General features: G+C 37.2%; 1 protein-coding gene across 2 annotated transcripts; it reads right to left on the bottom strand.

The window, feature by feature from the left end:
* Nucleotides 1–16288: 16288 nt before the first annotated feature.
* On the bottom strand, nucleotides 16289–53090 carry dag1 (dystroglycan 1). Of its 2 annotated transcripts, none has more exons than XM_079592174.1 (3): nucleotides 51271–51519; nucleotides 26288–26818; nucleotides 16289–19917 (listed from the first exon to the last, which is right to left on the bottom strand). In XM_079592174.1, the coding sequence occupies exons 2-3, from the start codon at nucleotides 26615–26617 to the stop codon at nucleotides 17632–17634; spliced, it is 2616 nt and encodes an 871-aa protein (XP_079448300.1). In that variant the 5' UTR covers nucleotides 26618–26818; nucleotides 51271–51519; the 3' UTR covers nucleotides 16289–17631. The 2 variants fall into 2 exon arrangements, with proteins under 2 accessions (XP_079448300.1, XP_079448301.1); XM_079592175.1 differs by lacking the exon at nucleotides 51271–51519 and adding an exon at nucleotides 52438–53090 and having other exon boundaries at nucleotides 16861–19917.
* Nucleotides 53091–72089: the final 18999 nt, after the last annotated feature.

Raw genomic sequence — 72089 nt, forward strand, 5'->3', positions numbered from 1 at the left:
ACAATTGAACATTTCAATTAGACAGAGAATTATCTTAGTGTGGGTTATACTTAAAGAGCATTTCTCTTTGTCACATCCACCAATTACAAGCCCAGGTGGACGTCATAAACAAAGTGAAATGGAAAATTGTGCCACCCTCAGCCCGAGATGACATAAAAGTGAATTGTGCACACGCTGCGGTGTGTACATAAGCTTTATTACCCATAAAATGGTGGGCCACAAAAATTTTGAGGTTGCAGCAACTTATCATGTAACGACCATCTCTCTCAAGCCACAAATGACTCGTCGATAGCAGTTAAACAGACCCAAGACCGGAAATTACAAATGATGTCACTTTCAAACAGGGAAACACTGTCCAATTTTGCAGTAGCACAGTGTGTACCAGCTGATGGAAAACGTCCATTTATAGTGTATGGGGGAAGATTGGGGCTAGTTTTCACAGTACTCACAATGGCATGTAACTATAAAGTTTGATACAAAATTCCAAAATACTCTTAAATACAATAATATTTTTCATTCCAATCAACCAATCTGATTTGAGGTGCTTCGATTAAGTGCTTCTTCATCAGTGTTATTCACCCATTGTTTCCCTCTGATTTTAGGGATAAGTTATGGGTAGGGTTGGTATAGCATTACATTTTCGGACAGGAATGTTGTTCCAGTATAGCAGCAACAAAATATTGACCCAGAAACGCGTCTAACTCTGCAAAATCAGGACGTCGTTTTTTAAATATTTTAATTTATGTAACACTATACTTTGTATTATATTACTTTTTAAATTACAGAATACTAGTTAACTCTAATGTGATTGTGTTTCTAATACAGTAGCTATGGGAGTGACAGTAAATGTGACCCTGTTCTCTCTTCTGACTGCCATTATCATTATTTATCATTTTGACGCTATTGTTATTTTCTCTTTTTGAAAACACCATATAATAACACTATATACTCTTTTATCTTATATATGCTTTCTTATCACAAGTTCAGAATGGAGTGCCACAAGGCTCAGTACTAGGACCATTGCTTTTTACCCTGTATATGCTTTCTTAACAGGAAACATGAAGTTAGCTTTCAGATAATGAATATACAAACAAAATGTTAATACAACAACTTTAGCATGAAAATTAATATGGGGTAGCCAATAAGAAATGTGTTAACTGATGTATACCATTCAAAGACAGTGTGTACACTGGAACACTTTATTTGTTTTATTTATTACTTAGAATTAGAGATTTAGATCTCTGGTCACATCAAAGAAGACCACGCATACAATAAAAGTATACATTTTGAAGTCATATACGTTCATTGTCTAAGGTTTCAGGCTTCAATGTACTCTACTAAAGTTATCCCTATGGAACAAGGAGGTTGAGGAAAAAGTCCACCTCGATTGCCGCCAGATGTCAAGACACACAAAAAAACGGTGTCTGTCAAATCGGCAGAAGGACTGGCAGCTCCCTCATGCAATCACACTCTCCTCAGACAGTTCCTCCCATACCAGCTGCAGGAACACAAACACACGGAGAAATGTACCTTTCCTTGCATGGATAGTCCCGTCGGAAAAACCTTCCCTCTAAATTACCTGGCTGGGCGAGGGAATGAGGAGTGACTGATGACGAGTCATGTGACGGCTTGCCCTTCACACGGGCGAAGAGATATAATGACTTTGAGACTTCCAGAGAGAAAGAACATGGAAAGGAATGTGTGTGCGCGAAGAAGCGAGCGAATAGGTGCGAGAGAAAGGATGTGTGAGTGAGAAACTGAGAAAGTGCAGAAAGAAGAGGATGGGAGATGACAATGGCTGTCAGTGCTGACTCCATGTCAAGGTTCTTATGGCTCTTTTACCCCGCAATATCTGCCAACTTCCTGTCAGAAACGTGCATGAATATTTCTGTCTTTCATATGTCTTGTTTTTAGCATAAGCATCATAAACATTTTGAGTTATGTTTAAAACATGAAAAATAACTGCCATTGGGGTCAGAAAATATAAACAAGACTTGATTTTAATGTTATTTTGGGATATTTAAAAAGACAATAATTTTCTTACTAATTATTTTTATTAGTTCTGCTGAAGAAAAACGGTGGTCAAATTGTTTTTAAAATACTACTCATTTAGCAGGTTTATTAGGTTAAAACAAGAAACAGCTTGCAAATGAGGAAATCAAAAATATAATGACATTAAAATGTCAAGTCTTAAGCTGTCGTGTTTTTACAATATTTAGATTTTTTTCCAGAACAATAAAATGATACAAAACTAGTTTTATTTATATTTATTATTAGAGTACATATTTTAAGCACTGTTAGTTTTTGGTAAAAAATAAATAAATACATTTAGCACGCTTTTAAAAAATGAAACTTGCCAAAACTTGGTATTTGAATATTATATTACGTTTTTTTGAATGTTATTGGTTGATGTTGTTTTTTACCTAGAAAATTACTAATTAAAAAATAATAATTTATATTTACATTATTTATTTTTATATATATATATATATATATATGTGTGTGTGTGTGTGTGTGTGTGTGTGTATTTATTGTGTACATATTATGTTCTTTGCCAATGAAAAAGTGATGGTCAAATTGGTTTTTTTTTTATTATACATACTTAGCAGGTTTATGGGGGTAAAACAAAAAGATACCAATTGGGTAAGAACATTTCAAAAAGACATTTTATTTGAATGTCATTTTACTTTTTTAAGTAAATGTTTCTTGTTTTTAGTATATTTAGATAGCCTATATTTTGTCCTGAAAAAAGACAAAAATATGAAAAGAAAATCATTTGTATTCATATTTTAATATGTATAATGTAAATATTTTGTGTAGTGTTAATGAAGAATGGTGGTCAAATTTGTAAAAAAACAAGAATCCTACTCATTTATCAGGTTTATGAGGTTTGTGGGGCAAAACTACATTTCCCATAATTCTCAGTGGCAGTGTGAAATTGATAAAATACATAGATAATATTTTAATTACACACCCTAATAAATGCTAAAAAGCTGCCTGTCAGAAAAAAAAAAAAAAAAAGAAAAAAAAAATCATGAAAGGAATATGACATTTCCAAATGTACAAGCCTAATTGCACTTAGAAACATCCCAGAAGAACTGGAATTCAGCAGAACATACTGTACAGCCGAAGTCTTACATTTTCAGCATATGCTTGTAGCATGCCTTCTGAACGTTATGTGCTCGAACAGCAGAACACTTTTGTTGTGTTCTGCAGTGCATGTGTCCAATTACATCAGCGTTTGTTTCATCGCAAAACCACTTGTGATTTTTACAGTCCCACAATCCATCTGGCAGCCCATCACACAACACACCGCAAATCAGATACACGTGCATCGATCACTGACAAACAAACATCCCATTTTGCATTACCTGGAGAAAAAAAAAACATTGCAGAAATAGATCCCAAATGATTATACTGCAAATCACTCTATAATGACTCATGTTTTCATCAGTGAAAGAGCAAAATTAGGCTTGGAGGATTTCATTAGAAAAACAAAATGTCAAGCCATCCATTATCAGTCGTAATTCGAGCACATATCGTTCAGAAGGCACGCTATGAGCATATGCTGAAAATGTAAGACTTTGGCACCCCATTTCACATGAATTGAATCAATAGCTTGGATAATAAAGTCGTAAAAGATGATGTGGAATTTGAGTTTTTCTTTTATTGCACTATAGAGAGGATGTGGAAGCTGTTCATTCTTGTATGGCAACGAGTGAGAGAACACAATACATCGTCACCACTGACAAATAGACCATTAATTATACTTGGAGCTACAAATAATTTGCTGATGTGTACAGCGTTTACAAGTATGTGCATTTCCATATGCGTTTCTGACATTCAGAGAACGTGCAGTACGTATCCGAAGTAATATAATGAATATAAAATAGTTGAGCATTTGTGTGTTGACAAGATGTTAAGAAGTAAGTCAAGAACATGTCTAGGACTAAATTCATTCCAAATGAAAAATTATATAAAGATAAGAAAATAAAGACAGTTGAAAATTGTGTGCATTGTGATATGAGTATCTAAAAAGCATAATAGGGTGAAATGCAAACGTCCTAGTACTGAGCCTTGTGGCACTCCATACTGAACTTGTGTTTGACAGAGCAAAATAGTTCTGTGAAAGAAAGATAGACTGTTTCACCCTATATTTGTTTGCTTGTTATTATAATGCTATATAGAATATCATGTGTTTAGCTTAGCAACATGCCTTAGAAGAAACACTGGCTCATTAGAAAAACGTGCCTGTGCCACCATTTTTGCAAACCGCGGAATATTACGTACATATCACTGCAGTTTCCAACAGAAATGAACACTAGAGGCAGTAATTTTAATAGTTTTCACACACAATTATGATTACAGGGGCAATTTATGGATTAATAAAGACTTGTTTTCATGCGGTTCCTTGCACAATTACGTCATGACCTCAAAACACTTTTTACCATAGTGCATGGTTTGTAAACTAATATATTTTGGAGTTTGCATCACTTAACCAGCTCCATATGTTCGGTTTTACTGTCGTCAGTCGTACCAAGCTTGCGCGGTTGCTCAGCTGGTACAGAATTGTACTTGTGATGCGGAGAGATCGGGTACGAATCCCGTGAAACACTTGTCACGACAAAAGAGCTCAAAGACAAGAGTTCAAAAACAAGCTAAAATGCCATGGTTACGATTACGTTTTTATGTCACATTTGCTTTTGTTAACACTATCAGGTAGGTTTAGGGTTCAGTGTAGGTGTACGTTATTTTAAAATGGAGCATTAATCTTTTAGCGCCTCTCTCCGGACATTTCAATTCAGAACTGTGGTTACACGTGCAAACTCCAACGTAATACAACATTGCCATATTCACGTTCATCTGTTCCGTAAAAAAACGAAACACTGTTTTAACGCCACTCACTCGACATTTCTCTTTAAAACTGTCGCGAAACGTGCATGACGCGATGTATTTTGCGTTTTGCAATAATACGTTTTTCCAATGAGCCTGGGCTGCTCAGAAGATCTGCCTAAGTAGGCATTAGACAGCGAGGCAGCTCGCTAGTTAGGCCTTCTTGCCACTTGATTTGACATAATTCAATTTGATCTGATCATATGCTCAGCATGTTCATTTTGTCAACAGCACAAATTTAGGGATGATGAGCAACGTCAGATGTAAAATTATACTATAATGCCGATTATTTCGGTTGTTTTCTTTTCCGTTTTCTCAGATCCCACTTATGGTAATTTCTGGCTCAATCGCCACTACACAAAACCCCCAAAAGTCTGTATTTATACTAAAAAGCTCATTAGAAGGGAAATAACATTTAGAGGGCTTTATGAGAGAGTGACAAGAGGACGCGAGGATTTATGTGACCTGGTAATGAAAAAGATTGCTAAAGTGTCATCCAGTCTGCTACTGCAATGATCCAATAATATGCGTCAAGCAGCCCCAGCAAGAAAGCTGGCATTAACAGCAGTGATCACACTTAAGGGCCATCATGCAGTTATCAGGCCTGCATTAATTCTCCTCGCCACTGACGAGATTTACAATACCATTCCAACCAGTGAAGGAGGTTTCTGTGAAATCCACCATAGAGGCTAAAGCTGATTTGCACATAAAGTAGGTCCACTGGATTTACATTATTTAGATTTGTGGCACAATGGCAGGGAACTGATTGTTCTTATGGCTTGTTTATTTTTTGGTTCTAGCCTAATCATAAGGAATAACACTGATGTAAGAGCAACAAACCCCTGGCTGTAATCTTGACAAGCTATAAACTTGTCCCTCAAATCTGATTGGTTGATGGGAATGTTGTTCCAGGATAAACAAAGATGTTGATCCAGGAACATGTTGCACTTGGTGAAATCTCGTTCACCCTAGCCATAATTGTGGCGATTTTGTAGAATTTTATTCATATAAATTAGATAAACAATTTGAAAAAAGTGGACAAATATAAATTAGCGATATATCGACTGCGTTGATTAATTTTATGTTGACAAAAATCTAATTCATTCCAAAAGAATATATAGTAATATTTTAGGGCAACGTTCCGTTTGTTAGTATTGGGTAACTACATAATTTAATTTACTAATTTATTGTTAAAATATTAAAATTGTTAATATTAGTTGATTGACCTAACATGAATGACCAATTAACCAACGTTTATAAAAAAACAACAAATTCTGTAACAAATGTAATGCTAATTGTTTATTTATTTTACTTGAAATATCTTTTACATTCCTTTTTTTTAAATCTTATTTTAAAACAGTTTCATTTCAATCCCTTTAAAGGCTTCATTTTGACATTTCTGCATTGAATTTCTTGGACCCGAGCAGATTTCAATCACTCGCCGCCGTGCACACATGGACGCACATGCTTGCAACAAAACGGGGCGCTTTGCCCCAAACCTCCATTTGCTTCTGAAGATTAAAAAATGATTCCATGCTAGCATGTAGAAAATGTGCATCTGTGGTCACATAACAATCCCTTATGGCTAACTAATGGGCCTGAAATAACGGCTTCCACTCAACAAGTACAAAGTAATGAGTTTTAGCTAGCTAGCCAACAAGAGAGGAAGGGAGGGAGAGAGATCGAGAGAGGCCAAATCTCATCATGCATAATAGATTGTGCCAACAGCCTGCGTGGAGCTCTTGAGGCCCAGTGCTTCATCATTCCTGGAACGGCGCAACGCGAGGAGACACCTGGGTTACTGAGGACGAATCTGAATGAGCTCGCGAGAGCAGGAGCGGAGAGGAACATACTCATCTGATGTCCTCTGCTCTTTTATCTTCAAGTCCATCCAAGCTGACCTTCTTCTTTTCTTTTTTCTTTTTTTTTGCTCTATGGTATAATGGCACATCTGATCTGCGTTAAAAATAGTGTTCTTAAAGGGATAGTTCACTGCAAAATAAGGATTTTGTTGGAGTTTACTCACCCTCATATTGTTTTAAACCAATCTTCTTTCTTTATAGAAGATAATTAGCAGAATGTCATTAGCCGCGTTTCCAGTACAGATTTGCGCAAAATTTTGCGATATTTTCTAAATGTTGATAAAAATCTATTGTGAAATGACGGCATTTCCATTAACCGATGTTATGCGACTTAGGGTACGTTTACACGACAGCGATATGCTTAAAACTGAGACGTTTTTCCTTTGAGTTTTCCGCGCACAGACGACACAATTGTCATCCGTGAAAACGACTAAAAATGCTGTATTCTCCTGCCAGGCCAGTAGATGGCGATGAAACGGTATAGACTGAACACGTAATACAAATGTGCATCAGAGATTTGCGTTTTTGTTGTTTACACGTAGGCTGTTTTAAAAAATTAGCAATTTGCACAACCCGTTTTCAAAAGTTTGCGTTTTCAGGCACCAAAGCTGCTGCTGTCGCGTAAACGAACAGCCAAAACGCATAACGAACAGCCAAAACGCATAAAAAAGTTTTACGTTTTTAGTTGAAAATGGTGTCGTGTAAACAGCCCTAAGATGTAATTTTTTCCTCTTGCGTTAAGTCATTCCAAAACTCATGGCAACGGATGTTAGAAGGATTTTGTATATCTGAACCACCGCACTTGACATTATTTTTAATCGGAGGAGACTTAGTCGTTATATCCCAGCATTAATGGCAAGGAAAGTACCTTAGACTTGGGAGCGGCACATATGAGGTGTTTCTCCCTCCTGTCTGCTTCAAGGTCTTGATAAATTGTGGCATTCTGTTGTTTAGAATCCAGTATTCCCGTGATACTTTTGTCTTTTATGAGTTTAATAAAGAGCTCTGTCTCGTCTCTTGTCCAAACACACCGCGTCATCTTTAAAGAATGATCGACTTTTAGATACGCCAGGTGACTGTAAATGCGCAAAAACTGTTTCCATTGTAGTTCTGCGAAATACTCATTCTTTTTAATTGCCTGAAAAACCACCTCATGCGAGCATAAAAAACTTTTGTGCGATATATGTGAGTTTTCGTGAAATTGACGTGTTTCCATTGGGCGTATTCTCACTTTACATTTTTGAGTTTACAGTTTATGTCAAGTTTTGGTTTGAAGCCATGGTTATGAACTTCTACAACAGTGTTATTCTCCTATCATTTCACTTTGATTTTAGGGATAACTTTTAGGTAGGGATATGATTAGGAATAATGATTTTTGGACAGGAATGTTGTTCCAAGTTCAATAAAATGTGTTTGTTGACCCAGGAACGCGTTTAACTTGGAAAAGTCAGGACTCGCAAAACGGAAACTTGAAGATGGACACTTTCTGCTTCCCGTAGTGACGCTCTCACAGTGTTTGCGTACTTTATCACAGACAATGTGGATTAAACGCAATATTTGTCAAATACTGTTTTAATGTAGCAACAGTGACACTTTTCATTAAAAACTTTATGTAGGCTACAAGAATAAAATTCAACATAAGCCTATTTAAATACCAATAAAGAGCGAGCCATTTTTTGGGGGTATTTGAACACAAACAATTTGGGATGGTTTTCATAGAATACTGATAAAAAAAATTATTCTCCTCGCACAAAGATACTTTATGGCTTCAGAAGACCTGGCATATATAGTGCTCAGATGATACGAGGTACTTTTATGAAGCTTGGTAGCATTTTCCTAAGAAAACACAATTCCAGACATCCCGAAGCAAGGCCTAGCGATTCCTTTATTGAGTCCCTCCAGGTGTCATCAGGCCTTGAAGTCTGTTTAGCATTTGTAATCGGAGAGATGACACAGTAAACGGAGGTTTTTCCTCAGATGCTGAGAAACTGCTTGCCATTTTTTATGTTCTCTGGAAAAAACCCTTAAGTAACAGTGGGAAAGGAAAAGCTTAAAGCGGTTCCTACTGATTAAAGAAGGAAGTGGTCTGTCAGAATACACATTTCAAAGGGATAAATGGACGAGAATATTACTCTGGACTTGTTACCACTGGCGTTCCCCGCTCATATGGTGAGGTCCTGAACAGAGGCCGTGTTCGGCAAGCAAACAGCCTTGATTTAAAGCGGCGCATGTGGGTTTGATTCACACGTCTGCTCTAAATTGACAACAGACTTGGGTAATTTCTGTCTACGTGGTCCTTGAGATAAGCTCTCCCATCACAGTGCATGTCTGATTAGAATTTGCATAGATTTACTTCATGAATATTTCCGACTCATAATGATTTGTCCCTTTAGGTATAACAATCCAGTATCTTGTTTATATTCTTTTTACCAGTGAGTCTATAAAATGCATCAGAAAAAAAAAGTGTACTGTATATTTGAGCTATGTCGGCCATATGTTGATGATTTATGAAATGTTTAACCTTTATGTGTTCAATTAAATGACTATAAAAAGTTATAATAATGGTAATACCATATTTTCATATTCAGCATGTTATTTTAACCATGGCATTTACACAGGACAAAGAATACCATGGTACTTGTACTAAAAACACGGTAATACTACATTTAGTTTAAAAACATTATGATATCACAGCAGTTTGATATCATGGTACTGCGTGATTACCATATTCAAATACAATGTTTTTTAAATGGTATGTCATATGTATGTCTAAAAAAAACATGATACCATGTACTTATATACTATGGTAATTAATGACTTTACATGATACATCAACAAATACCATGATATTACTATGGAACATGGTAAAACTACAGTTTGTTAAAAAACATGATGATACCATAGGAGTTTGGTATTTATATCATGGTATTGAATGATTATGATATTCATATATGATGGTTTTTGAACAGTATGTCACAAAAACAGAATACAGTATGTCCAAGAGGCGGGAAAAACACGGTGATAAAGATATTCAATGGTTTTTACAAGATACCTCTATAAGAATACCAATTGTGTTACAGAAAAAAATATTATCATGTGGTACATGTACAAAATTGTGTTAAAATACCATGGTATTATTATAGTGCGTTAAGAGCAAAAGAGAAAAGGTGGCAAACTTATAAAAGCATTCAACCTCACAGTAATGTATTCAAATCTTGCACATCCAATATTTTGACAATCAAACCCATTGGATTAAATTTTATTCAGCTGTACCCAACACATCTTACCATAGTAAACTCAAACTCTTCCTCTTCTCCTACATTATACACACAGTATAATGTATAATAGACTCAGCGCAGATGTCGTACTAAGACCCAACGGATCTCCAGTCCAGATTTTCCGCTCGTTGCGAGCAGATCTTGGGAATAAATCCTGGCTGAGTCCTAGATGCTCTCCGCTTGATGTTCTCAACCACATGCATTTCAATGCTGCATCAAACACATGCGAGATGATGAATTGCCACTGTCTACTGCGTGGCGCCTGAATATTCTCCAATGAAAGAGAGCGAACACAAACATTTGTTACTAAGTTCTACATTTACGTGCTGGCTTAAAAAATGGGAACAGTCTCCCTTCAGAAAACAATGTCTTGAGTTGAAGACAAACTTTTCCTTATTTTACATCAGATATCACTCACGACTAATGCAACGGCACAACAAAGAGCACTCATAGATATCATGCTACAAAAACAAGAAACATTGATGGTAATTTTGGTTATGTTTTTCCATAGTGGTCAATGGGTGAATCTAAAAAAAAAATGCTGGTAACACTTTATGTTAAGGTTACTAACTAATAACAGTAAATTATGCATAATTAAGTTAAGTTAACTAACCCTAACCCTACAGTAAGAACATGATTAATTAGTATTACTGAATATATAGTATTTTAATATATAATACTGCGCATATATATTCAAATGCGTATAATTATAGAATTAATTCTTAATGCGCACGTGAGCGCCATCAGCGTTTCGTTCGCGTTTAGAGAACGGTGTCGCCTTAGCGGTCCCTAATTTAATAACAAATGATCACTTCGTCGGAAGTGAATCAATCAAAACTAACTTTAGTTGAAAAATATCTTTATTCAAGAACCGCTATAAAGCCAAAACAATCTGTTACCGTAAATTATACGTTTATCTCTGTAAAGCTGCTTTGAAACAATCTACATTGTTAAAAGCGCTATATAAATGAAGATGACTTGACTATTATTACTTAATTGAGTAAATGTAACTAGGTCACCTTAAAATGAATCGTCACCATAATGCCACCCTAAAATAAATAAAATAATAATAAATCAATCAATTGCCTATTTTAAGAGCATTATTTGCATTATTTTCATGGCAATTAAGCACATTTTCCTCCAAAATGATCATTACCGTAACGAGTCCAAACATTTACCCCCGCAATTATTTTCTTTACTGTGATACAATCATTTTTGTCCCAACTTTGTATTTGAACATTAATCTGCATAAAGCAGCAGAACAACTACTGCCATGATGTTTATTTAATTATGTTTATGTTTTTGCATTATGCTAATGAGAAGTGGGGGCAAAAGTGCTTAGGCTAATTGTCATGCAAATGTTCCCGTTTCTTCTGATTTTTTGGGGGTGAAATACGACCCAGCCGAAAGAGTTTTGAGGAGGAGCAACTAAACCGCAACAACAAAACACATCATTTTGAATCAAAAGTTAAAAATAAAGCCCAGTAATGGCGTAAAGCTCCCTGGATGTAGCAAAGTTGGACATATGTTCATTTTAAAATTCAATAGTGCAAAGCCGCAAACGCACCAAGAACGCCCGGCCATCTCTAGTTTTCGTTTTGTAGGAAATCATTGCAGTATCTGGAGAGAGTAAAAGGCTCATCCATCCTAATGCCCATGGCTAAGTAAACACAAGAGTTTGGAGACAGAACCATCTGTACGTTTTAACAAGAGGCGTCCTTAGAGGCAAAACGCCTTTAATCTTCATATGTACTCGGCACTAAAACTACAATCTGTACACTGCTACACTGCATCCTATTAGAAACTTCAAGGGCTTAACGTCGTTTTCCATGTGGAGGCGAGAAAACGTTGTTCTTAATGTGATCTGAACTGTTCAGAGAATTGGGAGAACGTTATTAAAAGAGTTGAATGCCCACAATTATTGAACATGCAGCATCTGGATGTTTTTCAGCTCCGAAACCATTGAGAAAAACAATGCGATGTTGTCTTTTTTAAAGCCGTCAATGCAATTGAAATAATCCTGTTAATCTTGAAATCTCCTGAAAAAAAAAAAGTGTAAGTAATTGAGAAAGTTTCTCCTACAAGGCTGCGAGGGAAGAACAGTGAAATCAAGACGATTGAAACTCGCGCTGGAAACGCATCTTTCATCTTTGCCTTCTCAATTTGTCTGACAAGAGAGACACCTCGTCTGCTTGTGTTTCTTATTCTAAATTGAGACAAAGGGAATGTAACGGGTATGGCGTGTATAATTTATCTTGTAGAACAGATGAATCTTGTTTGTGATAGATGAGCAGTAAATGAAAAGAAAAATGTGGGATCTCTATGGCTGTCAGGGGGGTTTAAAGGCCGCGATGCCGTCGAGGGCGCTTCAGATCCTCAAAAACGAGAGGGTTTTTATCAAGGGTGCTCTACCCAAAAGGTCACTTGCTGGAGGGTTCACGGTCTTTGATGGTAATGAGGGGTCTTACTGAGGAGGATCCGCAGGAAAAAAATGCTGTAGATATACAAAAAAAAAAATGTTATGAGATTGTGGGGGATTCCAAAACCGGAATCCGGAAACCGGATATGCAAATCCACAATTAATTAAAGAAATGTTTCTGGTGTTCGTCGCATGTCAGTCAAAAAAATAATAATTCTCAATGAAATGAATGTACTAAAGTTTACTAAAAAAAGAAATGGAAAATATATATATTTTCTGTAGTAACTATAGCCGCATTTCACAACTCGTTATTGTTTGATAATGTTTTTAATTTATTTAATATTTTGTATTTCTATGGGATTTTATGGTACTAAATTATATCAACACTGTATTTATATATATATTTTTCACTTATTGATCATATAACTAAAACATTTCATTTCTTTTCAAAGATGACACTTGGCAGATTATTGCTGAAGTGAAAAAAGTTACTGAATTTTATGTATATTGTTATGAAAAATGCAAAAAAAATATACTATTTTAAATTTTTACATGAAATATATATTGTCAAACATTTTACTCTCATTACATTAATTTACATTTATCTCTCATTAATTTCCAATGCTCTCGTGAGGAGTACAAATGTGACTATTTTTTTCAGGACCATTTAACCTTTTTCTTATCAGGTCCATGTTTTTTTTTGTGTGTTTTTTTTGTATGTACCGGTATTCACACAGCAAGTGCCAAAACCTTTACCAAGTTTCGTCCCATTCCGATGAAGTAAAAAGTACTACAAAAACAAAACGTACAATTTTTCAGTCAAAAATGACCAAAGAGAACCAGAGGGTTAACACAACGAGTTGTGAAATGTGGCTATAGTTACTGCAGAAAATATATACATTTCCATTTATTTTTTAGTAAACATGGTAATTTTGTTTACAAAAGTATGACTTAACTATCCTTGAAAATAGGTCACACATTCACTAATAATAGTGCATTAGTGCCCGGAATAAGTTTCATTAATTTCTCCCGTAGGGATTTCAAAAAAGTCTTCAGAGTTAAAAGTCATGAACCATGAACAAAGGTACAAGTCTGTGTACTTAAAGGCTGTAGTGAGGGAAAGAACTACAATCCCATTAAGCATTGCAAACAGCATATCAAATTAAAATGGAGAATTATACAACAACTCATTTATAAATGTGGATTATATATATAAACAATATATTTTAAGTTTATTGCAAAATGTGCTTATATATTCAAATATTTCAGTATTTTGAGAGCATGAGGAGATCTTTTGCTTCCTGATTGGTGGAATTTTCTGTACAGCATCATGGGTAATGTAGTTTTTAAATTCCCATTAATTTTCCAAAGTTAAATCATTTTTTTGAAATTATTGTGATGGAATAATTTCCAAGTATAGATTAAGTATCTAAGTATAGATTATTTTAAGACCAAGTTGAAATAATACAGGCTGGCGGCTTCAACAGAAGCGAAAACTATCGATTAATAACATTGTAGCTCACTGTCTTTAAAGGTTTCTTAGTTAGCATAAAAAAAATCAACCAATTTCCCAATTGAAAAATAATAATAATAGCGTTTTTACTTCCAGAACCCGACTGTTTAATTTCAATGTAAGTATACTGTGTGCATTACCGTAACCACAATTTATGTTCATTTCAACAAACTAAGCCACAAGTCGAATTATATTGAGCATTAATAATCAAAGAACCTGTCAGTGTCTTAATCGTTTGAACCCAGAGCATTTCTTTAATCCCAAATTATGAATGAAATGGCCTATGCATATGAACTATGAATTCTCTCAGTAATGAATTATCAAAGAACCCACACACATTCCCGGTGAGAACACTTTTTAATACAAGATTCAAACATACAGTGTTTGGTGGTATAAATGAACCAACGCTGTTTAACATGAAAGAGAATGAATAAAGTGGTTTTCGTCATTACGTTGGTGTTGAATTCTCTACTAGGTTGCACTTCATCGCAGCATCTGCGTATTGTCAGACCTCAATGGCGTCTCATTTAACACATCACTGTCATTTGTTACGCCTGGCCCCCAAGGTCAACCTCAGCACCTTTAGAAATGCATTGCTTCAATGTTCGACGTCAATCTGACGTCAGCTCGGCTTGTCTTTGCAATACAGCTTGCACACTTTCAAACATCGATAAAAACAAAAAGAAACAGAACTCATATACACAAAACATAATGACCATTTCCTCTTATCAAACGTAAAAGTATGATATTCCAGTTTAAAGTATTAGTTATTATTTTTCTTCTTCTGCAGGCTGAAATACTGGCAAAAAAAATGTATGTAAGGCTGACTTGATTTCACATTAAAAATGTATAGACATCATGACTGTGCAGAAGAATGAAAAGAATATTGTGATACAGATTAAATTCATCCTTAGCTCAGGGTTTGTGAAAATAACCTCAGATTGAATATATGTAATAATATTCTCCATTGACCTACAACACTGAGCTTGTGTTTTATAGGAAAAACAAGCAAACATTCTTAAAAGGGGAAACTGTTGTATTTTTACTTATTCATCATTCCGTTTAACAACATGAACTAAAGCAGCCAGACTTAACATTAGCAAACAACAGCGATTTTGTAATCTGCATCTTTGGTTTTTCCAACTAAAATATTTATTCAGAGTTGTGCTAATGAGACTCATTGCTACATGATGTATAAATAATGTATTGAAACAAAATAATCTGGTTTCCTTGCTGATTTTGTATTCCTGTAAATTATAAAATGTGAACGATTTCTTACCTTACTAGCAAATCCCTCAAACTTTAGTTTCAATACTTTGCTTCTTCGAAAAAAATGACTGATTAGGAAAATTATTTTTGCAGTTTGTCAAAGTCGTACCAAGATGAAGTGCATGTTGCAATGTTTTTTTGTACCTCAATCCTACTTGTATCTATCGCAAGACCAACATTTCAATCTTCAAACTGCTGGTACGTACTAAAGAAACATGGATTTTGGTTTACTGATAAATGGAAGCATTAAAAACCGAGTTGCCATCACACCCCAAAAGTAGTCCATACATAACCTCCTGCATGGCGAAACAATTCAGTCGTCTAGGGTTGAGGACGTATCACACATATCTTGCACACTACTCATACTGACCAGCCGTGACTATGTCACACCTTTATTATTGCAAATGTCACTTTTGAAATCAAACCTCAAAACAAATGAGCGTAAAACACGAATCAGAAAAAAAAACGATTACAAAAGGGCAACATTTTTCCCGACAACACAGTCCGCCTTTTCTATTTCGTTAAATAAATTTAAAGTAAACAAAGAGATCCACCTAACAAAAAAAAAAAAAAGACCGATGAGGAAAAGCCATATAATGAATCAATTACCAAGACTAAAGATTTACAAATTGCAGTACACTATATATTTATTGTTCTTAATAAACAATTTGAGGCTGTATCAAAAACTTTATAAAAAATTAGATTGTGATTTTATCAACCTTTTTTTGTGATGATTTTGTAAATGAAACCAGCTCTTTTCACTCCTATTCCAGGTCTTGCGCAAATATTTTTTTTTATAACCATCACTATATATGTATAAAAAAATAATCACCCCTCATCTAAAACAAACGGTAATATTTTTTCTCCATTTCTTTTTTTTTACCATATCTGATTTACACACGTTTGGACTATAAATACAGTTATATCCACAGGCAGAATATTATGTACAGAAGACACTTGCTGCGATACCACCAAGGCAAAATATGGCATTCAACTGCAAATATATAATAATGACATGACATAATAAACAATGCCGTTGTGTAGAGGATGGGTCACTATTATCAAAATCTTCAGTCTTTATTTAGAATTATTTTGAGTGGATCCAAGGCATATACTCCATAATCATCACTGAAATATATATATATATTTATATATATTTTTTAAAACAACATAAAAGAAAAGAAAAAGAAACTACAAATCATTTGAAACCAGAGCTTGTTCTGATTAAATCAAGTCTTTGAAATTGAGCAATCTGTCTCAATGACTGTCAGTAGCTTGAGTTTAACTGGTGAAACAGTATATTGGTGGTTTTGACTTGAGGGTGCTGAACATCGTTCCTGCAGTTTTATGAGAAAATTAAGGATACGGAGACGTCGTCAACCTGTACATCCAATTACATCACACGATTTCTTCATGACCTATGGGAAATATGATTAAGTGAGATCAATACTGGGCTTCAGCCTGACAGGTCAAAGGCAGAATCTGCATAGACGACTCACTCATGAGATTACCTCCTCCGAAAGTTTCACATGGCTGGCAAGAAACTATATAGCACATTTCTCAAGTCAGAACACACTTTGCGATTGTTCACTCTGTGATTTAATTTTTTTTTTGCTTTTTTTTCTTCAGAATTGAGGGGTGGAAAATAGTGTTTTCAGTGTGATACTTAAAAAAAGTAATAAAAATATATATAATAAAAATTAAAGATGTTCTAGCATAACTTTCAAATATACAGTGGATTAAACAAATCTTTCGTTTTGGCTACCTCTTCTTGTAGTGATTTAACTAGACACGTGAATAACAATAAAAACAGTTTAATTTTGTGTTAAAAGGCAAAACCATAATGAATCGACATCCCACAAAACTGTCTGCATGCCTGTCCAAGTCTCTCAAGGCCATTCTTTTATTCCCCTTCTGTTATTGAATTTCTCTATGAAACCTTTTGCACCTACAGTCAGCTTTATTGTCCGCTTATATTATTCAAGATTAACGAATTCAGAAGATAGAAAGAGTGCTGTTAGGCAAGGAGTTTGTCAAAAAAAAGGAAAAACAAAAAACAAAATAAAAGAAATAAACAAAACAAAACCAATAATTAGTCAAAAAAGCCCATCTAGACACAAAAGCGCCAGGACTGGAGGGTACATCCCCAACAGTTTAGCAATAACCAGAGTAGTCAGAGGCTGAGGTTGTTCTTGCTGTCCTTCGTAGACTATCCACTTATCCCACCCTCCCACATCTCCTTAAGAGTCCTGTTTAACAAAAACCATCCCATCACATTCAAACCCAAAACCCGATTTGCAGCGCCCCCCTTCTAAAAATCCCATAATGCAAAGAGACAACACTGGTGTGGAACTACAAAAGTTCCCCATCCTCCTGCTCCGGAGGTTTCAGCAAACATTAGGGTGGCACGTAAGGGGGTGGAGATCTGTATGGGGTCATGTTCTTAGGACGGGATCCTTTCCCCTCCATTGGGACAGTGAAGGGTGGTGGTGGCTGGTAGGGAGGGGCATTAGGATCCTCATCGTGTAGAGGTGTGTACTCTCCCAAAAGGTCCTGGTTCAGAGGAGTTGTCTCTGGACTAGCCATGTTGGGATACTCTGGTGGAGGAAGAGGAGGCTTTTCCTCTTGAAGGATAAGGGGCATGCTGGAAGAGGGGGGTGGCTTAGAGTCATCAAGCTCATCCGCAAAAATAATGGGCACTCCTTTCTTGATGAAAGTTGCTTGGTCTTCTATAGTCAGTTTGCCCTTGCGCTTCTTGCGATAGCAAATCATGGCAATGATTCCGGCAATCAGCAAAATGGCTGCAACCACCACTGCCGGTATGACGGTGTGAAGATAAACATCATCAGTGCTCTGTCTTCCCGCGCCCACAGCAGGAGTAACAGGAGATGGGGTCGGATCAGGGATCTCACCTAATGGTACAAACATGTAGTTACGGCAGCTTCCTGTGCCCCTGACAGTGATATTTAATGCCTTGAAGTCTGGTTCCATGAGTTTAGTGAATTGCGTAGAGGGTTTACCCTCATTATCAGAGATCTTTCTGCTCAAATGCTGTATTTGCTCTTTTGGGCAGGGGTTTTGCTGAAGGCTGTTGTTGGTCCATTCCACTATGATGGAGCCCTTGATGATGTTCTTCAGTGTAACAGTGCTGCTGTTACGATCACCAAAAGACTGGGCTAGTTTCTTGACCAGAAGGATCTTCTTGTGAATGTCATTGGTGACTGTACGTGCATCCCCATCAAACACGGCAGTAAACAACACCGGTGACTTAACACTGGCTCCCCATCTACTGACACGGACCTCAAAAGCATCTATTGCATAGAGACCTCCTTTGTCAGTTGCTTGCATGAAATACTCATGTTTTCCTTCGTGCTCCTGGTCTGGTAATCCATACAGCAACTGGCTTGTGCTATTGAACTGTATCCAGGAATCATCCCCAACTACATCATTGCCCATGCGCAAGGTGAGCCGTAACTTATCTGTAGTTCCATCCTCTTTGTCGAAAAATGTATCAGATGGTACCTTCACCTCAAAGTAGGTGCCAACGTAGGCATTCACCTGATCGATTGGGTTACGCAGCTGGGGTTTTATATTGCCATCAAGAACAATAACCGCGGGAGTGGTGCGTCTTGGTGGCTTGGTTGTGGTGGACTTGGGTTCTCTTGGTGTTGGTGTTGTCTTGGGTTTCTTTCCAGGTCTTTTTGTCGGTTTTGTCCTGGTGGTGGGTGTTGCTGGGGTCACAGAGGTTCCAACATATACAGGCCTGGTCATGGTGGGCTGGATGCCAATAGTGCTGGTGGTTTCCATTACACGTGTTGGTTGAGGGGGGCCTAAGGTTGGAGTGTAGGCAATAGGATCTTTGTTCCGAATGGTAGGTTTCATGGGAAGTGGCACAGGACCACGGACAGGTGGGGCAGAACTTTCTGAGGTAGGAGCAATAGAAGGAGAGGTTGGTGTGGGAACAATACGGACGGGGGGCTCAGGGTAAGCTGTAGGGGGGAGTAATGAGGGAATGGGAGTGGGGGTGTTGTTGAGCTGCCTTCGCACCCTTTTGGGTACATGGGGCTTTTTGTTTGCGATATGCCATCCAACAACTGGATACCCCAACTGTGCGGACATGGTCCCCTCTTTTGCCGGAACCTGAACACTACTAATATCAGGAATGCTGCTTTGATCCAAACTGCAGCCAAGTTTCCAGGACAAAAGGGCTCCGTTTTCAACCACCTTCTTGGCATTTCCTGGTCCTGCCATGAAAGCAGACATGTCAAACAAACGGTTGTTGACCACAGGCAAAATCTTCATGTGCTGAAGCCCCATGCCAGAGAACTTTTTCATGTTGGCAAGTAGTTCTACCCTCTGCTTTGAGCTCATCTTTGTGAGGTCAGCATCCAGAATAACGGTAAGCACAGTAACAGGCTCCTCATTGCCACAGATGAAAGGTTGGACATCATTGCTGGCTGATTGCTGGATTGCAAGCTGAAAAGGGTCTGTATCAGCATGCTCCTCTGGGTGCACCTCAATGGAGAACACATCTGGGCTCTGGGAGACTTGGCTTTCATTGGAAACAGAAACAGATATGTAGTGAACGCCCTTGTCTGTCTCTAGAGGAAGGCCTTGAAGTGTGCCACTCTCTGCATCCCAATGCAACCATGCTGGGAGCACATCCTTGCTTGCTTCTGTGATCTGTAAAATGGGAGGAGAAATAACGATTACTGCAACTGAATGACTCGCATCTGAAATTTAACAAGACAAATGAGCTTACAGTGATGCCAGACATGCACTGCCAAGTAAAACCTGAAAGTAAATTTCACTTTATAATGTGACTAATCACATGAATCGAAGTCATATTTCTCAAATGATAAATAATTTTAGTTTTTTGTATTATAGCTTTCCTGGTTGTGAGAATGAATTCAGTATCTTCAAATTCAGTAACACAGGAGGAGTGAAAACTATAATGAATGAGTACTCTCAGAGTGGCATAGAGCTCCCTGCGGCATGAGATTCTCCACCAGCTGGAGAGCCATTCAATGAGCGCTCAGTCAAAAATAACCAATAATGAATCAATGGCATAGCGACGATCCGTTAACAGAAGTCTCTTTGCAAATTCAAAAATACATCCTTTACTTCCAGCCCCTTATTTTTAATGGTAATACATCCTGGTTCATGCATTATGTAGAGCCAGTGCCCATGAGTTGGGGGTCATTAAAACCCAAACCAGAACATAAGTCACTAAGGGAGCAGTGGCATCAGCAGCGGGGCTTTTTATTTCAATTGACAGGCTTCAAAAGTTTAGACACAAAAATCCAACAGCACCACACCCCTCTCTGCCTTTTGCAATCCTGCTTTTGAATATTCCCATCTACCAGTCAGAGCATGTGTGCGCGAGTTTGACGGTGAACCTATTTGATCGCTTAGAGACATTAATAATTCAGGTGAGAGTCTAATTATAGGCTGATCTATAGTCTTGTTGATTGATAGTGTGCTTGAAACATCAACACTGCTGCACTTCAAATGGTACTTGGCTTGCACAGAACAGTTGTATTTTGAGGGTTTAAAGGGTTAGCGCACACAAAAATTACAATTCTGTCATCATTTACACAGTTGCAGCTCTCAAATCCTATTTGCTTCCACATATTTTTAAATATGGCACCTTAAGAGGGGTCATAAACCATAACGTGAAATGACAATTTAGTTATCATCATACTAAGCTATCGTATAACTTGCATGGACTACTCATGTTTTTTCTTGATGTCCACCCGCATTTACTTCCATGTAATACAGAAGAGGTTTAGCAGAACGTTCACGCCACATTTTTCCATACGATGGAAGTCAAACCGAACTAAAATGACAAATTAGTATTTAATGGCAGTTTTTTTTATTTTTGGGTGAACTCTTCCTTTAAAATACAGAAATGGGCCCACAGCTATCAATTACAGAATGTGTCAAACTACGATCAATTGTGGAATTATCCTTCAATTAGTGAATTGATTCGGCAATGCCACTGAATCTATATTTACTTTTCACCTCATTATCTGTAAAAACCACAGCAATATCTAATAGGCCTAGATATACAACACTGACAAGAAATACCTTACATATTCTGTTTATAGACAAATTACCATACCTGCATTGAAACATATGGTACAGATGCCATGTGTACTTTCTGTGCCTTTTTAGACCTTGGTTTAGATTAAAACAGAAGGTTAAGGCAAGTCTTTTTCTTCTGAAACTAGAGCATCAGTGGTAACACACACACAGCCACTGACATTTAGGGAACCACATAGTTTCCATAGTGATGATTCATGCAACCCACACTAAAGACAGTATAACTTCTGCCAAAGGCATGTTTCTCTTGACTTAAGTGAAGAAAGCAAGGAAAGGCAGAAACGAGTGCAGAGAGAATGTCAACAACAAGAATATTAGGGAGTTGTTTTTTCTTTCATATTTCAATTGCTGCGGCAAGCCTGTCAGGATGTTTCTGAATGGCACATGTAGAATGGGAAAGAAAATATTCCTACAGATCCCAGGACCACAAAACCAATAGACCAACAAGGAACCTACAAATGAAAACTGTATTCCATAGACGGAATGTGAATGGCGACTGTTAATTTTTAACATTCTGTTAAACCTGTTCTGTTCAACAGGACAAAGAAAGTCAAGAAGGTGTGGAGCAACATGACAGTGAGCAATTGATGACAGAATTTTCCTTTTAGATGAACTAGGCTATCCCTTTAACAACCCGTAGGACCTCAGTGATAGGGTTGAAATATTAAAATATTTAAAGACCTGATGAGAAGAATAAGTTTTCCCCCCTGAAATGAAGGAATTACATGGATGAATCGAAACTCCCTTGGTTGTGGGTCGAATAAAGCTGCTCATTGTTAGAGCATGCTTGTGGGGGAGTCTGCAGGAAGAATAGATCCCATTGTTGGGATATGAAGACAGCTGAAAAGATAAGATTCATAGTTCTGAAGGAGTAGGCTCAGGCATGTCTTTGTGATATTAGAGAGAGAAACGGAGACAACGGAGGCAGTGGGGGAACCAGCTTGAAGAGCCCTTTATTTTGGCCATGCAGATGTTTACATGAAATGACTAACCCATTTTCTTTGGTTAAAAATTCATCCAACTCTACTCATCGTGGTCTCGGAATACATTTACACATGCTTCTTTAAATAAAGACCCATCACATTTTCAGGAGCGAAGCATTTGCACTCCCAATTTTCAGACAGAATGACGACAGAGTGATCTTTGAAAATAACCCACTCTTACCTAGGGAAAAGGCGGGCCTTTTTCAGCGGACTGTGGAACATGACCCATTTTTCTGCCGAAAATTACAAATGAAACGTGGGGTGTGTTCAGGTCACTTGAGAGAGGGATTTGCAAAATGTGCGACCGAGCTGCCTGTGTAGCAGAAATCAAAACAGGCTTCAAGTTGCCAATAGCAGTCCTTCATCTAGGTAAATGAAAGTTATCAAATGAATGCCGATTCTGTTTGCTGACATTTTTCAGACAGGGAAAGAAAAGGTAACAGAATAAAGGCTCACCAGGAGAGCTGCTGTTTGTTTATAACAAAACTTTAAATTGCTATTCGGTGAGGAGGGAATGTCAGCTTTTGATCCATGCTGCGGAACAAGCATGAACAAAAGAGAAAACAGTAAATGTGCAGAGGGGGAAAAAAAAATGGGCCGTGAAGATAAAACTCATGAATGGCAAGCAGCATTCTTTAACGTGGATCGGTATCGACATTATGAAAGAGGGAAAATTACAGCTCCTTGGGCTGTGTCATTGTGGCAGACAGGTGGAGATGGGTATATGCAGTAACTCGACATTTGAATTTAACATAGGACCTATTTGATAGGACCTACCAGAACTTCTGCAAAATAAGGACCCTGAATAAAGAGGGATAAATACTAAAAGAGGGGCTTATTTATGGTATAAAACCACAGAGCTCCATTTCCTGAAACAATCACAAGGAGAACAGTCAAGGACACTTAAATAGTCAACCCGTAACTGCCCTCTAGTGGACATAACAGGAACGGCATGGCAGGTTCCTCTGTTGATTCATTCACACAAGCCGAGGGCTGCGTTTTGCTCCCTTTGTTTCCAAACCCACCTAAAATGAGGAATTATAGGTCCTTTTTTCTGAAAAGGAAAGACTTGTCGAGACTGCATAAAGACTGTGAAAGGGCAGTGGTGCGGCAGAGTAATTCTAGACTGCAATGACACTGGCACCGCAAGAGCTGGTTGCTATGCAGACAGGATCATAACAAATAAACGTGAATATGCATCCACAAGACCCAAACAGAGCGATCTTGAGTTACATACATCTCCCAGTCAACATAAAGTGACTCATATTTCCAAAGCCATTTTATTATCAGCTGCAGGAATACAACTTTTCCACTGCCTCACTGCTGAGGCTAATTAGGTTTCAGTGCCAGTCTTTGTGCTGAAAAAGGGAGGGGCTGGGGAGAATACGAAGAATCCTGCCATCACGGACGAGAGTGGAGGAGCAGGAGGAGAGGAATTCAGAGAAATGAAAGGATAAGGGAGAGGGAGAAGCTTGCCGTTTCCTTCGTTCAAACATAAACGACATTAGCAGCAACTAAAACAGCTGCCACTATTTATCGAGATGATTGAGCATTCGTCAATTGGCTTTGGCATTTAAGACTAGAGCTTTGTCCTGTTTTGAACATAAATAAAAAAAGCACAAAGGGATGTTTTTAAGATGAGCTTGGCTTTTCTCTCTTTTAAGCATATCCCCTTGGTTCCTTTTGATAAAATGGAGGCTAGAAATTTAAAAGCATGAAGTAGGTCAGTAACTTCAAAAGGATCTTTTGCACAGTAGGTTATTTATGAATATCTGAGGGTCCAAGTATTTCGTGGAAATCATGCTGATGGGTCTTGGTGTGAACAGAGTTTTGGACATGACAGACTTAATATAGGCTACTATAGAATTAGCAGCAAAGACAGACTGCAATACTATACACTAATTATGCTATAAGAAATAAACATTTTTAGCAAATCAAATAAGATGTTAAAATGTAAACAAGAGTCCTGGAAATGCATTATTGGTGTTTGCTCAGGTAAGCACAACTATAACTATTGTCCATACACATGTCTCTGTTAAGCGTAAATGTGAAAGATACTTAATATCCTATGAATTTAAGTCAAGGTTATAAAACCATGGCCCAAGGCCCCCCAGGGGGGTCACAAGGGGGGGGGGCTAACAATTTCAGAGACTGGACAATAAGAACATTTATTTTTAGGACGGTCATTAGTTAACATGTTCACTTAAGATATTAAATGTTTAATGTGATATTATATTTGACCAAAAAATACATATATTTAGTACAGTGACAATTTTTAAATTATATATTGTAATAAACCAATTGTATACAAATAAATATATGGATGCTTAATTATAGAAAGTGGGCAAAAGAAATCCCTGTAATAAGCAATGTGATTTTTTTTTTTCCTTTGGCAGAAGATACAAATCTGTTATAAATTTATATTGAAGCCCTATTTAGACAATATAAAAAAACGTCTATGTTATGGATGCACCGATTTTTTTCATAACTGTTCGGAATACCTGTGCTATACCTATACATCTTTCAGTTGAACTGATTATCACTTTTAACACAGCACACTACTTAATTATAGAGGAAAAACAAATGAATACGCAAATATTTACCAGCAAAAGTAATTTTAGAAAACAATATTGGGTGCACAATTTATATAAAACCTTGTTATATTTGTATACTTTATTTCAAATTAATTTCTAAGCCTTTTATCGGGCAACATGATATGATTGATATGACAGGTTACCAGTAAATTCCAGTTACTGTGCGCATGCTTTATAAAATGGAAAAAAGGCAGCAGAGGCAATTCCGTTACAGAGTATTGGACCGGTGCGTCCCTATCTATTTCTGAGCCATTAAGCAACTACCTAGCAAACTCATAGCCTCTGATAATCTTCAGCACTCTACCATTGTAATAGCAAGTTTTGCACGTACCACCACTCCAAGTAGTAAAACACAGCTCTGTAGTTCGAATACATTTTTGTCCTGGCTCTCTACTTTTTCTGAGACTTCAAAATTATTTATAGTTTGCAAAGCTGATTCTAAATGCTCTTAAGGAAGGAAAGGGGAAGTTCATCGTAGGCTATTGGTCTGGACAGGTCTGAATGGCTATGGAAGGGAACAGCTGTAGGCAGCTTTAACTGTTGGGCGTTAGATTCTTTGGCACAGCTGTCAAGACAGATTTTCCGAAAGTGCACAAAGGGGTTTGTGGTTTCAACTTAAAAAATGCGCTTGACAGGGCAGAAATGATCCAGTGAATGTAGGATTACACAGAAGGCCTGGGAGAGCCGCCCAACATTTAGACGGGACAGAGAAACACAATGAACAGATTCAGACAGGGGTCACGCTTTTAACAACAGTTGACATGGACTGGTTGGTTAAAAATGTCTCATCAACTGTTGGGTGGTCAACAAAAGATGCCTGGTCAGGGCTGCATTGTGTTTGTACCATTAGCGCATTGATTGGTTTTCAGAAAGCAAGAAATGCTAGCTGACAGAAGATAGACACACATTGTTGGGGTTACAAATAACCAAATGTAGCACCAACACTAACACAAAATAAATTCTAACAAAAAAGCGGAAATTAAACACCATGCTCTCACAAAATTTTGGTGAACTAAAATTTGTTTATGCTGTTGATCTAAATGTAAAGTGCACCCCATGCTCACAGTTCCCAGAGAGCTCTATGCCATAAAGCATGCAGACCACGTGTTTTCAAGTAGTATTGCATTATTACAGGGACCAACACATTTTATGGTCCATCAGTCAAAAGGAAAGCGTAGAATAAGATTTGAGCAGTGCTTGGGGCAAAGTCACGTCTTTTGCACTGACTGAGTACATTGGCTGGGGAGTGTTGATGTGGAGCTATCTGATATGCCAGGGACGATCCGCTGAGCACTAGAGGACAAATTTGTTTGCATACATTTGCAAGACATTTTTAAGGATGCCATACACTTTAAAGGAAGACAACCTCACCTTTGCTATGCCCCTGGAGTCCTTCGCTTTGATGGGCACCCGCATTTGGAACACCCTGCCCACCACCGCTGAGGAGTCTGGGAAGCCGCTGGGCTGCGACACGGACACAACCGCTGCTTCTGCCTCACGTAGGTCCGTCAAGACCGCCGAGTGCATAGACGCCTCCAGCTGCCTTACATCACCTAGAACTTCCATAGGGTTCTGATCCCAGGAAGCCCGCACTTCCGTTACTGTCAGCACCATTGCGATCAGCAGCACCACAAGAGTCCTGTCCCTCTGCCCCAGCATGGGGCGTCCCCCATCCCGGAACTCTTTCAGTTTATTGCGCATGCCTGCTTTTATTTTCTCTCGCACAAAAGAGGACGTCCAGTTGAGGGGGCAGCATGCACCCCACAGAGTCCGAAAGAACTGATCCTCTTTTCAAAAGCTCAATCCTCTCCTTTTGTTCTCGATTACGCCTCTTTTCCCTCCTTTTGTGAAAGTGCCCTCAGTAGTTTTGAAATCCCATAGTTAAGGGGCTGCCTCTAAGACCTGTGTTGAGAAATAGAAAGAGAGGAATTCATTAACAAGAATTTCAATTGCAAAAGACAACACTGACATGTCTGACCAATGCATCTTAAGAGTGATATATCATATTGGCGTCGCAAACAGCCTGGAATGGCTTACCGGTAAAAGCTAGAGATGTGCAAAACTACTTTTTTTGGGGGGGGGGTTTACCTGACCACCTATATTTAAGGATTAAATGACCCTCAGTTTCTGAAAGGGCATTTACATAAGACACATTCTTGCGTTTGAAAACAACTAGATGCAGCAGGCTAAAACAAAGTCAGAGGACTTGCAATGCATTATCAAAGCTATTTCTGTACCTTGTAAGTTTATAACCATTTAAACATTATTTTTTTGACAAATGTTTATAAATGTAATGCACACGACGCAAAACAAAAGCGAGTCGGGATGCAAAAAGGTGTGTGCAAGATAAAAACGTGTTGACCTTACTATTCCTGACTATTATGTTGATTGTTAAATGATTAGTCGATTAGTCAATTAGATCCCATTTCAAATACCGATCAAGGTATCTAATAAGTGACGTATCATGGCGGTGCCGTAAATCACTTTAGGTTAATGGTATAAGCCAGATTTTCGGTCTCTGCCAGTGCTGATGTTTTGCACTGCTTGCTTACCCACAAGCACACATACACAGGTGGATCAAGACTAATCTGATTACCATTCACAGCTTTCTCTCCCTTTTCTCCTCTCACACTGTGCTTTTCATTCCCGTTCTGCCTCATTCATCACCGAACATGTCCCTGAAAAAACACCCAGCATTGGAAGAGTAACCTGCTCCATGAGTGTTGACAGAAATGGTCGGAGACAGGGGGTCAGTCCATAGCGACCGACCGGTTTAAACACTTCAGAGGAATGCACACCATCTGAATTGTCTCATGGGAGGGGAGGGGGGGGCTCTACACTCTAGAGGTTTGTTATTCATGCAGGTCTTTCACTCAGAGAGGAAGGAGAAAAAGCCTGCGGTGAAAAGAGGGATGGGTTTAGTGCAGGGTGGGCTGGAGATTTTTATGCATTTGAAGAGGGAGCAGCTCCATACAATGCAGCTGATTTCCCCCGAGAACTGCTCTCGAGTCCTCGTGTCCAACCTATGAACGAGGGAAGCGGATATGAGAGGGGTGGGGCGGTCTCTCACGCTCCCTGTGTTCGGTGGGGGTTCGAGAGGAGCTTCTTCAGAAGACTCCCAAACAACAACACTGTAGGTACAACTCACTATCTTTTGGAGATTCATTCTGAAAGCCAGCAGGAAAGTTACTCCTATAACAAAGTCCAAATAATCAACAACCATTTTCAAAGTCAGGTTTGTTTTGCGGTCCCAACCAGACGCCGACAAAACACTGTCCTCGAATGTTTAAAAAGACATCAAATGAAAATCAAAGACACATGGTTGACAGAAAAACATGGATACTACTGAGAGCAATAACATTGTGTTGTGGAGATAGAACATAAGGTGTGTTTTCGGGTTACGAGCAAGAATTTTTAGGGAATGTTTAACAATTTAACAAAAACATTTAATATTTACCCAACCGTGTGCAGGCCAAGGATCATCAATGCCCGACAAACTGCCGAGACGCTTCCTCCATAGATTTTCAGATAAAATTAAGTTCACATCAGATTCATTCAGTTCGATAAGCTATTCATTTCAAGTCACCACAAATATAATCATTGGGATTTAGTGTCTGACTCTAATCTGTGCTTGCTCTCAGGATCAGAGCCATTTGGAAAAAGTCACTGAAGTCCCTGACTTGTTAGTTTCCAATAGGAACTTTCATTATGCCAGTGGATAATCTATAATGACTGCTGATGTACCTCATTACACAGACCACAGGCTCTATCACATAGCCTACACACACACACACAAAAAAAAATCACTCTTTAAACATTCCATATCTCAGACAGATTATCATGCTGGTTTGTAAAACCTGACAAACAAATGCCTTAAATGCAAAAAACGCCACCATGCCTACGGTTTTAAACTCAAGTCAATCTTACTTGACATGAACTGTTGACTAAGGATGAGAACTCCTGCTGAAACCTCTGCCACCTTTTGACAAGGTTTTTTTTTTTTTTTTAAGACTTGGGTTAGAAATCTGCAGAATGCCTGAAGTCTTATCGCACATCATTTATCCTGACAGGTATGGCTGGAGGTACAGTCAGTAGCATGACCCTCTTCAGCTTTCCGCACTTTTCCACTACAGTCCCACCATTGAGCATTCACAAAGAGCCAGATGAAATTGGCAGGTACATGAAAGAACTTAAACCTCATCTCCGGTTGCGGATAAAGACGCCCTTTCAGCTCTCAGGAATGGCGGGCTGATCTCTAAAAGGTGGAAAAAGGGGCCCATCACAGAATTCCTCCCTTGATCAGCCCGGCACAAGAAGCTGCACTGGTCACAGGAACCCTGCCGCCAGACTCACCGGCAATGGACTCGGACCCTTTCAGCAGTCAAAATGACCTGAGAAGTCTTTGAAATGGGCCATTCTGTTCTAAAGACAAAATGGAAATCACTTCATGCGTGGGAAAAAAAAAAAAGAGAGTCACGAAGGCCAGTCCCTACACGCCAGCAAAACTACAGAGGGCCATTGTGTTGGAGTCCTGAAACAGTCCACTGGACGCTCCGGGAGATTAGGATTTGACAGGGATGTATATAGGTTGGGGGAGAGGGCAAGCATTAATAGGTTTGCAGACAACAGTTCAGTTGGCAAAGGGGGAAGAGCGCCCTTTGCCCTAGTACCATGGTGACACCCCTTGTCCATCACCCCCAGGGGCCCATGCTATTGGACAAGCTTATAAAAAGGATTGAGTCACGCATTCCAGTTGATGCAAGACACAGATGTTTATTTGCAGCCAAGACAGGGCTCCAGACAAATTATTATTTAAGTGCACAAAAAAATTATAAACGCGTTTTAATTTTGTCATGTGTTGTCACGTCTGCCCTCCCTACAGCATCAGCATTTTCATCCATCTTGTGGATGTCCTCATTCACTTAAAGTAGGAACTGAATAGCTTTTCCAACTTGAGAACATAGCCACAAAAAATGGTTCTTCACACAGAATCTGAGCCAGTGTCGCTGACCATAATAACGCCAGCATCACTTGGCCAAAAGGTATAGCTTGGACTCCTCATAATGCATCCTATAAACGTTGTTGTATGTCTTGCACACACCCAATCTATTTTTCTTTATTAGTAATATCTGAGAGGTAAAGTTAGTAAAATGCAGCTCTTCAAACGCATCTACAGGGTCGAATTAAATTTTTAGCTCCTTGCATTCCTTCTCATTTAGACAACGGGTTAAGTAAAAATATAAAGATTATGATATAGTGCATATGTTTAGCAAAATGACCCTTTCTATAGTTATTTGTCTGACTAATGAATTTGAGCATTGAATTGCTTTTCTGAGGTAAATTTGATGTTACGTAACATGATTGTTCTCAAGCTGTTTTATACAAGCTCCTTTCCAAGGTCGAAATGCTGAGGAGTGATCTGTCAAGTCACATTAAAGAGCACCAAAAATACATTAATTACTTGTATTTCGATATAAATTTGACAGAATTTGAAAGCTGAAAGTTTGTTAACTGTATACTAAAATTAAACACATTAAATGTGATAATTAAGTACAAATCTTACTGTGACTATGGGTGGCTGCGCTAAAAATAATGTGAAGTTCATGGAGTAAAAGAAAACAGCAAAGATTAAAATATATTGAGAATAAGAATCCATATTAGTATAAATTAAAACCGAGGATTGTTAACGATTAGGCTAGTCCGTGTCCACACAGCTGACATGTTTATCTGTTGTAGTTTATCCATGTTGTGTGCACAAAATAGACAGTATCTTCCTGCACTTTTACAGTACTTGCATGTTCATTCATTGACACGTCTCCGTCGTTTTCTCTCTCACGCCCGTTTCACACATACTCCGTTTGCAGTGCGTTTGCGGTGCGTATTTTTTTCCGTACCCATGTTAACAGGTTAGAGCTTTCACACTGCACACGGATGCGGTCCGGCAATCCGTTCCAGTTGCGGTGCGAATACAGCATTGCAGCGATCGTTTACGCACAGAGTCTATTTTCTGCTGTGCTGCACCGCACTGCAGCGTATTGTTCACATTGAAATAAATATAGATTGACAAGAAACTGTAATAATTTGATCATAGCTACTCATAATTACAGTTAATGTGTTCTACATTTACTAAATTACAGGATCAAGAAATTAAAAACGTTTTAAACGAGAATATAAATATATATTATTGCTGCATGTTGTTCTATTTAAACATGAATATGTAGGCCTACTGTGTTGCCCTTTTTATTTATTTTGTTTATCGTCACATTCAACCTTCATGTCATGCGAATTTATTAAATGTAAATGAACATCTGAATATGTAGTTGTAGCCTATATGAATTCATAAGTAAATCATATTATATAGTTTTATTTTTGAATATAAAGAAGTTAAACGGGGTGTAGCCTAATTATAAGTTTGTTATAGTTATGTAGGCTAGTTATAATTAATTTTGACTATGTAATTGTAAATCAAAATGTTTAACTTTTTGGTGCTACAGCCAGCCTTATTTATAGCAGAGGATACTCGTTTTAATGTAGTGGCATGTGCTAACAATAATTATTATATCAAATGTTAATTTCCAAAAAGGTCCTTTGTCTTCTGGGGGCTAGCCCTCTCCCGGTTCTTATTTTTTTTTTTTCGTCTTAAAATATGCATTTATAATCAGTATTTATACATTTGTATTCTAATTTAAAATATTTGTGTATTATATCTTAGCAACAGATATAGCGTGATAGCTTTTCTTCTGTCAACAACTCGAACTAAAACAAAGAATCACAATGATTAAAATTAATTTCATACTGTTGTAATGTCTAACAATGTCAAAGTTAAAGTTTGGTTTTAAAATCAAAATTACTTAGCCTACCCATTTTTTATTTTGTGACACAGAAACTACGTATCTCTGCAAACGCGCTCTGCAAACGCAGCATATGTGAAAGCACTATAGCGCGTGCTGCTCCAGTACCGCACACGCACTGCAACACGCACCGCAAACGCACTGCACACGGAGTATGTGTGAAACGGGCGTCATGCTGGCACAACCATCAGCGTCGTTGCTCGATGGAGATGAAGGCTTTGAAAAAGCCAGATATTTTTTGGTTTGACATGCATTTCTGACGCTGAAAGCTGATCCTCGTCCCGGTGCATATTTTGGCGCTCAGTGAGGTAGAACTCTCAACTTTTATTACGTCAACACAACAAAAGACGTGATGGGCTACTCATCACAGAATATGATTGTAAAAAGGGACGCAATTTTTTAACCACAACATGTTAGGATAAATTGTATTGCCACCAGTGGCGATCTCAGCAAACATATCACTTCAAAATAAATATTTTTTATCGCAAATGGGACTTTTTTGTGTCTCAGTCTGGAACCCTGCAAAGGTGCCTTGTTGGATAATTCCAACAGCACTCTTTTTTAGACAGACCTCCCTATTTTAGGCAAAAATGTAACTACACAAATACAATACATAGTTGAATTTTTAGAACAATTCTGCACTCTTCTGTAATTGGATGGACTAGTCCCATACACCTTTTTTCCTCAACCCTCAGAACAAGTACAGCATTCACTGTTGATACCATAAAAACACATTTACCAATGCTCAGAGCTCTCAACTAAAACATAAATGCACCACAAAAGATATATAATAAATGCACCACTAAAATACTATAGCCTACACATCAGCGAATGAAAACCCAGTAATGTCAGGTTTATTTTTCAGGATTTTAAAACTAGAGCCTGGCAATATACAAAATTCAAGCAATATGACAATTAAAATGCTGCAAGCTGAGAACTGAGAATATGTCCACAGGCAAGGTGATCTCAAACAGGAATTTTATTCAAGCCAAATAAACATTTTTAAAACTAGCAGGGAGAGTAAACTGAATTGTAGGAAGGACCTGAGCAGAGGATGTATAGCTCAATTCATACTGCATGTCTGTATTTTCCTCACTGGTGTTGGCAAGCCACTTGACGCCATGACTTTAAATAGCTACCAGCCGAAAGTACGGCCAAACCAGTAAAATCCTGCAATGCTCTCACTGTCATAGTATTAGTTTGGAGAGTCCCTCAGCAGTACTCTGTAGTCTTTCCCATTATAGTGTGGTATGCACCCTCAGCAGGGTCAGAGGTTATAACCACACTCCTCATTTGGCGATTGAGTAACGGAGAGCGGGCCTCTCCCTGAAGAGACTGACTGCGGTGATTAATGACTCCGATACAGTGCCATCAATAGGACGCTGTACGCGTGAGCAGTCAACCTGGCTGTCCGCAGCCCCTGGAAAACCTCCAGGAGCCAATCAGAATGCTTACTTTTGCCTAAGCCCTGGTCAGCTCAAAGCTGACCTTCTCCACTTCGCACAGTACTCCTTCCCCACCCTGCTCTGACATAGCTGAGCCTTCTATTAATGGCAACTGCAGGGCACGAGGAAGAGATAGAGGCTGGCTAAAGAAGTCATTCCCGACTGGAAAACCAAGCCGGCCCTGGCAACAGGATAAAAGTCGCCAATGCAGCCCAGACTCTGGCCAGTTTACATGAGCAAAGACAGTTAATGATATAAATAGAAATTTGTCCCTCATTTGACTGAAACGATTAAAGTTTCAGTATTTAAAAGGACAGTTGGGGTTCACGCACACCTTTAAACCAGTAATTTATGACTTCTACAATTGCTCATTGGCAGACAATGATATTATATCAAGCATTTCATATGGATCTACAATTATAAAGAATGATTTCAAAGAATTTTGAAGAGTAATTTCACGGATAGGCTACATATTTAATATTTTAGGGAGAATAACTTGATAAAAATAAGCAGGGATGCACTGATTTGAAAATTTTGGCCGATACCGATAATACTTTATATTTGAAAGCTGATAACGGATATATGGGTTACAAAAACAAAAGTCTCACCGTTAAAAGCCATGTCTGTCGCCTATATGACAGACTATATTTTCATTTTTTTTAAAGAGATTCCAATCATATTTCAAGCAATTCAAAACCATAATGGTGAACAGTGCACATCTGAAGTGTCCCAGCTGAAGGAAACAATCCATTATTTATCGGCTTTAATATATCAGCCAACACCGATACGGTGGCCGATACATCGTGCATCCCTAAAAATAGGTTATATTCACTTTTAAATGTAAAATATTGATATTTTATTGCATGATTTGATCCATTTCCATTATTCATTTTTGGGCCTAAGGTTGATCCCTTGACAGTAGGAAATGTTTGGAAGGAAAGGAACACTGGGCAACTACCAGTTGCATGCTGACCTACTTCATTTTTCTTCTATGCCCTTGTGAGTCACCATCCCCTGAAATCAAAATCAATGAATTTGCAGAGTTCTTTAATGCAGACGCTAGTGTGTAGGCACGCCAAGAGCAGCGGCCATGTTATGTCCCTTAACAATTTAATTCATGAGATGCATGAGTGAGTCTGGGTGAGGCTTTGTGGAGCACAACAGGAAAGAGCAGTATGGGGTAAATCCATATTAAAACAAACAAAACGTATTAAAGCCATCAGCAGGCCTACTGCAGCTGGGGGTGGACCATCACACCCAGGGTCCTTTTAAAGGAAAGTGCCCTCGCAAAAACACCGGTCCAAACATGCTTGTAGAGCAAACATGAACCGGACGACCTGTCAGCATCCCAATACTTGAGAAAAGGGTGTGGAAGACATATTGACCCCACATGCATGCCTACAACAATGGGAGTCTTTAGTGCCTCCGGCTTATTGCAGTGACTCTATCTGGAGTTTCGACGCCCACCTGTAGGCCACTGCAAAATATGTTTTTAAAAACCAGGCTCTTAAATGGATTATGTCGCAATTATGTACACCCCCACATTCTCTTATCGTGTTAATAAACGACGAACGCGTTAGAAGCTTGAAAACAAAGCTATCGTATAATAGCGGCATGCAGGAATGACATAACTTGATTTTTCTGCTCGTATCTTGCATGGAAAGCAGCGTTTGATGCCTCAGTGCTTAAGATGTGAAAAAAAAGCCAGGGTAGCGGTGCTATACACCTCTCTAATGTGTTTTTAATTTGATGACGAGCTAAAATGAATCGTGAGAAACAATTTAGGGAATTGCGCCGCTTTCCCAAACGAGAAGGAACGCATGTTCACTTTGATTAAAACTCGGTAAAGTCAGTCGTCAGCTATTTCTGTCAGATGGCAGTACGGCTTGTGAAGAGTCTGACTGTGCTTCATTTTAAAGCTTCCTCTGTTGCCTGTAAAATCTGCAAACCAACAAAATTAAAAGATTAGGCTAGACTACCCAAAAAAAAAGTTATACTTGTCATACCCTCGGAATTTGTAGGTAAGAGGATGATGCATAAAGCTCTATTTACAAATCTAGTTTCAAAGATTAAAATGCCTAAAGACACACACACAAAAAAAAGCACTGTACTTCAACAGGGCTCCAGACCAACTTTTTTTAATTAGGAGCGTTGTAGCCCGTTACTAAAAATTTAAGGAGCGCAAGCTGAAATTTAGGAGCACAAATCAGTTAGCAATTTAATATACATTTTGCCCCAAAATAACATTAGTGACAAATGCCATGAGTTTAATTTGAGATGTAGATGAATTTAACTTAATTTAATATCATTTATAATGTCTTAATATTAACTCAAAACCAAAACGAGTGAAAAATAGATATTAGGGAGTGAAAATAGCCAATAAGCATCCTCTGCAGCCACCTAATGTTTACAATGTTTTTTTGTTTTTTTTAAGTAGGCCTAAGTAAGTTTTCCTACATCTTGTAACTTTTAGTTTCATAAATGGGGACAATCTTTTAAGGATTCACATTTTTTGGTGCATCACATTAAAAATAACATTTAAATATGGTATTATAGTTTTTAAGTGCTGGAAAAAGATGTGTAGTACTTGTAACCGTTTGACTATTTTTGTCTCAATACTATAGCTACGGTTAGTGTTACTACATTAAATCCACGGTGAATGTTGCTGATTTGTGGACTTAAAGCCTTCTATAACTTGTTCATTCATTGCACAATGTTTCTTCTGGTTTTTACGTCAGCGCTGTTTGATCGGATATAATTTATAACAGAACTCTGAATCCAAATCTGAATGTTTCTCACTGGATCTCGCAGCGATGTGTAGAAGTTAATGGTGTCGCGTGATCGAGATCGGCCCTCGACTGGCGAGTAGCTCGAGGCGCTGCGCTGTCTATTATTGGTCCGAACTAATAAACGGTCCGTGAAGCACAAATTGGCGCAGTTTGGTTCCACTTTGGTCGCAGTCTGCAGCCCTGTTCAAGATGCCTACATCCAGGCTACAGAGTGTATTATCAGAAGTTTAATAGAGAGCTCTCCGATTGATTCAATTATTGAAATGATTGTCCTCGGTTGATCCAGACCCTTTCATTTCGGAGAAGAGCTTGACACACAAGACAAGACTGCAACCTGAAGTCTGAAGACTTTGAATTTTGGAAAATAAATGACATTTGCTTCATTAAATGAAAATCACATAGGGCGAGAGGGGCCTCTAAAGGGAGACCTTCACAATCATGTCTGATTAGAGCTTTACTCAACTCTGATTGCCAAAAATGACCATCTTGACAGAATTCCCACATAGAAAAGAGTAAACCACGGAGGGTCCTCTGGGATCTAAAAGGGCTGGTTCTCAGGCAGGTGCTCTTTAGGGGCAGATCAGATTCTTGTTAAGGACCACCAGTAAAAAGAATCTTGGAGCAAATAGACAATTGGGGCCAGTTGGTAAAGGATACCAGTGACAGCTGGGAACCCCCAGGCTCTTAACATGTACCAGGACACCATCCTGACCCAAAAACACCCAACAGCTAGGAGGGCAGCCCTTGAATTCCTGGCACAATTTGTGGTCGCAGAGATTGATTTAATTTCCTCCTCTTGGAAACTTACAATGGTAGACACAATGATGGCCAGCTTAACTCTAAAAAGTCAAAAATTCTGAATAACTTTTTTTAATTAGGCTAGTCAATTAATAATAAACCAATAAATAATATCTTCCATTATTATTTTTTTTATAAATGTTTTAGGGGTTCGACGCAAAGGATTTTTTTCCACAGTGCTTACATTTTTACTTGCCTTGCCAAAATTTTCACTGGCACCACCACAAAATAAATACATTTAATTAGTTAGGCCTAGGCCTATTGTTTTTGATGTGCTTGAACCATGCAACCTTAAATAAGGTTATGCCACCAAATTTCAGATACCAGTGAAATTTCACAATACTAGATTCCAATTTGTATATCACAGCAAGAACTAGGCCCTAGTAACCTAACTAATATAAATTTCAAATATTATTAAAGACAAGTAAATAGTCAGCATGCCGGGAGCCAGAGCTGCAATAATTGGGGATGTTAACCTGTTGGTTAAAAATGTAGCATATAACATGGCATAATATCTTTGGCCACCCAGATAAAATGTTATTGTTGCGAATATCTTTACTTTTTATCATTGAGAAAGCTGTAGGCTAAACAACAAAAGCACATCAGAAATAGTTTCTACATGGGCAAATCAAAAGAGCACCAGAAAAACCTTATCAGCACAAAAACATAAAATGGATAAAACTGCTCTGTGAATGATGAACCACAAGGTATGAGAACCAAATCACCTGCCCTAATGAATCGGAAATGGCGATATGCTAAACTGACCAAAAAAAAAAAAAAAAAAAAAAAGGGCGAGAAAGGGGAGAAATTAAATTAGATACAGCAAAAAAATCCAGTTCAAGGACATAAGAAACAATGATACAGTTCTTATTTCTGGCAGAATAAAACCCAAAACACACACATATTCTGCCCTATGAATTTATCAGCATTTAAAATATCATTCAGGATTCAGAATATCATGTCTGAAACCGTAAGACGGCCAGATGGCCCTCCTTCACACACGTACACACACACACCGGCCTTAACGCCACTTGGCAGCAAAGGGAGGGAGTGAATCTGCAATATCTGTGAATGAGCAGCAAGGTCTCAAGGTGCTGAGCTGAAGCAGTGGAAAGCTGGGACTGTCACATTCAGCACACGGATATGGACGGCAGGAGGGATGACGGGATGGCAGACATGAGGAAAAGGAGGAGGAGGGGGTGCTGGACTTTACTAATGTGTGAAAATGAAGGACAACTCGCAAGGGGCCACCAATGGCATTCGGCGCCTATTACAATCAGCATTTCTGTTCTTAGAGCCTATAAAGCCACCGAACAAGGGCCTGCTTATGCACACAACAGAAACGTGCTTGTTTTTCTAGCATATGCAAGATGCAACCAAAGGAGAGCTCTTCAAAGAAGATCAATGTTTGTTCAGAACAAACGACAGTACAGCAAATTGCAAGGAACCATTTTTTACTTGCTGCAACTTTGATGGCAAGAACTGATCAAAGCCACTGCTTTTCCAAACAGTAAACGGACTCAACGTGGCAAAAGTGGTAGGCCTAAGTAGTGCCCTTAACCCAAAACAGAAGGGCAACAGATGGCCTGAGAGACATAACCACTGACTTGTTTAACACAAAGTGTCTTAGATCAATGGTCTGTGTCAATAAACACCTCACAGTAGACGTCAACAACCCAACTGTGTATTTAACATAGATGCTGAGACACACGTGGGTTTGGGTTAGACAATAACTCTCGAGGATATCTTCGGTTTGTTATGAAACCAGGAAGGCTGGAACTGTACCCTGCGGATAAGGACACAAAACAGGGCAAATCACTGATAAGACTGTGCCGAGAGATCTACCTATATCAGTGATACTTGAGAAGACTGTACAGCAGTCGAAGATCTCATAGATTTTTGTTGTGGAAAACATTCTCTCAAATATAACCCACATAAATCAAATACACTGAAATATTACAAAAACAGAGAGAAGCCAAATACGAAAAAATAATCACATTGAGAGACTCTTTTTGGATGAGAACCCCCAGTGATCCTATTCTTCTTGTCATACGCTTAAAGAGAGCTGTAGTTTCAGATGAAACATTTGCATAAAATAACTAATCCACTGTACCAAATGACTTTTCTTCATTACATAGATGGCAGAAGGGTGCCACTGTATTGGAATCACTCATACTTTTCCACAAATTTCTGGAATGAAATCAGCTCAAACTGCTTTCAGACTCATTTATCCATTCATTGTAGGGCTGTCACTAACAATTATTTTGGTAACTGAGTAATCGCTCAATCATTTTGGTAATGGAGTAATTGGTCTATTTTTATTACTACAAAAAAACAACAACATGAATCGAAGTGAACAATAGCCTTTAAAATGGCTTAAAATAATAAGACAATAATAATTGGTTCAAATAAAGTATTAAAAGTTTTATTGAACAACACTTAAACTACATAATGCAATGTATAATGAACAATTAACGTATGTACATTACATGTTATAACAAAGGCCTGCAGAGGGCACCAATGGCCTGGTGAGTGTTGTTATTACACTTTACAGCTCAAATCCTTCTTTAATATTTGCCAAACATTTAATTAAAATATATTTGGTCACTTTTTTAATGATATAAATTCTACAGCCACTGCAATTTCATGAGAAAGAACATATGGACATAAAAACATGCAAACTCAGAGCAAGTGTTTATACTTTTACTTTGAAAGCGCAATGAACAATTTGCATATAGAAACATATTGATGTATTCTGCTGTTGGCGTAGGTTTATATATGAGTCACCTTACAAATCTATATGATAATGTGATATTGATTTTGTTTTTAATAAAATTTAAACATAAGAAATGTGGCTAACATTACAATTTGATAATGTTCTGTTGACTTGGACTCGATAAACAATGTTTAGGCTAACTGTAGGATTCAGGTACAAAAATGTAGGCTAATAAATGTAAAATAACACTGTAGTTTACACTGTATTAATTCAATATAGATACATCTTTGTAAAAACTGTTTTGTTGTTTGATTAACATCAAGGACAGTGAGCAGCAGGTTATAGGCTACTGTTGTTTTTAGACCTAACACACAGATCCACTGTAATGATACACACCCGATTTATTTCTCAACCGTTTACATTCACTTAAGACTTAGGCTAACTGACTGAGTTTACAAGAATACTTTACATTTGTTTTGTGTGTGTCCATTCAAGCGCAAGGAGACACCAAAAGGAATTAATTAGAAGTTTGTGCGCTATCTGAAACGCACCCATCTGTGTGTGTCACGGGTCGAGTGTGTGCGGCGTGCAAGTATTGAATTGAGTTCTCGTTTGCCTCTTCTTGCACTGAAATGGTTTAACATCGCTTGAATGTGTAAATTGGTGAGACAAAACACATGCAAATGATAAACTTTCAGTCTATAATGGTTAAACTTTTCAATTATCCGGCAAATCACATGCGTGCCGAACCGTGGGGCCTGGTCCTTACAGATCAACTAAGATCCATTACACCGTTAGACAAAATAATTAAGTATTCAAATGTTTATTAAAAAAATCTAGATGCTAATTGCCATTTTAGTCAGCAAGCCAATGTTAGCAGACTAACACAAGATTTGTCATGTGTGTGAATGACGTGTTATTCAGTTCAGTTAGAATTAGGCTAGCTGAAAAAAATTATAAATTAGTAGGCTAATTCTCTACACCACATGCCATTGTTTTCCAACAAAAGTATTAAGTGAAAATATATTTAATATTATATGAAATATTACATTAACTAGCTACACCATCTAAAGCACATTCTTTTATAATTATTCATGCTGCTTTAATAACCTTATATTAATTTAGAGCCTAGGTTATATGGAATAGCCTATTTGTAATTTGTAAAAATTAATTTGTCACACTGCAGAACCATTTAAAATGAACTAGTGGGGATTAAAATTGGTGAAAATTGATGACCTGAGATTTGATGGCCTGACAGGACCAGCAGGAGAGAAAAAAAAAAGTTTCCTGTAACCAAAGGACAAATTAAAAAGGACTTAACTACGGCCAACATAAGTGGTGTGTTGGTGGAAAACATTCAACAATGACTTGAAACCTTGAACTAGATCCTTGACTAAATAAAGAAAAGTGCATGAGAAAAATCTATATCTTTGTCATATGGAGCAACAGAACATCATTATTTCGGTCCCATCCTTCTTTCCTACCTCGTTCCAACCACCCACTTTCTGCATTTAATTCATAAATGAGATAATACTCTCAAAGCAATACTGTATTTCTCCTCACGAACAAGCATTCCTGAAGCAGCCTTATCTTGCCAAGGTAACTACCTTCCCACACACACACACATTTGAAAATCTGAACAATGCGAATACACCCTTGATACCAGGTCCTCTTCTCTACACATACAAAATGAAAGCTACTGGGATCAAAAAATGGTTGGGTTTTAGTTTATACTATGCGAGGGAGCACTTGCATCCATCAACATGAAATAACTCAAGAGCCTGGTGGTCTCAAATAATAAGGACAATGTCCATCATTGTTTCCACAGACACCAGGCAGTGTGAAGACAGGCAGTGGTGTTGACTTGTAAGAAATAACACTCATGCGTTCCTCAAGCTCCACAGCGGTTCTGCTGTATTTACTAGGTCATCACTGCAAGTTATGAACCAGCTGCAAGGTTACATTGTTTGTCAGCGTCAAACACACCTGGTCTGGCCCATTTCCACCACCTCTATAGTCTCTTTAAAGTATACATTATCAGAGGCCAAGATCTTGACACCAAAAGCCAGTGTGAAAAGCACGCTCTAGCCAGTGTGATGTTTGCTGTCCAAGTCGTTTAATGATTTAAGGACTGCTGGGTTAGATGAGGCGTAACTAATGACTTGTGTCGGCACATATTACGGCATAGCTTCTGCACTAGACCCAACCCCCAGAGTTTAATACTTAGGGTTAGGTTTAATAATTAGCAATACTTGTCTTAGCAAACATCTCCGTGTCATGAAAAAAAGGGAAACCATGATTGGTGCATGCTGCATGTTTATTTCAAAAGAACAGAAGAGGCTTTGTTTCTGAAATTTGTGGGAAGGTGGATTACAGAAAAATCCACTAGGCACTCGGTCCGATTCCTTAAAGCGATATGCCACAAATTGACACCCCCCCTCCTCCACACCAGTGCCATTCAAGGAAAATTAAATTGACGGATTTAAGATTCACAAGGAGTGGGCAGAGCGCGTCCTGGCACATGCCCTGAATTTTAAACTCTAATCAGACCCCCTGCTTTATTGCCGACACTGATTTCAATTGGCGGTGGAAGTGGGGTAGCAGAAGACAGAGACTCCGCAGAGATAACAAAAGCATTTTTCTTATATGTCTGATTTTGCATTTACTACAGAAGATTTATTCATTTAATACAAAAAGGAAGGTAGGACCTAAATGAGAAGATTGTCTCTAAACGTGAGAAGAAAGAGCAAATGACCTACACTAAGGACGTATGAATGTTAAAACGGCGATCGATAACAAGCGGAAGACCATAGAGGAATATTCCAGAGTAGGCCCAGCTAAGAGCGTAAAGACTGCACGAGGGCGGTAAAGGGTGCTATTTCTGCACGCCATAAAGACAACCCACTGAAAACGGTGGGCTAAGAGTTTCCACTCTATTACTGTCGTTCTCAACCGTTTCGACTCCCAGGACCACACATTGTCCAGAACAATACTTGAAGGCCCCATGAATCTTACTTTTATTTGTGAAATACTGGCTATCGATTTTTAAAAATATACTTTCTCACTAGTTCTACCTGTTAAACAATTTGAGTTGACATAACTCAAAAATATATAAAAGCTAGTGGCTCGCACACCTGAATCGTAGGTGCTCTGGATTACATTACAATAAACTAAAATACATAAATCCCACACACTAAATTTTGCATAAATCATAAAAAATATTTTTAAGTTGGAATGAAATCAAAATCGACCCCATTTACTTTGTTAGTGCACATTACTAGTCTTTTGGTGAATAATTAATTTGATTCACAATTTTTTATTTTTTTTGGATCAAAATCTGAAAAGTACAAGCCCCGCCCTCTATTTTTCCTCAATCAATATTCTATTTTACTCGTAAAAAAGTCGCAACTTCACGGTGACGTTAATGAGCAATGACAGCTTTACATACACGCACACTAAAAATGTCCATGGAGTTTTTCAAGGTCTAGAAAGCAAACTTTTAAAACGTTTTCCAAGAACATAGAAATCCTGGTTCTTCATAGAAATAAGAGAGTTGTTGAGGGGGTAAATTAAAATATGGCTGTAACGATTCCTCGATTAAAGTCGAGTATTCGATTTAAAAAAATACTCGATTGCAATTTACCCCTGTCGAGAAACCGGCAAAATACCGGAAGTGGCGCATACAGACGTGAATCCATGAACCGCATTATTACACCTTTTCTAAGGCTACGCAATCTATTTAAAACCATTTACAATCATAATATGGCATAGTGCTATCATGAAATCAATAAGGCTGTGATATGCACAAAAAATAACCAAAATATATGCGCTGGGTTTTTTTTTCCCACAGAGAAGCACAACGCTTTAAAGCTACAATATGTATAATTTTTTTCCCGTTAGGGGTTGCTAACCTCTTACAATAACAACGGCGTAGGTTTATGACGCAGTGACGAGCTGAATGCTGGGACTTGCTGTCAAGCTGATAGATCTAATAATGTTAATGGATGAGTGAAAACATTCATGATTTTTAGCATTACAGTGGTATGAAGCAGGTCGCGGTTGCTAGTAATAGACAGATATCACACGCGAGTCCCGCGGATATAAAGGAAAAAAGGATATTTAATTCTACCGAACTACCCGCAAGTGCTGAATTACTACTCACACAGGTCAGTTTATTTGACGAATTAAACTTGTGAGGTAACGCAGCGCTGTTTCACTCGGTCTAACGTTACACTATCACACTAAACAGCATTTTGAGTGTGTTGAAAGTTCCTATAATGTTATTCTATGTGTTAGTTCGTTTGCTATATGAAACTAGCAGCTTAGTAATAAGCTAGATCAACATTAGAATAACATACAGATCATATTCTAACATTTCATCATGTTGAGCTATATAAAATTGATTTGTTTTATGTACATTTGCTCACCTGTCTAATAAAGATTGTTCAAGAGCGGTGTCGCTGTCAAGTCGTGAAGCACATTGAAGCATGGTTACATCATGGCTATGGCAGTACGAGCGGAAACCGAGGATAGCGCGGATATTGTGCCATTTTTGGATATTTTATTACAAAATTCGTACACATTGTACCTTTAATGCGTACAGATTGTGTTAAAAGTACCTCAGCTCCGTTCACAGTAAACGCTGCTCCACACATACTCAAGTCTCTGCATGTGCTGTTTGTTTAGGTTTCCAATAATGTAACTTTTACATTTGGGAACGCAAAACCTCGGACGCATGTTTCAGTTGCACCGTCATCATATGCGTGTCAGCGTCTCGGGTTTCACTCGGGTGTGGCTTATAACGTTCATCTGCACGCAGTGTGCACCGTTTCACAAGATTCGTAACGCAACTAATTTGTAAATCTAGGCCAACACAGGAGAATACATAAATATCTTTCTGAAATATATGCAAATTTTAGTCCATCGCGATTTCAAAATAAAAGTTTAACCCTTGCACTGAGTTTGCATGTTTTGACGTGCACATTTTCAAGAAATTACAGCAGCTGTTGCATCTCTATCGTCCAGAAGAGACCAAATATTAAAGATTAAGTTAAATTTGGTTTGGCCAATATTAAACAAGGATTTGATCATGCCTTAGTAGTGTAACCAGACCGTTGGCGCTCTCTGCAGGCATTTGTTTTTACGTAATGTACATGTTGTACAGTTATGTTTATATTAGTTTATCATTTATTTTACATGGTGTACTTTAACAGCATTGTTCAATAAAACCCATATGATTACTTTGATACTTATTTTGAACAAATAATTAATGCTTGTTATATATTTAGGTAACACTTTACAATAAGGTTCATTAGTTAACATTAGTTAATGTATTAACCAACATGAACTAACAATGAACAATACATTTGTAACTGTATATTAACCTAATTGTTTGTTCATGTTAGTTCACAGTACATTAATGTTAACAAATACAACCTTTGATTTAATGTATTAGTAAATGTTGAAATTAATATTAACTAAGATTAATACATTCTGTAGAAATATTGTTCATTCTTAGTATGTTTAACTAAGGTAGTTAACTAATGTACCATATTGTAAAGTGTTACATATTTGTATTTTAAGTCATTTTAAAGGCTGTTGTTCACTTGGATCTATTTTTATTACCACAAATTTGTATCCGATTACTCGATGGAATAATCAGTAGGATACTCGATTACTAAAATAATCAATAGCTACAGCTAGGGCTGTAAACGATTAATCGCGATTAATCAAACTCAAGATAAAAGTTTGTGTTTACATAATATATGTGTGTGTATTGTGTATAGGCCTAATTATTTTGTATACTGTATATAAATACACACACGCATGTACTGTATATATTTAAGAAAAATGTGTTATTTATATAGAATATAAATCATATAAAAATATATATGCATTATATAAATGCAAATATTTCTCAAATATATACATGCATTTGTGTGTGTTTATATACAACATAATTATACACAATACACACACATACTATGTAAACACGAACTTTTATTTTGGATTCGATTAATCGCGATTAATCGTTTACAGCCCTAGCTACAGCCCTAAATTAAAATAAGATATCTTGATCTTTATCGGTTTCATTTAAATCATTTTAAGTTATCTCAGGGCCCCTTGGAACCAAGATCACCAGAAGCGATTAGTTAAACTAAGGTCTAGATTTATGTTTCAACTTGAATCAGCTTTCAAATACAATAAGTAGCAGAGGATGGAGAAAAAAAAATGTCCTGGCCAAATCATAAATGGTTAATATATCATTGTTTAAACAGCACATTGTAAATCACTAACTTTAAGTAGACGTTTCAAGGCCTAAGGCGTTGACTCCCACTTTTGTGAATGTGTAGCTGGCCTGAGTACAACTGGCACTCTAGTTCACAACCAGCCTCGCTCTTTACGGTTTACCGGGCTAATCTGTTAACAAACTGTGAGTGTTTCCTCCAGTCTAGGTTTAGTTCGTTCTAAGCTCACTCAAGACAACTCCACAATTACCCTCCTATAGCATTCTCGCAAAGATCACGATAGACAGTCGCACTTCGGTAAACAGCAGGCAATTTGTGTGGGAGTCAAAGATCACCTCAAAGCAGCGGCTCAGTAGGGGTAAACAGAGAGCCTCCCTTCATCCAAAAGGCTGCTGGTCACAAATTGGTGCATGCAAACATTAAACAGGTCCAATGTTTCATTTTCCTCTCAAATCCTTAGACGCAACCCCCAACTGTTATCGATCAGCCAGACACAACATCAGACATGGTAATATGTAAACAACATCTTTAAAAATCAATATTATTGCATTTGTAAGCAGGTAATTTAGGCGCGTCTGTGTGAGGTGGCCTTTATCTGCCCAGTTTCTCCCATCCAGAGCTGACAACATGTCTCAGTCTCCAGGCCATCGCGTTAACATCCTATGCTACATTAAACTTGCGTTTCTACAGCATGCTGAGCTAGTGAATCACGCCGTCTTCCCTGTAAGACAGATCTTCCTTCCTGTTTTCCCTCTGTCGAGACCACAGGCCAGGACGTCTCCATTGAGCCCATAGAAATCCAAATGAAAAACACTGTTGCGTTTGCCGCCACAAGAACTCGGCATGTCGACCGCCGATGAAAAGCTGCTATTTTTTAAATCGCTGCTTTGTGTTCAAGGTACGCGGAGGAGAAGGTCGCACGATGTACTCAAAGCTGTTTTCTTCCAAAATGTCAAAGTGCAGCTTTAGTCTAAAGGCCTCTGACACTACAGAAAGTCTTGACCTGAGTTGTGCTGCAGCATTACAGCTACATGAAAAAAGGGTTTTTTCTTTCCCAACACTGTACTATTTTTGCTTTTTCCACTCTCTCAAATCTCTCTCTTAAAAACTAAGTGTTAAGCTGTTGTTGCTAATATTGGTTTTGCCGATACGAATTATACAGCTGAACCCTGCCATTACAGTTCTGCAGGATAACATTATATGTAGAGCTTGTAGACTCAAAAAACATTTGAGCAACAGCCCTATATGAAAGAAAGAAATACGTTTATGGAAATAAGGTTTATTAACAACCTTATTTTCAGCAAAAATAACTAGGCTACATCAATATTTGTTTGCGAAATAAAAGGATTTGTATTCATATTGCACAATATCTATGATAAATCTGTATTAATGTATTATAAATGTGCACTTCATTTATGGAAAACATGGTATTTAAAAAAAACAGTTTTTTTTTTGTATCTATACAATGACAGTCAATGTTGTTCTTCAAAATATCTTTGCGTTCAGCAGATTATCAGATGAACTACACTGTAAAGAAAAGCAGCAGCTGCCTTTCAAGTACAATCAACTTGAATGTTTAAGTAATGTCAACTTAAATTACATTAAACTGACATAAATGAGCTGAATCTTGTATAACAAAGTTGAAAATTGCTTAACTTACTTTGAGATTAATGTAAAAAAAAATGTTTTTAGTGTATCAGGATATTTAACATAAAACAAAAACAAATTGATTAGACAAATGATTGAAACGGGGGCAGTGAAAAACACGAGTGTACTGACATCATCTGACGGATATTAACGCGCACCGAAATAATCGTTGACAATGAGACCAAGAACGTGTATTAAGAATGTAAACACAGTCGGGTTTGATTTCCTGTCGACTTTAAACCTCAGTGAAAGAGCTGGTCAATTCTGACGTTACGGCGCACTATAGGAGATTGCAAACTAAGCTCGGGCCACATGGGCAAAGCAATGTGGCAGAACATTAACTCATTAAGCGAACGCACGTCTCCTCGGCGGGACTGCATGTTATTGCATATTATAGAAGTGCACCGTATTAGACGGGAAATCTATTTGCTCGGTGCCAGGCGCCGGTAACATGGATATTTCTCAGCTTTCTTCTTCTTCTCAGCTCCACACCTCTGCTGATGATGCAAGTCTTATCACAGTGCCGATAGTACGCAGCCTTGCATTAGAGCCGTTTCCCGCTGCCTTTAAAGCCCCCTCCCTCAGAAGAGAGCCCCAGGGTTATTTACAAGCAGTGCTACAGAAATCTAGGTTAGGCTGCAATTGAAGTGTGAACTATTGCACACTGCAGCAGACAGTGCCTCCAAAGACTGAAGCAGCTTACTGGAAAATAAACAAGAGATCTGCATGTGTAAAAAAAAAAAAGACATGTTTGTGGTACAGGAGCCGCGAACTTGGGCTCTAGCGTCATCTCAAATCCAATCACCCTACAAGATTACGTGTCTGATTACGAAAGGAGTTATGAGAGGTCTGGTGCATGACTCCACACTGGGAATTTTCCCGAGGGCGCACCTTTTCTGTTCGGCCTCGCCTCACGGTGGCGTAATCCAAGTTTAAGGCTTTATTTGTACGGAGAGATTTGTGCAAAGCACAAGTAGGTACTTTACAGACTCAACCCTGCAATCACATAAACTTTCAGGCACCTGTCCAGGGGTGGGCTCATACTTTGTCTATTTTTATAACCCAACAACAATGAAGTCACATGTGCAGGAAATAAATCAATATTGTCATCCTCTACTAACGTTTTCTCAGAAGGGTTGCACCACAAAAGGACGTTTTTACAAGGTGCATCAGGAATAAATATCTCCGCGGACTGGTTAGCTCAAACAAATTAAGGCATAAATGAACATGCAATTACAGAGCCAAGAGAGTTCTTCTCAGGGGCAAAGTGAATCAATAACACTTGACAAGTGCAACAGTACAACAGACCAGAACATCTTCTGCAAAGACGATCAGCCCAAAGGGTATTGCAATACCTGCAATCGCAATTAAATTAAGGGCACCTGAGGAAAAAAAAGAGAATTGGGGAAAATTAGCCTCCCACCACAGACTTTCAATAGGGTTCCTAGTTCAAATCTAGAAATGGCAGTAAGAATATGAAACTTACAGAAAAAAACATACAAAAGATGTGGCGTAAGAGTACTCGCACAAGAAAAAAAAAGGGCAGGAAGGAAACTTATACCTGTCCTCTAATTATATCCCCCTTTACTCACTGGATTTTCCCTTGGGAAGGAATGAGGGGGTTGCAGAAAATAGACTCAACTACATGCCAAGGCAGAGATATGGCCTTATTCCAGAACAACTCACTTTAAACCTCGTCCATATGAGATATTCAGTGACTAAACGACCAACCGACTCAACACGGAGAAGGTTATGTGGGAGTTGTTGGTTTTAAATCTGGGTTTGACAAGACTGAACACGACTAAAAAGTAGATGTACAGTATAAGTTTCGGGTCAGATGGGAATATACAATTTGAAAATATATTTGAAATTTCGTTCAAACAATTCTCTACTTCCCCTCAATGGTAAAGTAACTTGTATTGATTGCATAAATTGCACAACTTCATGCATCATACACTCTCAAATGCATAGGCTAACTATTAGCTATGATGTAAAATGACTAACATTACACAAAACAACAGCATAATGGAAACACTTTGTTTTAAGGTGACGTAGTTAAATTATACTCTAAGTATTGTATAATATTAATGATGTACTTACTATAGTTACAGTTAGGTTTGCGATCATTTTCTGTTATTATTACTATAGTAAGAACATGATGTAACGTGTAACTACATCGCCTTAAAACAAAGTGTTAGCCTACCAAAGACATGAATTATGAATAGTCCAGTTATAATATGACATGTTTTGATTGTTGGAATCGAATGATTTACATATTATTGGGTCAAAAAGCAGAACTTAATGTTTAAAAATAAGGTTTGCAAAGACATTTATCATTAAGTGTATATATCTAAAACAATAATAGTTTATATTTATATTAAATGTGGACACACATGCCATTCAAGTGTTTGGTTACAGATGCATGATTCTTTTTTTTAATTAAAATCATTGTAATAATGTCATATAATGTTGTGTCTATGCATATATATGAGGATTTTTCTTCCCAAACCAGTACACAATTTCACCACTGCCTTATTTTGGAGTCAACCATGTGTTCAGTTTAAACCGACCGACCACTGCATGTTCGCAGAGGAGCATAAGATGAAAAAAGTCAAATACTGAAGGATAATGTGGAAACCAAATGTCTGGCGTGCGCATGGAGGTCTTGGTGTCCCTTGACAAGAAGGGAAAAAACCCCTCACACAGCTGAAAGGTTTAAAAACGTCTCCATGGAGAGGCAGACGTGATGAACATGCTAAAAAGCCAAACAAGCCAATAAGTGGGAAAAAAAATCCTCCTGGTTCATTAGTGCCACACACTGAGGTTACTTTGTTATGTCTATATGAGGATAAAGAGACAAAAACAAAATTCACAAAACCATGGGAGAGTCACAATTTGATTTAAACTCAAATGCAAACCCCTTTCATCAACATTTCTTTACGAAAATGTCAGACACAACAATATTATTTATTTACATCGTACAACAAGCGATCAAAGCCTAACCTGGCGTGTAAACACGTAAAACCAGACAGTGTATTAAAACACAATCCTCAGAAGTCTGAAAATGCGCTAGAAAGGGTTAAAAAAGAAACGAAGAAACCAAAATCGGAAAGCAAATTCAACGCGGAAATTAAATTTGACTGCACCATGTTTGACATTACACAGATTTAAACGTTTTTCTGCTTAGACTTGACATTATTGATCATCTGTTGGTAATCAATACCATCTGAAACGACCCAATAATGTCCTTTAAGATGGCAATAAGCGGAATAATAAACCGGGTGATGATAATAGCGAGAGATAATAATGATGTTATACCGGAAACGAGTTACCTTTATCGCTTTTTCAGCACATAAATTCAAAAGTCAGGCCACTGATATCGAATTATAACCAACTTGACAGATTAATTAATCGATCGCCCGAGACCTTCACCTAAACCTCCAAAAAATAAACATTAAGGATGGAAATCACAACTGTACCAAGACTGAGCTCGCTATATGGGTCATTAGAGGAAGGAAAAAACAGGACAAAAGCGACGTTGATTCGAATCTGATAAACGGTTGGGTTGTAATGCTTTTTTTTGCTAACGTAAAAGCGTTAAAGCCCATCTCACGACGTGACGCGTTTGACGCGACGCGGAAAACTAAAAGACCCACGAAGCTTGTCCGATTAAATCAAGCGTTTTGGTTTGTCGCGTCGCGTCGGCGCTCGTTTGCGGTGTAGATGGGGCTGTTACACCTGTTTGCATTTGGTTTGCATTAGGAGCGTCAGTCTCTATGCAGCACACACACAGCCGAGCCTAAAAATATTACCTACAAATCAGCCCAACTGCCTCAAAAGCACTTTACACGATGTCTTACCTCGGCGGGGATAGATCGGCGTCACATCGCAGCTATTGTAATATCTTGATTTCAAGCTTATAGACGCATCCGTGCGCGAGGAGGAGAAGAAATCTCGCCCTTCTACCCCTCTTCTCTCTCCATCTACACGAATCAATCCGCACACACACACTTTCACTGTCCAGCCACAAGACCCGACCAGCCGAGCACAGAGTCGGCTACGTCGATTGAACCAGAGCCTGGATTGAACAAAATTCACCGTGCAACCGCGAGACGCGACCAGCCGAGCACAGATTTATAGATACGTTAATGGTCCCTTTTCACAAGGTTTTTTTTATTTATTTTTTGGTAAATGTACGTAAATTTACAACATACTGTGTATTACCTTTGCACCCAATTTCAAGAAAATAGTTTGCGGCTGTGGGAACAACAAAATCGTTCTCTCCTCTGACTGCCGTTATCAATCTCAATTTATACCCTCTTTTCCCTATTTGAGAAAGTTGTGAAAACACTATTGTGGTGTTTTTGTTATGCTATTTGAGCAAATGGGAACACACACACAGCCTATATAATGTAGTCTCTCATTCACCATTATAGAAGTTTAGCCAACTATTATGACTTCCGCTTCTGAGAGACCCTGAAATGTGAAAAGAGTCGATTTGCACACCTTTTACAGAAAAAAAATCGGTCCACACCTCTCATGTTTTTGCTGTTGGATTAAATTTGACTTATTTAACACTATTCTTTGTCTATTATTTTATATAAATCTGCTTTTCGACTTCTTTAAGAACTGTTATTGTAGGGGGTGCATTTTTTCTACGGCTGGAATTATAAAACGAATTAAATATTTCTAAAATTAGTTTAAAATGCTTAACACTTATTTATTTAGGCTATTTTCCCTGCTGCTTTTGACTTCTTCAAAACAGAAAAAAAAACTTAGGCTACTGTATTGCTTGGATAAAATAAAATAAATATACAACTTTTACTAAATATATATTAGTAGTAGTAGTAGTATGTGTCCTTTCTGCAGCTCAACGTCTTTCCTCGTGAAATTAATGATGTGAGACCCTGATTTGTACTGCTAACAAACTTTCACTGTTCAGACTCGACCAACAGAGTCTGTCCACTCGATCCCAGAAACCTCTAAAATAGAAATTCCCACACAGCAACAAAACAAGCGATATTTACCGTTTCACCGCGGCGGAGATGAACAGACTCGACTCCCAACGTGGTAAAATCCGTTTCAATGCTTCTCCGATGGCGAATAATACAGGCTGCTGTTGTTTAAACCAAAGGTCTTCTCGTCTGGTTATTGCTGGAGGTCAGTACAATGTTTTCATCCACTTGTTTATTCACTCGCTCCTTTCCCGACTGTCCTTACTTAACCTACAAGATTCGTTACGAGAAACAAGTAAGAATTGGAAAATGAGGATGAATTATTCCTGGCAAATCCACAGGACGACTGTGCAGCGCTTGATTACAAGTCCTGGTTTGAGCCTTAATGACGAAGAAAATCAAATAAAAAAAGAAAGATAAAAATGAAAGTACATAACGATGGTCGGGAGCGGTCACATGTCGAGGGTTCCGGCAGTCTCGCGCCTCGATGAAGAGGGTTGCTGAAGAAATGGTGTTTGCCCAGCGTGTTTTATCGGACTGTGAGCTGCTCTGCACTTGCTGTGTAACTCAGAGTCTGTCTCTGGGCTTTGAAGAATATTATCTGCCCCTTCAGATGCAGGAGGAGGAGGAGGAGGAGGAGGAGGAGGAGGAGGAGGAGGTGTGTACCTTCACACTCCACCCCTTACACGACTCCACCTCACTGCTACTGTTCACATACTTGACATGACAAAGCACACCAGCATAGATAGATAGATAGATAGATAGATAGATAGATAGATAGATAGATAGACAGACAGACAGACAGACAGACAGACAGACAGACAGACAGACAGATAGATAGATAGATAGATAGATAGATAGATAGATAGATAGATAGATAGACAGACAGACAGACAGACAGACAGACAGACAGACAGACAGACAGACAGACAGACAGACAGACAGATAGATAGATAGATAGATAGATAGATAGATAGATAGATAGACAGACAGACAGACAGACAGACAGACAGATAGATAGACAGACAGACAGACAGACAGACAAATTATTTATGAAAAATAACGATGATGAAGATTCTTATTATTGAAATGTGTAACCATAAATATATAATAGCATGTGTTTCATATTTGTATAATTAATAATTTATGTTTGTATATAATTTAAATAAATAAAAAACTAATTATTATTATTACTACATGTTAAACTTTTTATATTAGGCCATATAAAAATTATATTATAAAATAAAACTATTTAAAAATCAGGAAATACTTTATTATTTATTATAAAATGCCTAACATTCTTATAATTATTATTATTTAAATATTTATGTAACATTGCAAATATAATATATAATAATGTATACCTGTAACTTGTTAGTATTTATTAAAAATTATGATTATGGTGATGATGATTATGTTTTTTGATATACAACTTAAGCCCCTTTCACACAGAGATTCTGGAAAATACACGGATAAAGTGACCCGGGATTTGACCCGGGTTCGTTTGAAAATGGTTCATTCACACTGCCAGTGATTTGCCGGAATCAGAGAGCGCGTTCACACACAACCCGGGTATGTCCCGGATAGACGCGTGACGTTATGATGTGACGTATAAGGTGGCGAACGAACGATCTCAGCTTCGGCGCGGATTGCAAGGAGCTCTCGGGTCTCTGCTTCAGTCCAGTTTGCAGACATCTTTTCGTTCTTTCTTGTATCGATGACGAACACAAACTTTCTTCTAACAGAGTAACAGAGTCGCACGATAACTACCACATTGCGAAGGCTCGTACATCATCACTACGACACACCCCTTACGGCATTTGTCCTGGCTTTTGTTCACACAGCGCGCGTTCCGGGTCTGAACACGGCAATGTTACTAGGTCCCCAACCCGGCATCGATCCCGGCATTTAACCCGGGTCGTGTTTGCGTTCACACAGAAGGCGTTCCGGCAATTTGCCGGCAATTTGCCGGGTTCAAAGTGCTGTGTGAATGGGGCTACAGATTAATAACAATAGCACATATTACATGATAATGCTTAACATGCATGTTATTATTAGTGTTAATATTATTATTGAAATACTTTATGTAACAATAAATATATTATATGATAGCATATGTTTTATATTTTAATACATAATTTAAATAAACTAAATAACTAATTATATATATATATATATATATATATATATATATATATATAATATATTTATTTATTATATTACATAAAATACAATTTTAACAGTATTGTTTAAAACATGTTGCATTATTTACAGGTGCTGGTCATATAATTAGAATATCATAAAAAAGTTGATTTATTTCAAGAATTAAACTTAACAGGTGAAACTAATATATTATATAGACTCATTACATGCAAAGTGAGATATTTCAAACCTTTATTTGTTATAATTTTGATGATTATGGCTTACAGATTATGAAACCCACGAAATCTAAATCCCAGAAAATTTGCTCTCATCAGAAAAGAGGACTTTGGTCCACTGTGCTTTATTAAATCCAGAGTCAAGCAGGATTTGCACCACACTGCCAAAATAACCAAAACCTGGTTCAATGACCATGGTATTACTGTGTAATTACTGTGTGATTTCATATAATATTCAAATTTTCTGGGATTTCATAATCTGTAAGCCATAATCATCAAAATTATAACAAATAAAGGCTTGAAATATCTCACTTAGCATGTAATGAGTCTATATAATACATTCGTTTCACCTTTTAAGTTGAATTCTTGAAATAAATCAACTTTTTGATGATATTCTAATTTTATGACCAGCACCTATATATATATATATCTGTAAGCATATATGTTATGTTTTAATAAACCATTTATCATATTACATTAATAAAATGATTATGAAGGTAATAATAATTATTATAGAACAATATAAATGTTTATGCCTAACCTCTACTTTGTCTTTCCAGGATGGAGTAAGATGGTTCCTCATTCCTCACGAGGTCTCGGGCTTCTGTACGTCTCAAACGGGTCACGTGATCCCCTGAGACGCAGAGATGTATCGTCGTGCACACACGTTTGCCTCAACCCCAGGTAAGATATCACCAGCACCACATTTCTTTCATCAGCATACACCTCTGCGCTATAGACACCGTTTTTAGCGCATAAAGCCAACATTTGAATTGGCCGGTGAATAGCCATATTTAAAGGGAAACAAGGAGACCTTTAGTCCCTGGTGTCTGTCTGGTTTTTCCACAGAGGATAAGATTATCAACATCTCCACAGTTTCTCATTCTGCAATCAATATCCAGCAATTTCTGGATATAAAGAGGGCCATCTGAGAGACAACCCGGGGTGGCTATCACAGATCAATACAGGCCATCTTTAATAAGGGCGAATGTCCCCAGCACTACCTGAGATCGCATTTAAAGGAAAGAGTCCAAAAGCATCCAGGCATTTGATTGATTAGAGTAATGCCTGGAAGCTTCCAGAAAGGCTGATTAGAAATATAAAGCTGGCCAGAAAGCAACCTTATTGCATACTTCATAGTAGTAAGATATCTGTCCTTAAAAACTATACAAATCACATAGTACAAATTGTAGTTCGTTACCAAAAACAAATGACATGATATAAAAGTGCATCTATTAGATTCATTTTAATATATTAGTAAGTAATCTATTAGATAACTTATTTTTTAAATAAGATTACTTGGTTTTTAATAAGATAATTTTGTGCCATATTGATTTAAAATACTTATTTTTTATCAACAAAACTAAGTGCATTAAACACTGCATTACATAATGTCTTATAATAATAGTATAAAAAATAGGGCTTCGTTAACTCTTTCCCATCCAGCGTAAAAGAAAAAAAAGTTGCCTGCCACCGCCAACATTTTTGATGATTTTTAGAAAACTGTATGAACATCTTTTGAACATTTATCAAAAGAAAGAACAGAGCCTTTGCTATAAAAAAAAAAAAAAAAACGTTTTTATTATAGCTTCATGCATTCTTTTCATAAAAAAAGCAACATTTCGAAACAAAAAGCTGAGAAAATCGTGTTTTCTTCAAAGACTGTAGGGACACACATAAGCAATGCGTTTATCGCTTGTTTCTGCTTCTTCTTTGCCTGTGTTTTGATCAGGAGATTCAGTAATCTTTCAGAAGATGTGTAATAGCGCCCCCTACCGTATAACAGTGAAAACACGGAAAGCTGGAAATTCTCTCAATGGCAATCGTAAAGGAACTGCGGGTGGCTTGTAGAAGAAAAAAAAGAAAGATAAAAAAAGAAGAATTAAGAAAGACTCAATACATTTTGAATAATTTACTGCCATTTTGTGAATATTGTGTAATCATGTGATCAGTAAAAAGTAACTGTAGTCTGATTACGAGTATTTTAAAATGTAATAAAATCAAATAATAACATGTACTTAATTTTTGTAATCTGTTTATGTAATCCAGATTACATGCCATTTTCACAACATCGTTTTTTAATTAAAAACAGAAAACGTTTAATTTGTTTTGGCCGTTAATTTATCGACAACGGGGTTTTAGGAGCCGGAAAACAAACTTTTGAAAACGGGTTTCAAAGTGCACATTTTTTAAAACTATACCGTTATCGTCTCTGTGTAAACTACAAAAACGTGAATTTAGCGCATTGTTGTCTCTTTACGAAGTGACATCGCCATCTACTGGCCTGGCATGAATAATACAGTGTTTTTAGTCGTTTTCGCAGATCCGTGAGAACGGGGATCGTTTTGACAACGTTTCAAAAACGCAAAGAAAAAACGTTTCTGTTTTCGTACATAATTTTCGTGTGTAAACATACCCTAAATTGCACAGAGAACTAAACTAGGCACAGGTGGGACTAATCAGTAACAAACAAGGAGGAATTTGTAACTAAGGTCACAGGAACTCATTTGAAAGATAACAAAGAAACATGACCCTGACAGTCTACAATTTTTAAATGCAAAAACACATTATGCGTGAACGGCCCTTTACAGTTTTGAAGTGAGTATCTGATTTTTAAAGACCCTATATCTCTTTAAATAATTTCCGATACACAAAGTCAGTTTGAGGTTCTCAGTTTTCTGTGCACAGGTAAGTTCATCTTAAGAAATGGTAAGTATTTCAGGAAAATAAATGTCTGGCAATCACATTTAATACCACTATCAGCTATTTTCTTCATGCTATAGGAATAATGTTGATAGATTCATACATAAAAATGATATATTGCAAATGCCAAATGGTGGTACACAAACTACAGTGGGACACAGTTATGGGATAGTCAGAGGAAATCCATGTGAGTGTGTCTAATGTAAAGTGACAAAGCAATGTCCCTGAGAGCAGTCACGTTTGCAGGGCTTCAAATCCTATTTGCTTTTTCACTTAAGGTATTAAAAAGGAATGACAAGCCAGAAACAATAGTGTTCTTGTCTCTTTTTCAGGTAGTGATAACTAATACTGTACAGCCATACTGTGTGCATGTCCCAGCAACATACAAAGAACATTTTACAGAGTCATGGGGAATGAATATGACAAACTAGCCTAGACTAACTAGCCTTAGCCTTCAGAAGAAGTACTGAACATGTCTTGGTCATATTTCACCCAAATATATATATTGTCTTTAATGAATATAATAATAATTGTCAAATTGGTGCCTGTATGCAAAATTAATTGAAATTAAAGAATTGAGTTAATTAAATGAAGGATATTGGTTTAATCAACATATTATCTGAACCACATAAATTATCCAGTTGATTTGGCAAAAAAAAAAAAAAGTTGTTATAGCAAATCATGAAAATATTATTTTACAGTTTATTATTATTATTATTGACATTTAATTTAAACATGTTTCACATAAGTCTCAAAATCTCTTATAAACAAGATATTTATTGATAATATATATATTTTTTACAAACTTATGTTAGATGCAATTAATCTATTTGACAGCACTGTATATATATATATATATATTCTATATTCTATATATACAGTGCCCTCCACAATTATTGGCACCCCTGTTTAAGATGTGGTCGGGGACTTCTAAAAAATCTCCCTTTTTTTTTAAACAACATAGAACCCAAATGCAAAAAAAGAGAAAAATCCAATCTTTTATTTAAGTACATTACTTTGGTGGTAAAAAAAAAATCTAAAATTTAGAAAAAAAAAACCTTGAAATCATGTGTCCCACAATTATTGCCACCCCTAACAATTCCGCTGAAAAATGTAATTGATTTTTTTATATATATATTTTTCTGTAGTTGCTAAAGTTGGTCAGGGTATCTAGGAACTTTTAATTAGTAATTACAGACTTCCTGTTTCCCTGGGGTATAAATATGACGTGACACAGAGGCCTAATTCTCTTACCCATTTGTCAACATGGCAAAGACAAGAGAACACACCATTCAAGTAAGGCAGATGTGTGTCCACCTTCATAAGTCAGGCAATGGCTACAAGAAAATAGCTACTCGCCTTAACTTGCCCGTATCTACAGTCAGAGGAATCATTAAGAAGTTTAAAACAACTGGAACAGTGACAAACAAGGCTGGAAGAGGTCCCAAGTTTATCTTGCCACAACGCACAGTGAGGAGGATGGTAAGAGAAGTAAAAAAAAGTCCTAAGCTCACTGTCACAGAATTGCATCAAAGAGTGGCATCTTGGGGTCACAAAGTCTCCAAAACAACCATCAGACGCTCTCTACATGCCAACAAGCTGTTTGGCAGGCATGCAAGGAAAAAACCTTTTCTCACTAACACTCACAAACGTAAACGTCTGGAGTTTGCTAAGCGGCAGTGGGACTTCAACTGGGATCGTGTGCTTTGGTCAGATGAGACTAAGATTGAGCTTTTTGGCAACAAACACTCTAAGTGGGTCTGGCGTAAAACAAAAGATGAGTATGCCGAAAAGCACCTCATGCCCACCGTGAAGTATGGTGGAGGATCTGTGATGCTGTGGGGCTGTTTCTCTTCCAAAGGCCCTGGGAACCTTGTTAGGGTGCATGGCATTATGAACGCTTTGAAATACCAGGACATTTTAAATAAAAACCTGATGGCCTCTGCCAGAAAGCTGAAGATGGGTCGTCATTGGGTCTTTCAGCAGGATAATGATCCAAAACATGTGGCAAAATCTACACAAAAATGGTTCAGCAGTCACAAACTCAAGGTCCTCCCATGGCCATCTCAGTCCCCAGACCTCAACCCAATCGAAAACCTGTGGGGTGAGCTAAAGAGGAGAGTGCATAAGAGAGGACCCAGGACACTGGATGATCTAGAAAGATTGTGCAAAGAAGAATGGTCAAAGATCCCTCTCTCTGTGTTCTCCAATCTTGTGAAATGTTATAGGAGGAGATTAAGTGCTGTCTTGTTGGCAAAAGGGGGTTGTACAAAGTATTAACACCAGGGGTGCCAATAATTGTGGGACACATAATTTCAAGTTTTTGTTTTTCTAAATTTTTGATTTTTTTTTTTACCACCAAAGTAATGTACTTAAATAAAAGATTGGATTTTTCTCTTTTTTTGCATTTGGGTTCTATGTTGTTTAAAAAAAAAGGATAATTTTTAGAAGTCCTCGACCACATCTTTAACAGGGGTGCCAATAATTGTGGAGGGCACTGTATATATATATAAGTATATATATTATACTATACACACTATATATACACAAGTATTGTTCTATATATATGAATGAATGATCATACTACAAAGTATTATACTATATATATATATAATATATATATATATATATATATATATATATATATATATATATACATACATACACAAGTATTGTACTATATATATATATATAATATATATATATATATATATATATATTTACAAACTTATGTTAGATGCAATTAATCTATTTGACAGCACTGTATATATAGTGTATAGTGTATATATAGTACAATACTTTGTAGTATGATCATTCATTCATATATATAGAACAATACTTGTGTATATATACTGTGTATAGTATAATATATATATATATATATATAGAATATATATAGTATATATTATATATACTATAGTATATATAAATATATAGTACTTATATACAGTATATATAGTATATGAATGATCACACTACAAGTATTATACATTCATATGTATAATATATGATATTTACAATATGAGCGTTTTATATTACTATTAGTATGTACTGATGCCTTTAATTGATGCCGAATTTAATATTTTAAAAAGATTGACTGGACTAGTAATGAGAATCCAATGAAAATCATCAAAGCAAATAATTACATTTACAAGCAAACTGGAAAGCAAATCATCCGGAAACTCTACAGTAATACGAATGGTTGGAGAAAATAGGCTCAATTATCAAAATAATTATGTTTTACGATAATAATTATGTGACATCTTTATTTTCAAAATGATACATACAAAAGATATGAATCCTCCTAAAAAAAGATGCTTTTGTGCAATTTATAATTTCTTTATTGTTTTGTGTGTGCAACATGACCCTGAGATTCGCCCACTTTATTTTATTATAATTCTATCCATCTATAATAAGCAATCGAATACTGTGATATGCAACAAACCTTTACTTTCAAAATGATACATACAAAAGATATGAATCCTCTTAAAAAAGAATAAGATGCTTTTGTGCAATTTATATTTTATTTTACCTTTATTGTTTTGTGTGTGCAACATGACCCTGAGATTCGCCCACTTTATTTCATTATGTATAATTCTATCCATCTGTAATAAACAATCGAATACTGTGATTTGCAACAAGCAAAAGTTGCCCATTGTGATCTACAGTAGTCATCCGGATCATACCGTGTCCATAACAGCCAGTCTGGGTCTCAGCTGTTCACATCTTCAGTTGTTTGGGCCGTATGGGATTCTGGGCGTTTCTGCCAAAGGATTTTAGTTTGTTCACAGCAGTTCTTGAAATCAGAAAGCACCAGCACTCAGCATTAAGCATCTGCTTGCCTGGGATACAGAGTGCCATGAATATTTAATACAGAGGATATGTTAACTGCTCAGGTTGTGTTAAAGTGCGTCGACTAGGAAATGACATCTACATGCTTTGACGCATGAACGTCCGCTCGTAATGCGCGCGTCCGCTTTAGTTTCGGCTGCGCAGTCGAGCACACCTAGATGCAGATGGGCAAGAAGTCTGCCATCGTTTTGCGCATGCCTACCTGCGACGGCCCGCTTTATTTTACGCTCCAGAGGCGATTAACCCAGTCACACCAGGACATCTCGGTGAACACGATGTCTTTCTGATTAATAATTTATTGCCGCCATAAATGGGCTCCATGCTGTATGAGGAGAGCTGGTAGACAGACAAAGAAGACAGCTGAACGCCCCAAAAACTTGGCATCATTGCTCTAAAGCAACTGTTCCAATTAGGACATTTGCTCATCTTTACGGTCATCAGTGTGGCATCTGTTTTTTGTTTTTTTTTGGTTTGTTAAGGCGTCTCTGTTGGTCATTTTATTTGTAAAGTAGCCAAAAAATGTCTCAATTACTAGGTTAAATGAGTTCAGTGGTGCACGCGAGGACATTGCTTTGTTCATCCGTGTCTGAAAAAGAAAAACAGCTGCAAAATATGAATGCTGACATATGCGATGTGGCAAGCCCATAATGCATAGCGTCAATCTGTGCCCGAGCTGCATCACACGGAAAAACAAAAAAACACATTCAGATTCATAAATCAAAATCATCATATCTTTGTGGCTGGCCTGTCCTGACACGCAATATTTTTCCACATGCAATTGCGCAAATGTAGCACTCAATTACAACCTTGATAAGATCAGTTTGGGGAACATAAACATTGTGGCACCAAATGTAATTATTTCTATACCTCGCAATCATATATATATCATATTGATCTATTCTTTAACGCTGTATTGGAAAAACATTCAGCTTGAGGTAAATACATAAGTTAATAAATATAAACAAGCTATTTTTTAAACGATTTTGAATTATTTTCACACGGTAACAAGTAAAAATACTTCCAAAACACACAAACAAATAAATGCAATTTTCAAATAATTGTAAAAAAAGCTTCTTTTTTTTTCAAAACAAAAACAAACAACAAATAAAATTTGCAAACAATTGTAACAAACGCAATTTTTGAAACAATCATCATTTATTAAAATAATTTTTAATAATTTTGAAACACTAAAGGCTGGTTTCACTGCAATGGCGATAACGATAAAGATATAGTTGTTTTTGTAGCGTTCTCAATATTAAAGAATAGCAGAGTTCACACCACAGCTATAACGATAACGGCACAAAGAAACGATAAATAACGAGCTGATGAACGATAAAAACATTGAGAGCCAATCAGAATCCACCCTGCTGTAACAAGCTCGAGAATTTAAAGCAACAGACAAGCACGCGCTTAGAATAAACAGATCGATATCGCCCGCGGGTGTGGACGCTTGTATAGTTATCTTTAGGCTGTGTGTCGCTCTGCTGAAAACGCAGAGCTGTGTTTTCTAAGTTGAGACGCTCCGTTGCTATGATACAGAATATCCATTGGTCGGTGTGGTATTAGCCCCGCCCCTCCTCCACTGTGATTGGTCGGTTGGGTAAAAAGTGACAGTGATGAGCGCGGCCTTTTACCCAAAGATAAATATTCTTTAACTCTCGGCGACCTGTAAAAAACGGCGAAAACTCAGCGCCTCAGAGTGAAAAAGACGCTCAGCGCCTCGTGGCGTTTTAAAAACGCGGCGTTCCCATTGAAAACCATTGTAAAAACACACCAGCCGCGTGAAAAAACGCTTTGGTGGACACACGGCCTTATAGTTATCGTTCTTGGTGTGAACAGGCCTTTACATTGCGTTAGTAAAAATTCTTCCAAAAACAAAAAAATAAAAATGTCAAACAGTTACAATAGTAATTGTTTAAACAAAAACAAACAAACAAATAAATACATAAATAAATAAAACTTTCAAACAATTGTAACAAAAGCATTTTATAAACAAAAACAAACAAACAAACAAATAATAATTTTCCAAAATATTGTAACAAAATAATTTTTTTAAACAATTGTAATTTATTGAAATGATTTTGAATTATTTTAAAACACTAACACTGCATTGGTAAAAGTAAATAAAAAAATAATTTAAAAAAATAAAAAAATGAAACAATTGTAATTTATTGAATGATTCTGGATGAATGCTGTGTTGCAGCCGGTGACCTGACCCGTGTACTTCCAATGCACACAAAAAACATCCTGTTGGAAATGAGAGATTGAATCACATTAGCATCTAAATGGTGTGTCAGAGGCCGAGAAATCACATAAATATGTAATCTTTGCCGTGTTATATTAGACCGCGCGCTGTTAGAGAAGCTACATCATTAACTCGCATTTAAAGACAAACGCTGTCACAATCCATCACTCATCTGTTCAAAACACTTTGTTTTTTACCACAATGTGCGAGTCAGAATGTGCTGTTGTGTCATAACTGTAGGAGATTTTGATAAATGCAAAAAAAAAAAAAAAAAAAAAAACATTAAAATGAAAGGTTAGATGCATCAGATGCAGCCATTGTGGGTGTGGTAGACATTCACTCCTATTATGTTCAAATATGCATGAGATTGTTATGGTGCTCACATAACACACACAAAAAACAGCTTTTCACCTTTAACAACCTTAAAAAATGAAAACATGATACTTAAAACTGTATTTAGCAACTTTTTTTCACAAATTGTACATTTTATAAACAGTATTGTAAGTATTTCTAAAACATTTAAAAATATATTTATTTTAATACATTATTAACATTTTAAACAGATGAAGCGTGACACTTATTTTGTATTTTCCTGAAGCTCAAACTCTAGGATTTCCAGCAAACATTTATGAACTGGACAAAAAGTACGGCATCAACACAATTCAACGGTAATTCTTCAGATAAACGCATCTGTCAAATGCATACATAAACCATTTAGAGAGGGTGGTTGAGAAACTTATATATCAAAATACATCAAAACATTATGTATGTATTTATTGTTATGCAACTGCTTTTAAGTATGAAATATGTAGGTCTAATTGACCCACATACATTATAATTGTTACAATAATTTTGTATGCACTTTGCACAGTCAAAATTGTGCATGCATGTTTATAATCCTAAATGAGTGAAAGAATCAAGAAGAAGAAAACAAAAAATCAAAGGTTAACCCGTATTCTCAAATCACAAGATCTTGCAGAACGGTTTTAGCTGACAACACTTTTGTATTTCCTTCTTTGTCGGTTGATAACATTAAAATAGGAACTGATCATTTATAATTTCCATTTAAACACTTTTTTTTATCACCAGTCGTTTACTTATTTCTCTTATTAGAACTACTTCCTCATTTTTTTTATCTGTTTAAAAGTTAAAAATGCACATTTCGAATTTAAATGGTTGTATTTCAAGAATGCTTTGGAATATAGATGTAAAATTGATCTTGTTTTAAAGAGGATATTTGGCAGATTTTTGTAGAAGTGAAATAAATTAAGAAAGTTAAACAGAAGTTATAGAAGTTTGAGTTTATGAAAATGTACAATGTTACAAATTTAATTATTCATATTGTATATAAAATATATATTTTCAAAACCTGGTGGACTCTAAAACTGCAAAAAAATCAAAGCCAAAAATCTGAACAAGTTGTGTTTAAAATTTTAGGTTGATATCTAAAAAAATCAGCTTTCAGTGAGATTTAGTTTGGGCGCAGTACCACACTTTTCCACTAGTTGACATTACTGCCCATATAAGGGCGCCTCCATTTCCATATGTTCTTTGAGTGATCTGAACCATTATTTTTACAATTTTCATACAATCTATGAAGTAGACATCCTATTCAGAAGTAGTATTGGAAGTTTGGTAGATTTTGAAATGAATTCAACCTCTAAGAAACACAAAAAGATCACGTATGTGCATTATAGCTCGCTGCCACATCACAAATGGTGAATCTATTATTTTTTTCTTTATATTCAAAACATTTTCAGACCTTTTTTTCTAAAACAATTGAATGGATGCGATCTTTTGAACTCTTGGCATGAAAACAAACTGAGGTTTCTACCATTCTTTCATGATTGTTCATGTTCATCACTATTTCAAAATAAAGGTCTGAACACGCCTTAGGAGTATGAAAATATTCTTGTTGCAAATTGATAAATTACGGCTCTTCTGTATTTTATTTTGAAAACCAGTCACCAAATATGTAAACTAGAGATTGTAAGCTTTCAAATGATAGTTTGTCACGATTAGTTTAGGTTTAGTATAGGATAATACTGTTTTAAATATGTAATGGCTGTGGCCAATATAAGGGGTTAGAGGACCAGGATTAACTGTAGTATGAGTAGCATGTCAAACAATTGATCTTTAAGTTGCTTGAAACTTCATGAAATTATTTTGAAATGTCATTAGAGACTATACAAAAAACACTAGTGCTAAAATTATATATTTGTATAGATGGCGTACCTTCTAAAATCTTCAGGCAAATTTGCCTTTGATTTAATATGCTTTTAACTTTTCTCATTCTTAAAAAAATATGCTGTTAATATCATTCAGCAAGTTGTAAACATCAGCAGTCGGGTTCAGAAAATGCTTGGCCAGACATGCATTCGAGCAGCTGAGCAAACAACAAGGGAACAATGAGAACTAATCACTCTGATTATGCTTGTAATGCAGACGCACAAAACCCCACTTTCACACCCACGTTCCCCACAATGCAACCTGAGCGCACAAAAGACGACATCTAATGGGAGGGTCACCCTCAGGTAGCTGGAAGGCTCTGATATCATATGACACACGGGGCCAAGATAAACATCTGAGTGGACGTGTTGACTCGTAAAAGAGATGGAGGTTTGGAGGAAGGCTTTAAAGGGGCAGCACCTGTCTCCTTGGCAAAATTAAAGACTCGTGGGTTTGAGGACATTTTTATTGCTCAGGAGTGAAAATGTTTTTTCAAACATGTTTCTTCCGTGGAACATAAAACCAGTGGCTTCAAATATTCAGTGTTACTTTCAAGGGCAAAAATGGCTAAAAATGTCATTTTTAAATATCTGAGTATGTGGTAAATGGTCTGTTTAACCTTTGTAATATGTTGGAATTCTGGGTACGACTTTTATGTTACGGGTCAAATTGACCCTAATTTGATGTAATACAAAAATAATCACACTATAATAAAATAAAAAATCAGGTAAAAACAGTTAACTTTTATTAATAATACTTCTCACACATTACATTGCAACATAAACAAATTATTTGTAAAACTGTATTGAACAACACATTTTTGACCATTTGTTCAAATGTAAAAAAATATATTAATTTTGTCTATTTTTTGTCTATTTTGTCAACTATTTTTATATATATTTTTTGATGTTTTATTTTAATTTTTGTGTGCTTTTCTGAAGCTCAAACAGTAGATACGGCAAAATCACGCGTTCAATTTCTAGCGAAATTAACATTCTTGAACTGACAAAAATGTACGCCTTTAACGCAGTGTACATTTGAATAAAATGATCTGCATGAATGTAAAAGTAAATACCCTCTAAAGGGTAGTTGAGAAACTGACATTATAAAAAACATAGTTTATTTTTTGGGGGGGTCTGTGCAGCTGCAGTTAACCATGAAATTACGGGTCAAATTGACCCGCGAACATCAAAATCATCAGAAATGTTGTACACACAGTGTCAAAACTTTGCAGGCATGTTCATGACCCTAAATTAGAAATTGTCACAACATTTAAATATATATATTAAAAAAATCCTAGGTTAACCATTTTTTCTGACAACTCATTTTTGTGTTGCAGGTCAAATTGATGCAAGGGTTAAGTACTTTGTCTGAGATGTTCCTCCTTAAATTCTTCAGGAAAAATAAAAAAGAGAATTGTAAGAGAAATTAAAATAGTGAAAAATAAATAGAAAAAATAAATAGCAAATTAATGTAGATAGCTTAGATCACCGAGAATTATTTAACAAGAATGTTGGAGTAAAAAAATATTTGTTATAACACCTTTTTTTCTTTTGTCAAATCAACTTAGATCATTAATGTGGTACAGATTACATCATATTTTAAGTTTCTGTTGATTAAACCAATCTCCCTCGTTTTAACTATTTATTTATTTTTCGATGTGCTAAAAATTTTAGGACAACCATAACTTACTTTTTTAAGTTCAACCAGCAATACTTTTTTTACAGTGTTGAGATCTTGTGATTGGAGACTTTCCTTGGCAAAACTAAGAACTATTTGAGACGGTCTAATTTCTTCTGAAAGTCTACAGTACCTAGGCTCTGTTGTTTTCAGGAGACGAAGAAACAAATGAGATATCAAAGAGATCCTATTCATGATCTTTTATTTCAATGAGATCTATTTCGTATGATCCTTCTTAACGCTATTAGTACCTATTGAAATGCATCTGTACCTGTGCCTGTAAACACCTGGAGGGAACAGGATCCGCCCTTACTTGTGTACCTTCTGCAATGGGAAAATTGGTAAGACCCTCATTATCCTACAAGTAACACCCCTCGAACTTCTCCTTTTCGTTCCCTTGGGGCGTAAGGACGGGTCACTAAAGTTTCTAAGTGGGGCGACATGTGGAGCCAAGCCATTGATCTTTTGTGTTGGGGAATCCTTCAAAAGCCCTGACCTCACATTGGTATTTTCATCCAATCTGAGGAATTCCAGCCTTTAAGTCACCTGAGGCCTTTCTTTTGAGAGAAGCATGTACGTCCACAGGGCACCAGAACTAGAAGCGTCTCACCTTGCTTATCAGCCGTTCTCTCATTAAGAAGCTTGTTTATCCCCAAACATTCCCCTGCGTTTAGTAGAGACCAAGGGAATGCTTGCTTAGTGCCTCAAAAACTGCGCCCTAAAGCCTTCGGGCCACGGAGGCATTCCACAGTAAATTCAATCCCAGACGGTGTTGCAATATATAGCCACCTCCCTGAGATACAGTACATCCGAACGGGGTTCGAGTTTTAGCTGCGCATCTCATTATTCAGCCTGGAAACGACTGTCATTGTGCACTGGAGTGGGTTGCGAAAGCAAAGCCCTTAACTGTGTTCTGCGTTACATGATGTCACTATCTTTGTAAAGCAGAAAAAAAAGACACTCCGGGGACTCTCTGGGTGTTGGGCGTATTCAATGAGCCATAAAGTAAATAGTAAGTAATTGGCTCTTTTGAATCCTTAATGGGAATTCTTGGCCGTAAATGCATTTTTTTTTCTTTTCAACCAGATTGTGAGCGAGCTACTTTGAGAGGAGTGGTGCAGATACACGTCTTTGAATGCAAGCGTATGATCCATCGATTTGAGAGTAAACAAGTGCATCTCGCAGCCGCAATTTACATTTTGTTAAACCAACATTTGCAGCCTCGTTCCCAGCAGTCCTGTCCAAAGGCAAGGCCGAAATCAGTTGCCTAGGATCTCGGCTTTCTCACGATGACATTTTAGTGAAGCCCGGGGCTGTTTGTGCGTATCAGGCTTCTGATCAATTCCCGAATCGCGGTTCCACTCAATAGGAAGGGACTTATTACTTGCCTGAGACCACAATAAAGGCCGAGCTCGAGCTGCACCGGAGCCCATACGGATGACGCAAAATGCTGAAACCGGCTGTCTGGGAATGTCAAGTTTGCCCAGACTACAGTCGTGCGCGTAAACAAGCCCGAGAGTAACGTCTCTGTTTCTATGGTGATGATTCTGTAGTACAGTAATTTAATTAGATTGTGATTTGTGATAATTGAAATGAATGAGATAAATCACATTATGAGATGGTAGTGTAATGCTGTTTGGCTGATATTAAATCTAGGCCTGCGTTAAGGGATATTTCTTGTCATACACTTGTACATTATTATGAATAATAAATACATATTCAATTCAATTATGCAAAATCACTCTTTAAATTCCAACCTTATTATCAAAGATTCCCAAATGCCTATTCAAGACCTCCAGGATGTTGATGATGCCAATACGACTCATAATGCTACGGGTACAAGCTGTTCTTGAGTGATTCAATTGAGTTTAATTCAATTGAATATATCTGGAATTAATTTGCAATGCAAATCTTGTGGGATAGCAACACTGCTCTAGGTTGAGGAAAGGACCAAGAGTGAACATTAGAGGTTAAAATGATGGAATGTTGCTAGGCAACATACAATTTGGCTCTGTTATCTTGCATGCATGTCATTACCCAAAATGATGGTTGTACATTCCAATTATATGTTTAATTGGTGCATGTGAACGCAGCATCATGTGAGGCCAAAAGTGCATGTTTTATGAAGACGGTCATGGATGATAACTGCCAAACCAGTATAATGATACTGTTGGATGGATGAGAGCAGTGAGATAATTTTGTTTGTGACAGGGTCAAAATGTCTTTCAAACATAAATTTCATTTATTGGCCTAAATGGATAACAAACCATCAAACTAAATCTAGATGATTGATTTATTATTGTCTGCTGCACCCCTGAAATATGCATAACAATATGAAATGGCTAATTTTCACCAACAATTGAAAGCTTACTGCCATTTTTATCATATGACCACTACATGTTTCCTATATGTGTAGTTTTTATTGTGCAAAACATGGTTATTATTATGGAAACTTGTTTCCTCCACAGAAAAAAACAAAAGATATCTCACAATTCTGACTTTTTTCTCACAGTTTATATCATGCAATTGCGTCAGAATTGTCAGATTGTTTTGTGGTGAATTTTTTTTTGGTCATTTTAAATAAATCTGAAAAAAGAAAGAAAAAGGGGGATTTAAAATTTAATTTAAATTTTATTTTAAATTAAAAAAAATTAAAATCAGTTTATTTGACAAGGCAACATTTCTAATTTTCTTTTCGTTTAAGTTGAAGCACTAAAATTACTAACTGGAAATCAATTAAAATTAAAACTATTTTTTAAAATAAATAGTAATATTTTAAATAATAATTGTAATGTTTAAAGATAATTTAAAGATAACAAATTCAAATGAGAAATACGATTATATATAATGTAAATAAAGACAAAATTACACTGGTGTGAAAGTATAGTTATACTAACAAATCTTATGTACTACTACCAAAATTAAAATCTTAAGTACAGTACAAAATGAGAAAATCTAAAGCAAAATGACTAATGAATATGTCACTGTACCTGAAAGGGTTAACAAAACCCCCCCAAAAATGGCATTTAATAATGGCATTAGTCTTAGCCTCAGAGGTCACTCCTACGTCTGATGCATAAGGCACACAAAAATGACTTTTGAAATCGTTTTCTTATTGGTTGAATTCTCCAGGATTTCCAGGAGACGTGTGTGTTGCATTCTTTAACGGTCCGCCTGGAAACAAACCCGTCATGACACAAACCCCCCTCATGGAAGAGGAAAGCCATCATGTTTACAACTGTGACAATGAGCGCTTATTAGGATCAACTAAATGCTGGATTTTTAAAATGTGAAGTTTGCGGTAGCAGTAAACATGCACAATGTTCTTGAATGAATAATTTATTAGATGCACACCGGCCTGTTATTGTAAGGACATCAACTTTATATTTTCACACCCCTAAACAAATGAGGTGGAAATAGTTCCTTGCGGGAACAACTGCAATTCAGTTTCTACAAAACGAAATATTCAAATTCAGAAATAATCAACATGTGCTAATATTGCTGTACTTAATTTCCAATTCAAACACGACTAGTGAAGAAAGAAACCAATGAAACTTAAACAACTGTGTAATTGGGAATTACAGAAAAAATATAGTATGCTGTCTCTAAAAGCACTCAAGGAGGCACTTTTCACTGCTCCCATCCCATCGGTCATGTTTAAAAGCCTAAAAGCAGAAACCTATTTCTCAGAAATTAATCCTTTTGCATGACTTGCTTTTGGGTAATTTTCTGCTCAAGATCAAAATGATTTCACATTGCGTCCGTGCACATTCTCATGGTTGTGGTAATCCATTGACCACCTGTTCACCCCCTTCACGGCGCTGAGGCCTAAGTAACTCAGTCACGGCTGCTTAAAACTTATTGAACCATGGAGGAAAGGTCAACCCCCGCACTGAAACCTGGCCTACCGTCCGACCCAATGAATTCCACATATACTCCCACAGTCAAAGTGTGGGAGTCAGGCCTTGACCAGACTGCAAACTTCCAAACCAAATACAAAGATGTAGAATACTAAACGAATATGTCTCAAAGTGTTCTTTTAGAATCTCCCCAAACCAGATCAATGAAATTTGGACGTTCTGAAGTAGATCAATGGTGATTGCTCGAAACCTTCTGCTCTTTGTAATTGCAAAGTGAGAAGAGATTGGCCCTACGCCACCAGACCGCCTCGGTTCCAGACTGTTATTGGGTGGTCATTGTTATTTAGATGTGCTGACAGGTTTGCACTCCCCCACCCTTTCATGCCACTGTCCTGATTGTGTTGCTTTGACCAAACAGATGCGCTTGAGCTGCAGTTAATTCCCCCCCCCCCCCCTGAACAATACCTTCAACCCTTTCTTGGCTAAACCAAGCCTCACAAATCAAGTCTTAGCTTTCCTTTAAACAGCAGTTGTGAACAGAAAAATGTAGCAGTAAATTTTCACATGAATTGGAGTTTGTGCTAAACTCTGCAAGACCAGCAAGTCTATTTTGGTGTTGCTGGGCAGAGTGTTGTTTATAGGCGATCTCGTTTTAACAAGAGAACAAGTTGGACCAACAATACTAAGGTTAGGCTCTGAAGAAAGTATACGCTTTAATAATTTGGTACTGGATTTGGGATGTACAAAGGTAGGATATCTACAACAGCTCGCATTGGG

Source organism: Phoxinus phoxinus (genome assembly GCF_949152265.1).
Source record: "Phoxinus phoxinus genome assembly, chromosome: 20".
Classification (NCBI taxonomy): Eukaryota; Metazoa; Chordata; class Actinopteri; order Cypriniformes; family Leuciscidae; genus Phoxinus; species Phoxinus phoxinus.

Coding starts and splice junctions, on each gene's coding strand:
- dag1 (XM_079592174.1), bottom strand. CDS start 26,617: ATGCGCAATAAACTGAAAGAGTTCCGGGATGGGGGACGCCCCATGCTG. Junction 19,918..26,287: donor ACTCCAGGGGCATAGCAAAG/GTGAGGTTGTCT, acceptor CCCATTTTACAG/ATCACAGAAGCAAGCAAGGA.